A 72,089-nucleotide genomic window follows, 5' to 3' on the forward strand; every position below is an offset into this window, starting at 1 on the left:
AGGAAACACTTTTGATACATATACAAAAGGAAACAAAAGATTACATGACATTTTGCAAGAGGTAGCCCTTTTTGATGCACCCAGTTAAATTCGATGGTTGTTTTTCTTAATGTAACCTCCACCTTCTATCCCAACCAACCAAAGAACAAGCTAGTCAAATTTCGTTCAGTATTCTAAAGTGATTGGCAATCGTGACTTCCTATCAAACACCTTGAAGATCGAGGCTATACATGTATTGGTAGATCGTGCGCGTGCAAATTTCTTATCACTATGTGAATTGTGCTAGAATCAGGGTGCCTAAATATCTAGACTAAGACTCCTAATAATTACATATTGCACAAGAGTCAACATTTCAAGGTAAATGAGCTCCATTTTTATGTTTTTATCATTTTTCTAATTTTTTTGGAATTTTTCAATTTTTTTCAAAAAGAGGAGTTTGTTTTCAATTATGGCATATTATCGTATCTACTTTCACCCCCAAACCTAAACTAAACATTGTCCTCAATGTTTAAAATATGAAAAATTATAATGCAACATATGAAGAGGATCATGTTGAGTAGAGAAAAGGAAGAGAATACCCGATTTCGGCGAAAGCAGAATTAAAACTCCGTTATCCAAGGCAAAACTCCAACATATTCGGAGTCCAATGGATGAGCACAAAATATATACAAAAGGAAATTTAACTAACACATTATCTACAAGAAAATTTGGTTTTTAATGGGATTGGACTTTTTGGGAAAAATTTGGTTTTGTTGGGAAAAATTTGGTTTTGGGGGAGACATTTGGTTTTTTTTTTTTTTTTTTTTTTTTTTTTAAAAAAAAAAAAAAATAAAATTTGGTTTTTGAATGGGAGCAAGCCCACTGTTGGTTTTGTGTTTGCTTTGGCTCAGCTGGTTTGAAAACGTTTGGTGAAACTGAGTCCAAAATCTCGGCCTAGAATTTGGGTACTCGGCCCACTAACGAGTTAACCTAGCGTGATCGGTTACAAGCTCAGCTGGGTTTAAAAACCCAGAATACAAAATACAAGTCCAAATTAAACAAGCTCACAAAAATTAAATACAAGCCCACAAATTAAACAAACAAGCCCACAAAAATTAATTACAAACCCAACAGAAAATGAAAAGCCCAAAAATTGGCTTTAATATTACAAGCCCACAATTAAAAATTGGAAGCCCACAATTCGGGTTCTCTTAAATGGGTTACCTTTTAAGCACAGCCCAGCTGCTCTGATATTGTTGCAAAAACCCAGTTGGGCTTTGGTTCTTTTCCTTGGTGGCGTCCCAGTAGAGGAAAAACAGGTTCAGAACAGCAGGTCCAACAGCAAATGAAGTGAAGCAGATGCAGATGCAAATGCTATGCAGTGAAATGCAAAAATAGCTAATAAAACTACAAGAAAAACACAGCACCAATCCCCGGCAGCGGCGCCAAAAACTTGGTGGGCCCGGAGGAGTGTGAAAATTAAGCGATAAAAACGGGCCTACAGTAATACCGCAAGTGCACGGTCGTCAGTTGTAGCTCGTGCAAGTACGGGTCGATCCACAGAGACTGGGTGTGTTTGGAGTTTCTAACTATTTTGGCTTTAAATTTCTATTGGGCTTCTAATTGTGCTTTGGGCTTAGTGGGTTTTTGTAACAATGAAATGGTTTTGGGCTCAGTGGGCTTTTGGATTGACTGTGAACTTATGGGCTTTTGGTCTTTTGATGTGAACTGGGCTTGATAACAGTGAACTGGGCCTTAGGCCTTAACCTGAACTGTGGCTGGGCCTTGAACTAAACTTTGGTCTTAGCTGAGCCAAGCTCAGTTGCAGCAGCAGCAGTGCAAAGGGCAGGTGCTCAGCAGGGAAAGGGAGAGCAGGAGCTGTTCAGGCAGACAAGGTAAAGCAGGCTCTAGGCAGACAGGGCACTAAATCACACAGGACCAAGGATGGCATTTACAATGACATGTACAAAGAAAAAGTGACAATGGTATATACATGGAAGCAACACAGGGCAAAAGGATGCAAATTTACAATGGCAATGAAGATGGTAGTGAAATAATGAGACAATGGATGATAAAACAAAAAACACAAGAAAACAGATACAAATACAAAACACAAAACAGGTGACAGAACAATGAAACTAAACAAGAACAATGGAACCAAGGCCTAAGCCAAGGGCAATGGCAGGGGAGCAAAATTACAGATACAAAACAGAGAAACAACACAACTAGGTTATGAATCCACCTTGTGACCTAGCCAGATAGTGTAATTCTATGTTAAATCCCTGTCCCTAATGGAGCTAGGTGAAGGTTCAAGCCTGCCTATGTTCCAGGGTATACATAAATGGAATGGAAGGAGAAGAAGCTTGCTCAACTGTTTACTCCTAGCATTGACTGTCTTTTGACAGCACAATCAATCACAAGCACAGTTGAGCACTAAATTCCTCCATTACTCAATCAACTCAATTTACATGAATTATAACCTAGCATTCCACCACTAACAGTGACTTAAGGCATCATCTCAGCCTAGCTATACACATACACATGTGAGCTCACATAACAGCAACAAAAACAAAACAATTACTAAACAGAGCATTGAACTGAACATAAACAAACACAGAAGACATAAAACAAAAACATGAACTGAATTGAAACTAAATAAGAGCAACTGAACTGAAACTAAACAAGAGTAATGGAATAAACATAAAGATAGTTGCAAAATAAACACTAACCCTTGAGACACTGGCTATTCCAGTGCTCTTGGGTGACACACTGGCTAATCCAGGCATACCCAACAACACTTACATCAGTTCTATTTATACCCAAAAATCCCAATTTGGGTTCAGACCCTGTTTTCCCCAAATTCCCAAAATACACAGTGGACCTAGGGTTTCGACAAATTAGGGGAATGGTTTAATTACTTACCCTATTTCACTCACTCTCCTCCTCCCAATTCTCTCTCAACAGAATTAGGGTTCATATACAAAAAACCCCCAAATTGACAGTAGACTAGGGTTTTGATTTTCGAACTTACCAAACGTGATAAGACGAGTCCGTCTTCAACCCATGCTTCTTCTCCCTTCTCTGCTCCTTCCCATGCCTTCAATTTCTCTTTCTAGCTCGACATATTTCACTAATCTCTCCTCTAGGGTTTCTGAAAAGGAAGAGAGAATGGTGAAATAGGTAGGTAGAAGGGTAGGATAATGATGGGTTTCGATTGGTGAGAGCCATGATGGATTTTGGTGGTTGTGGCAGAGGTATGTTGGTGGAATGGGTGTTGCAGAGAGGAGGTGGAGAGAAAGAGAAGAAGAAGAAGGAAATGAAAGAGAAGTCGATAGATTTTAGGGTATAGGGTTAGGTCTTTTCGGTGTGAGGCGGAACAGAAGAATCTGATGATCAGCGTGTGAAAGACGTTGGATACGAAGATGGTTGGTAGATCTAACGGTGGTATGAGAGATGAATCACTTCGACCGTTGGATTGTGAAATACAACAAAGTCAACGGTGCTAGATGATGTTAGGTACTGTAGTGTAAAGCGGGAGTATCTAATTTTGATGCACAGGCATAGGAGCGACCGTTGGATTCAAATACAATCTAATCTGAAGGCTTGGAATTTAAGCGCTGTGGTGTTTGGCAGAGACTTCAGATTTTCATGCTCTATGAATGAGCGACCGTAGGATGATGAGTTGGATCCAATCTGACGGCTGAGAATGGAGGCGGTTTTGGTTATAGAAAATGGGTTTGGGTGAGGGTTTTGGGCCTTGGGTATGCCAAGCCCATATCTTCTTTAAGAACAATTCTTCCTTCTTGAGCCCATTCCTAGCTCTTTGGACTTGTGCGCACCATTCTTCGCGGCTTCCTTGCGTAATTCCTCCCGGATTTTCACTACTTTTCTGCTCTTTTCCGCTCCGCAATTCATCTAACTTTATTTATTACCTAAAAATGCAAAATTAATTAATAAAAATATTTATTCTTGAAAACAATGAAAATACAGAATATGGGATAAAATGTAGAATTAATGCACAGAAGATGAGTTAAATGCCAAGAAAAATATATAGAAATATGCACTTTTTAGCACTCATCAGGGACACCCTGAGTAAAAGGAACGTGTGTATTTCGTAATAATGCTCAAAGGAGCATCCAAAAAACATGAAAGAACTAGGATATGGAAGTTGGATCAAATATGGAAAAGGAAGAGAAAGAAATAATAATAATAATAATAAAATAATAAAACTGTGGGGTGGAACCCACACGGTCGGGCGTCAGTTTTGGCCGGTCCCCCACTCTTTTCTCCTTTTTATTTTATTATTATAATATTATTATTATTTTGGTTTCCTCAATTATGTTAGGGACTTCCTCTTTTGATCAAAACTCCCTATTTCTATGTATTTTCAACTCTTACTCCATGAACCATATGATTAGAATATTTTAAAATACTGGTCTTTCAAGCGATGAGAGTTTAGGTCAAACTCAAACTCTTCTGTAAAGACGAAATAATGCTCGATGGTCCATCAGAAAATACCAAAATTATCAATAATGGTCGACATATGACATGGAAACGCGGGCATGTCACCATGGCCCGCGATGGTTGGACCCTTAGCTTCCAAAAGCCGGTCTCACCTCTGTCATTGACTAATGACCTAACTAATCTTTTGGAGTTCATATTTGGTTCAAACTTTCTCCGGAAACTTGGACCATCATCCATGCACCATCAATTGGTCTCACGACCACCAGTAGCCGGTTTCTACACCCCTTGATTGGTCCTCCTTCTTCCATAATTAGGTTTTACTACCTAATGCTCGACAGAACACTATTTTAATTATGATTAAACATTATTTAATCGTCCTTTCATCAAAAGCTCTGCAACTGACTTTAGTGAATACTCCGTAAATCACTTGGACGTTACATGGTCCGTCCATCACCACGATGGTTGATCCTCATTCAATCATTGGTAAATCATCCATTGATAAAAATTAGGATTTTGAACATAATGATATGCAGAACATAATTGTTAACATGTTCAAACACCAATAATTTAGTATTGATGCAGCAATAAATATTTTAATTAATAATTTAATATATGTTCCAGCAACCAATAATTTATTAATATTTTAATTAATATTTTATTGATTCAACTATCAATTGCTCTGCAAAGCAATATTAATATTTTGAGAAGCAATATGTTGATCAAGCTATCAGTATTTATCATACATTGATTGCATTCGACTTACTCATGACATGTGAATTGAGATGAACATTCTATGATCATTTAACAATAATCATCTTCATACGACTTCTTGGAAAATGCTTGATGCATCAACATAATGGTTTAAGCATCAACATAATGGTTTACGATCGACCCTGCAATATCATTAAATATATGCTTATCAATTGACTATCATTGCTGCTTCAGCTAGCACAATGATATTCCATAATCCAATGACCCATCAGACTCAACGTCTATGGTCTACAAGTTGTCCCAGCAGGCACTCCATGTTTTATCCATCATAATCATGAATTATGAACCATGTTTAATTCACCATTTGAGACTCATTGTCTAACTAGGTCAATGATTGACCACATAAAGCACGTCTACAAAGCAACTTTCACATGAGACATCAATTCATGTCACATAGGGGAATTCTCTAGGGTTTTTAGTTTGGCGGCCTACAACACGTGTGATGTGTAATACATCAATGATGAGAAATAAGAGCAAGTCGTGCTGGAAATTGAAGGAGTAAATAGAGTAGTGGACGGTTAATCAACCAAGTCTGCCAAGTGGAACTGGTTTACACATGATTCCCACTTCTCCATTCTTCCACTAGTTCCTTCAACCGTCACCACTTACAGGAAATCAATGTGCTGAAATAGATAGGTTCCTTAACCTATGATATGGATAACTTAACACAGCTTAGAAATAACTGAATTCATCTTATCAAACATCATTCGTCTAACAACCATATCAAACACACATAAGTTTTCTCTAGTCTTACTCATTGAACTCATCTTCAAAGAAGTTCAACACATCGCTCACGATCGATCAATTTCCATTGGTCTTCACACATTCTTAGCGTTCCTCTCTACATACTGACCTTTCTTCTTCCTTGTGACCGAATTGAATCTAGAACGTCCATTGTCTTGGTTTAGGCCAGAGTTCTACAGATTAGTCTCTCGAATTCAAAGTACTACCCTGCAGTATATTTGTTCAAAATATTAAACGATTTTCTTCATCGAGCACTTGCCTCCTCCACCACTTTTACCAAAAAAAAAAAAAAGTAACCGTTTTTTCCCACGAACACCGATGAAAGAATCCATACATGAGATCAAAATGGGGAAAGAAATGCGAGAACAGTGAAGAAAAATTGATGTGGAAAAATACTTTGATAGAGTGGATTGGGACTTCCTTCTGGCAATCATGAAGAAAATTGATTTCTATGAACAATGGTGTTGCGAGATGTTCCAGTGCATTTTTACTACAACTTCTGTAGTTCTTCTCAATGGGGATCCTGACAAATTCTTCAAAGCTTCCACAAGCCTAAGACGGGGCGAACCTCTCTCTCCCTACCTCTTCCTTTTCTGCATGAAATCTCTTTCAAGAACTCTCATACAAGTTGAAGGGATGGGCCTCATATCTGGTATAAAAATTTGCAAGGAATATATTTATCAAACCTTCCAGAGGCCTAAGACACGATCCTCTCTCCACAATATTTGTAGGTGACTGCATAGCATTCTGCAAAGATAGCAAAATTGAGAGTCGGACTTGATGGACACCTTCAAAATCTTCAGTAACACCTTTGGTCAATTCATAAATTTTAACAAATCATGAGTTTTTTCAACAACAATGTTGATGACAAACTAAGTATCCTCATTAGAAAAATTATAGGAGTTCAAATGATGGATCTTAATGACAAGTATCTAGGTTACCCTTGTTCATCCACAGAAGCAAAATCTTTTTCTTCAAACCCTGTGTTGAAATACCCTCTTAATCCAGCAGGAAAAAAACCTATTATTAGTATTGTCACCTCCACCTCTAGAAACTACCAAATAAACGGTTTCAAACATCCCAAACAAACTTGTCAAGAACTAAATAATATTAAAAGGGTTTTTTTCTAGAGAAAAGATATTGACAACCCAAAAAGTTTATTACCCAAAAGATTGGACTTCTGTTTGCAAGATAAAAGATCCGGGAGGTATGGGATTTATGAATATGAAACATTTCAATAGTGTTGTGATCACCAAAATAGGATGGCGCCTGGAAAAACATAAAGATTCTCTTTGGTACAAGATTTCAGATGCAAAATATTTATTAGGAATAAATGTGCTAAACATGGATACCAAGCCTAAATTAATAGACTCTTAGATCTGGAAAGACATTTTGGAAGGCATAAGCAACATACAAGACTATAGGAACTGGAGAGTTAAAATGGAAAAAGAATCAATATATGGGAAGACATCTGGACAGCTGACAATACTACCAGCCTGACCAAGCCGGATAATTCTCCCAATAGCTTACTTTTAGTGGAGCACCTTCTTCTTGATAATCGGGAATGGAATGTCCATATGATAAACACCTGGTTTAATCCTCTTTAAGCTAAAGTTATCACTGACACAGTCGCTCACCATGGGGAGGAAAATCGGATCAAGTGGGTGCTGGTAGACTCAGAAAAGTTTTATGTGGAATCCCTATACAGGGCAAATAATGACAAAATTTATGTTGTTGATGCTCAACCAATTAAATGGGATGCTATCTGGAAAACTGACGTTGCTCCAGTCATCCAATTTTCTTATGAAAATGTGCCCATGAAATTCTTCCTAGAAATGCTAAGACCGCTAGCATCTTACACTATATTGATCTCATCTGCAAATTATGCAATAGTGGGGAGGAAACTATGACTCATATCTTTATGAGTTTCCCTACTGCAACCTCAACAGATATTTGGACCAGACCATGAGGAATTTGACTTTCTATCACAAATTTCTTGGATTGGTTCAACTTATGGTTTGACTCTGGAGATATCAATATAAATTATAATGCTAATATAGATGTTGCAGCTTGCTGCTACATCTGGAAAGCTAAGTGTGACTACATATTTAATCACACCCATCCAAATGCCAGATATACCTAGAATTAAACAACACCTTTGCTCTTATAAATAAATTGACCATATACAGGATCACATCCTCAACAATGTGATATGCGGTTTTGAGGATGATATTGATCCAAATTCCTTCCTCTGCTTCTCCAAAAGGAATTATGGAGTTGCTACAAAAATTTGTACTCTGCAAGACTCAGGGTCTCTTTACTACTATTCTGCTCTGACAGCTACGGATTTTATAGGAAACACCATTGGGAATATAGAACATCCAGAACACTATGAAGAATGGGGAGAAACAGGAGGAGCAGACCCATCATTCAGATGGCCCAAGGATATGCAGCACACCAATGTTGAAATCCAACTAGAAACTATGAAGATTCTTGCTCGTTTCACCATGTTGTATCAAAATGTTGTCCAAGGAAGATTCCACCTTGGTACCATGAAAGAACTAGAAGAGAAAATATGACGAAGAAGGAACTAACTTCATTTCTTTTGTTTTAGTTTTTTTTAAATTTATTCACAGAACTCAGAATTAAAAACTTTTGACTTAGCTCCGACCTGTAAGGGAAATTCCTATGGGATGAACAAACTTGAAGTTTGTTCATTTTGCTCCCACTATGGACTTAACAAACATGAAAAACGAGTGTGGACGATGAAGAGACGCGCGTTTGATGTAGAACCGCGCGGTCCAACTAAATCCGCAGGAGGATCTTCTCCAACCTCTTGCTGCTGTTACCCACCCGCCCAATACAATTTTTGTTTCTTATTTTACTATTCTTTTTTTTCACTTTATCCTATTTTATCTCACTTTATCATATTTATGTCACCTAAATCTAGTATTTTAAACTTTAACTCTATCCTACTGATGTAGTTTTTACAGTGGTAAATAAGGGTTTGATTCTCGGACTTGTGAAGTGTTGATTTTAGAATTAATTAAATAAAATACTAAAACTAGCAAAAATATGTAAAAGAATGTAACAAGAGTAAGAGTTACCGGGACTTAGGATTTCACGGTTTCTCATATTCATGTGGTTCAGAAATTAATCCTGGGATAATTGTGGATCAAATAATAAAATTTATTGACTCTTAATGTTTGCCAAGATAGATTTTTGAAAGATATGATTGTAAATCTAAAGCATGAGACATCAAATCATTTAAGCTAAGTATGACCCATCAATTGAAATAACAATCATTCAATAAAAATCATAAAATAATTAATAAACAGTGCAAAAAGTAAATAAAGAATTAATTCAAGTTACCACATAGATGAAATCCAGCTTCCTTCTTTGTCCCAGTGATGGAGTTTAGCTCATGATGGTAGAAACAGGATCAAAAGAATTTTTCATTGCTCAAAAGGTGTTTCTATTAAAGAAATATGAGAAAAAGAATAAAAGCAGCTCAAATGAAACGTTTATAGTTGTTGCAAATTGAGTGTTACAGAAATAATAAGACTGCTGGATTGCAAATTGTTGTTGATATGCGACTAACATTGAAGGGCCTTTGTTCTTCGTCTTCTTCTTCCCTGCACCAGCAGAGAACTTTCTCTTCCTTCTTCTTCTCGGCTCTGTAGCCTCTGCTAACTTCCACCAACTCTCGATAGCCTCTCTAGTACTTGAACCAATATATTTATACACCACAGGCCGAATATATCTCGAGAAATCTTATAAATCTTTTTCTTCTTCTTCACAGACAAGTCACAGATTTATTTCATCTTTTTTCTTTCTTTCACGCGTCTTCCAATTCGGTACTTTCCCAACTCGACAGAATCGAATCTCAGACTAATATATTCTTCCTCTATTCCACGTAACTTCCCGTAACCACGCAGAAAACTCGTAACTTGTCATTACCCTATTTAACCGAGAGAGGAAGAAATCTTCCTCTATTTTCGACTAACCACCACTTAACGGACCTTTTTCGATGCAATGGATCATTCCCAGTCCATATCCAACAAGAAAATCCGACGAAAACTCCACCAACTCTCGCCTGAAATACGCGTGAAATGTTCATGCCCCTGTTTTGAGTCATCTCGATGATTCAGCCAAATTCGACCAAAACAAAACTAATTACCATCCCTGTTAGAACAAAAGGAAGATACCCATTTGATTTTAACCCTTTAGTTTCATTATAGCTCGCCCAAATCACAAACCCTAATCTGCTGCCATTGAAAACCAATTTCCCGCCTTTTTCCTGATTTGAATTTGGGAAGAAAGTGACCTCCCTCTTATCCGTGGCTGGTCCCCCTTTAGCAACTGGGGTACATTTAGCAATTCCTGGGATGCAAATAGCAATTTGTGGGGTATAAAGATAAATTTTGGGTTGTAAATAGTGAAAAGTCATGAGGTGCCTTTAGTAATTCATCCGGAGGGTGCAAATATCACTTTTCGAGGCAATTTCGTCACAAAAGCTTATTTCTCCAAAAACACCTACAAAAACATAAAATATCAACATAAGTACAAAAATGGATACTAACAATATAGGAAATTGAGATCACTATCACCTACAAAAAATTTTATATTAAATATTAAAACAATTAGTAGTGAGACCTAAAAATTAGATTTATTCATTTAACTCTGATTCTCGATAGTGAAAAATCATGTTTGTTCATCCACGCGGGGCACCTAAATTTTCTATTTGGTGATTGCCAAATGAATTGTCTTAAGAATTCTAATCATGAAAACAGTGGCAACTTTTATACCACTAACTCTTTTATTTACTCCTCTTAGGCTTGCCTAAGTTTTCATATACAATTTGGGGCCCTACTAATAACAAAAATATGCGGCATAGATGCATTCTTTTCTCTGTTACGGTAATAAAAGAATAAAATCGTTGGATGATTACGTTCATTCGTCCGTTGAAAAGAACAAAATAATTGTCGATAATATTCGCTATCTAGGGGCCAAGTTTATGTATTTTTTGTTTACCAATGACCAATGAGTTAAACAAAAGTTTCGTACTTCTACTAGTACGGTAGCGCGAATAAACAAGGGGGAAATCAAATTAGAGATTTGGATATATAGGAATTGAGAAAGATTGATGGATAATTAAGTAGTAGATTTATTTTTGATTGTTACGTCTTGCAATATATAAGAAAACAATTTGAATTGGAGTTGAGTAAAGACAAGTTCAGATGCGACTTTTACAAGTAACCTTGATGGAAGACCAAATTCCATCACTTTTTTTTCTGTAATTTAGAGGCTAACAGCTACCTCCTCATTATCCAGATATGGTATCAGAAAATAGAATAAGGAAGAAAAGAAAACTGCAAAAAAAAATTGTATGGGGAGATGTGTTGGGGGGCCTGTTGGTGAACTTAGTGTTAGGAAACCGTGGGTTTTCTTTTTAGGCCCAATTCCACGTTGGGTGGATTTCCTAATTGGAGTAGGAAATATTTTAGGGAAGAGTTTAGTTCCTGTTAGGATACTAATACTTGGTGACCAAGTTTGTGTTCTCTATATATTGGACTAGAATTGTAGGTTTGTATTAATCCAACCTAGAAGAGTGGTAAATCCTTGTGCCTAGGGTTTTGGTCTCTTTGGTAGGGGAGGATCGTGTGTTACCGTGAAGGTCAATATCGGTATGATAGAAAAACTTGTAGAGAGAGGATTTTGGTGTTCTAGTGTTTAGGGTTTGGGGCTTTGCCTTAAACCAAGTTTCTAGACGGTTTCCATGTTTCTCCTCTGTTACTAGCAGCTGCAAGACGGGGTGTTGAAGCTTGTTCGGGAAACTGTTTGGAATCTATGGAATAGGTTCGGTTTGCGTGGTGCATATAATTTGATCAGTAGTATCAGTATGTGTTTCGGGTAGAGAGTTAAAATCCAAGGTTGCGGCTAGGAGTAACAGTGAAGCAAGTTCAACCAGATGTTCGTCATTATTCGAGCTGTTGAAAATAGCTAGGGAGGCTGTTCAGAATCGTTTGGTTTCTGTGTTGAGTAGGCATGTACGTCTAGGTTTCTTCTTGAGCGATTAAGATACATCGTTGGTGAAGGTCAAGAGAGAAAGGTGAGGCTATCATGATGAGTGATTCTTGTATCTAGCGTAAGGTTACAACAAGAGGAGTGTTCTTCAAGTGTTGTATGTGATCACATCAATGGGGCTTCAATGCTAGATACAAGATAGGGGTTGAGTCAAGGTTGTGTTCTAGTTGTAATGCTAGAGAGACATAGGTGGCTCACACACAAAGTGTTCTTGTATTTGTTCTTCGGAGATTTTCATTATAGTGAAAAGGATTATCATCTCAAGTGGACGTAGGCGCATTGCCGAGCCACTACAAATCTCGTGTCGTGGTATGCTTTTATTGTTTACTCGTTTTATGCTTGTTTACTTTGCCATATCTATATTTGTAATTTTCTTGTGTATGTTTGATAGAGCACCCGATGCAAGTAGTCGACCGTTACCAGACTTAAAACCCCAACAATTGTTAGGATCTTCACGGACCGCCAGACCCTACTTCTGGGCCCGACCACATAGTACCGGTATTGTCCCCACTTAACCACCTGTTGGAGAAGGTGTGGGATTTTAATCTAAAAGTCCTCGGTGCTATATAAGGAGATGCCCAAGCTTATTAGGCACCACATGTACTTCCTCTTATTCCATGTGGGACTATCCTAGCCATACATATGTGGTTTACATCGCGCCACATACTCCAACAATATCCACCTTGATGAGACTAAACCACCTCACCAATCCAATCATACTCCACCATATGATCACCGTCCGTATATGCTACTCATCGAACATGATTATTGTCACTACGCGCCTTGGAATCCTACTCCACCTTGAGTTAATGGGAAGGCTAGCACTAACTCCACCTTGAGCACAACCTTGCCCCACTATAGAACCCTGCTCCACCTGAGTTAATGGGGTGCGACATTAACTCCACCTTGAGCGCCAACTCTACCTTGGGCGTTGCCTGCTCCACCTTGAGTCTGACTCCACCTGCGTCGTACCGGTTGACATCCATAACCACTTCTCCGTTCGGATAGTAGCCCTAACCATAGGCTCTGATACCAGTTGTTAGGATCTTCACGGACCGCCAGACCCTATTTCTGGGCCCGACCACATAGCACCGATATTGTCCTCACTTAACCACCTGTTGGAGCACGTGTGGGATTTTAATCTAAAAGGCATCGGTGCTATGTAAGGAGATGCCCAAACTTATTAGACACCACATGTACTTCCTCTTATTTCATATGGGACTATCCTAGCCATATATATGTGGTTTACATCGCGCCACATACTCCACAACTTAGTTCCACGGAAGTTTGTTGCATACAGTTACAAGTGATAACTGGAATCAAGGTTTTGCAATTGACCCCTCCTACTCACATTCATTTTTACACGCCAATGGAAGACACCCGCTTCCTTGAGGAAAATATGAATCTTGCTATGGCGCAGGCCAGATGAATAACTTGCTGGCATATGTAACATGAGATGCATTCGTATACCTAACTATCGAGATGGTTAGCCCCATTTAGGTAAATGCTATTTGTTGGTGGGATTAATTACTTGTTGATATCCGTCAAGGACTGTCAACACGCATCTTTTTCTATCTTTCTTGATAAGCATACTATATTTGTCTAGCTAAGAACATTGTTGACAAGATTGATCATTAACAGTAGTTACAGTACTCTAATCTTCCCAATTACCAGAGCCACAAGTAATGGTATCCGTGGCATAAACTTAACAAAAGAGAAGATTACAATGAGATTAAGAGACTTTCATTCACCAGTTGCACCAAAGTTTGAGAAGTCTGCAGAAAAGGGTACATGCATTAAACCAAAGCAACTATTATACCTTTTGTCTCCAACATCTTTAATGCTCATTCAGATTATGTTCTTCTTTCCTCTTGTTTAGGAGACATGCAAGATGTTGAAACTTCATACTTTTTCAGAATTCAGAGAGATCAGGCACAGACAAGCATGTCAGCAACAATTAATTAACACTCTTCTTTAACTCTAGATTGACTGTGATACATGTATAGTCAACTATTTATGGAACTCACCCACACGTGCAATTTAAGACTGCCTAATTTTCTCTACTTCTTCACCCACAGACTTCCTTTGCTTGTTCTAGTACACAATCCTAAACTGTTCCCAACTTCCCATGTCTACACAATGTTGTGGTAAGAATCGCTGGGTGTTAATTTTCACAACTTCAATTCAAAACTCATCACTTGAGCGACCGATCACAAAGATAAGTGTACGTCTGAGAGAAAGATAAGAGAGTTGTATTTTGTTTCATTTGGTTGCTTGGAATGAAAAGAAAACTTAAATTTCACCTACTCTTAGAGAGAACTACAAGATAGAATTTTTAACTAAAGCGTGAATTACGAAAGAAAAAACATGAACAATAAATATTTTGGTAAAAGTATGAACTCAAATTTTTCAATCAAGAATCATAATAACAAAATTCAGGTGGGAGGGAGAAATGAAATAACAAAGCGCCGAATATGATCCTATATATATCTATAGGCTCTTGCTTTATTCCAAATGACTCGTAAACATAGAGATGATAAGGAAAATGTATAAGGTTTCGAGTAATATTTTTAGCTTAACAAACTTTTAGCCAAAATATGAGACATTTTCATTAGAAATTGAGCTATAATCAGTTGCGCTAGAAGGAGGGGTCGTATACATGGACGAAGAAGAAGCATCGGGATGTGTAGAAGGTGGAGGTGGTGGTGGAGGAGGAGGTACGTCATGGTTTGTTACGGAGACAGATGAAGATGGTGGTGGTGGTGGAGATACGGATATAACACCGGATGGCGAAATTAAAGCATGATGTGAATTGTGATTATTGATATTATGAGAAAGAGTACTACTAACTTCTCTGTATCTATACTTGATTATCTCAGCCCTTACTACATTAAGTTCTGATTGTAAAGACTGAACTTGTTGCTGCAAAGCTGAAATTGCACCCATGCAACCATACACCGGATCCCTTAGTCTAACATTTGCTTCGTAAACAAGACTATTTGCTGCATCTGCTCTCTGATTCTCTGGCACCTCCTACGGAAAAGAAACATAAAACACGTTGCTACGGTTAATTAGGTTAATCATTTCATACTTAATAATATCTTACAAAGGAAAAACTCTCTTGTGTGTATTAGTGTATGTATAATTACCATTAACATCTTGGAGACATTGCTAGCACCAAAAACTTTGTGAACAGAAGCAAATTTCTGAGGTTCATGAGGTGAGAAATAAGGAGAGAAAGGGCATTCCTGTGCACATCTTCTTCTAAGAAGCTTACACGCAGCACATGGTGTGATGGTGTTTAGGGTACCAGGAGGGCCTAATAAGGGTCTCCTTCCCATTCGATCTGATATAGAAGCCGCATCTGCTTCTCTCTTTATTTTCTTTCCTACCTCATGCTCAAATATCTCCCTACAAGTAAAATAAATGCAAGCTCAAAATATATAGATATAGATGGATTTGAAAATTTAGATTCAAAACTTTAAACAAACATAATATACTATCAGGGTTTTAGGAAATAAAATTTGAAACAGAAGTGTTTTGTCTGATCATATATGTAAGTACCTTTCTCTGGACATCCAAGCATGCTCTTTGCCTATGGTGATGGGTTTGCAGAGAGAGTGAGATGTGAGGGAGAGAGACAAAGAGAGGATGGAAGAAAATATAGGAGATGGATATAGATTAAAAGAGAGAGATAATAAAGAGTGCTTAAAAGGCAAGATATGTGAGAAAAAAGTGGGCCAAAAGGGAAGGATTGAAGGAGAATATATATGGTTGGATGAAAAGGAAGGAATTATATGAGTTCGTATATTTGTTGTTGCAATTGAAATTAAGGTACGATGATCCTAAAGGGAGGGGCTGAATTTTGCAGAGAAGATCAAAAGATGGACTGAAAAGAAAGCAGTTGAATAGATGATGAGGATGATGATCAATGTAGAGAGAGAGAAAGAGGAATTAATTAAAGAAAAGAGAGAATCTCTTCTTCTGCTGCTGCTAGCTAGGCTCTCTAGCAAATGTAAATGCCAGCTTCTTCCTCACGTGTACTTCTTTAAAGGCTTTAAACCTATTGACTTTCTTCTGAAGCAACCGTGTGAACTTTTTTTACTAACTATACTTTTTTTTTCTTTCCAATTTTCCTACTATTCGTTTGAAGTTTTTAGCTAATAAAAACAGAATTAATAGATTCATAGGTTTGTGCAGGTACAAAATCAGGAAGTGCCGCCAGCCTCTAGCCACGGACGGGAGGCTATTCCAGCACTAGAAACAGTTGGATGACTAGAAATGGAAGGCTATTGCAGCACTAGAAACAGTCATATGAACAAAGTAAAAAAAAAAAAAACATATCTATCCCCTTATGGAATTACAAGGGTCTCGGAATGGAGACCGTTTAAACCTGATTTTGATGCAGACTAGAAACATGTAATTGGTGTATCGTGTATCATTTTGCTCTTTCTGTTGACAAAAACAGCTAAGCTAATTTAAAACTGTTAGACGCTCACCCTATGTGTGCCCCTAGATCTCCTCTCACTAGTATAATATTTCCCATTGATTATCAGGTGTAAATGTATGATCGTGGCATCGTTAAACGCGTTATCGTTGAATTTTCGTGGGTATCTAAGCTAGCTAACTACAATCTAATTAACAATTGTGATGGGTTAATTAATTAATTCAAGTATATGTCTTATACTATCTGTACAGAGTTTTGGTGACATTTTCAAATCATTCAGTGTGTAATCTGTTTTGTCATTTGTAGGGACTACATACAGTTAAACTAGACCTTGATGACATATTGCCATGTTTAATAGTATATAATCTGCCTACAGTCACATTTGTACATGGCGTTAAACAGGCCTAATATGTTGATACAAGCAAATTTCATTTCATTTTATTTGTGTTGCAATCTTCTAATTTGATTTTTGAATGTTTGTTTATCCTAATATTAATAGTAAAACAAATTAAGCAAACACCAACGGATAGGTTACCTAAGTTAGACTATTATCATGCTAAAATCAAACATCACAGTGAGCTCTGTCGGTGACTCACAAAAACCACAGTTGTAGCTAGTAGAAATATTATTATTGTTTTCAATAAAAACAGTAAACTGGAATTCATTAATAGTAGATGAAGAAATCCTAATAACACATAGTATATTTGATGAATCTTCCCACAACATGGTTCAAAATTGAAATCCATCCTCAATCTTTAGTAACCTATAGTAGTTGGTCACTTGAAAGAATAGATGTGGTAGCTCTTACAGTCAATAATTACTCCAAACATTTAGAAATGCAAGAATCTAGCTATAATTTGTTTAACTAATCATTTGACTAGATTCAATTAGAAAGAAAAGGTTCTGATTTGATTATAACTGCTTAAGATGTATTTTATGTTGATTTGTGTGCTTAGAGACAAGTCATAACATGGCACATGTGATCTTCATCAATTCGTACCATTATAATACCATAGTAGCCAAGTGATCAAACTAGTTGCTCTAAGATCGTTTTCCAATGGAGGCTATCCTAGAAGCTACCTTGATTCTCCTCAATTTCAATAAGTTGACATCTAAAATTCTAAAGTCTAACTAAACATGTTAAACCTCCTAATCGAGGAGAGTACGAGGGACTAGAGTGTCGAGATACTAAACATGTTGAGCTATAAAGACACTGCAGAAATGAAAATTCTGACATTCTCAGCCAAAACTAGAGTGTGGAACCATTTGTCTATTTGACAGTAAAAGGGAAATCTAGAGATGCAGAAAACTTCCTTAAACTGCAAGTGAACGGAGTCTACTACTCTTCTTGTTTGACCCTCATTTTTAGGCTCGAAACTTGGATTCCCACACTTCTCTAGTTCTCTACCACTACTACTTCAGAATTCGGACATCTAATGAGTGCCACATCTAAAGCCCCCCGCGAAAACGTCACAAACATTTCTTTATCTTTGTAACGAACGTCCGTCTTATCATCTCGAAGAAAAAAAAAAGGGTCAAGGAATCCATATAACAAAACAATAGTTAGACTGCTTTCCACCGCATTAGGTTCTGTTCATTACCCATTCTTAAATGAACAAATTAAATCTAATTTTTATTTCAAGACAAAATTGCTACTTAGTGAAGTTGTTACCAAACATGCTCCTCTAAAAACAATCAAAATCATCCCACCTTTTGGGACAATTACATGCACCCGAGACAAGAAAAAAACAACAGAAACTAAAGAATGCTAGGCCTGCTTCTTCGGGCAACACTGCCTCAGAATTTGCTGGTGCAAGGGTTTCCTAGCTGTATTCTTTTGGATTTTCTCTGTTTTGAATCAGTGGAACGCCGTCTTCTCTCCAAATTATCCTATCTTCACATAGTGCCTTTGTAACCTCCACATACAATTGATGTTCCTGTATTAAGTATGTTCAAAAGTGAAATTTCGTGGATAACCGGATATCATAATCATTTAACAATATCTTGTTTCAAATTGTTGATTAGAATGCAAAATACTAGACACAAATATTAGATGGTTAAGAATGTATGAGAATACCTCACAGAGAACCCGTGCAGCCAATTCCTCTGCCGTGTCATTTGCTAAAACAGGTACAACTCTTTGAGCAAGGATACGACCAGTATCAAAATGTTCGTCAACATAGTGAACAGTAGGACCTGAATACCTGAAGAAGGAAAAAACACATATAACCAATTTCTTTTCTGGGCATAAAGGTAGCCAAGTAAAGAACATGACAGAAACTTGATAAAAATATCACTAGTCAATAAAAACCAGTATTCTATAATATTATTTGTTGCATCAAATTTCATAACTCTCAAACAGAAGAGTAGTTTAACAGATAGTGCAGATGCTTTGAACTGCAATAGATTGGCCAGGGGTTTTGTACTCTAAAGCAATGTCACCAGATAATCAAATGGGAACATATTGAAAAGAAAAAAATGGACAAAGGAACTACAAATTTAATTTTACCTGGCTCCAGAAGCGATAACAGCTTTATGCACTTTCATACCATAGTAGCCTTTGCCCCCGAATGCTGGAAGAAGCGATGGATGGATGTTCAATATAGATCTGTCATAGGCTCTAATCAACTCAACTGGTATGAGCTTCAAATATCCGGCCAAAAGGACAAAGTCAACCTCAAGTCCCCTGTTTAAAAATAGAACAACCATTCAATTGGATGCTAAATGATCTGTTGTTTAAGTAAGAATGGATGTCCATTTATAAATATTCTAGTACACACTAAGCCTATCAGAAAGATTATAAAAGCTCATTCAAAGTATATTTCTCTTTAGATTTTTTTAAATAAAAATTAAATTGTTGACAAACACCCGGAGTTTGGGCCTATCTCGAAATTTTGGCATGTACTTGGCAATCCCAAATAACATAAGAAGCAGAAGAGATTTGGAACTTGAAATCTTAAAAATGGGCAAATAATTGCACTGGGTTTGGCCGAAATTCATCAGCTGGAGTTCCTCTGTATAATTACACAAGATGATTAAGCATCAACGCTATACACTTATACTAGTGTACCTGATAGGAATTTTTGCTTCCCATATAGTATTAAAGTTTACATTCAGAATTTCCTTGGCTTGTGATTCGTTCAGGCACTCAGATGAATAGGTAGGCCAGCCTATCTATTAAAATTTCAATCCAACCAATCATCTGGCAATCTGGCATCCTTTCTTTCAACAAAACCCAAACAAAGAAAACAAATAATAGCAGTTATTCAAGAAGAACATCACCTCAGAGCAGTTACAAGGTCAGAAGATGATAGTCTGTCAGGTACTTTTGAGGTTTGGGGGAACAAAATAACTGGGATGTTATTCTTTCTTGCATATTCAGCACCTCCACAATCTACTCATTAGATTAACAATTATAAAACAGTCAAAAAAAATTAAAAATATCTCCATAATTCAATCTCTCAGTGTTTATAATGTCAGACGAATTTCTAAGGGTAATCATTAACAAAATTCTAAAAAACAAACATAACTGAGTTGCAAAAGTGCAATGTACAAATAAGCTAAAGTTAGAAGAAATATTGAACATGAAGGAGGGAGGGAGGGAGATACCATGTTTATTGGTAACCAGAACCACAATATCTCCATACACTGATCCTTGAACAGCTGCATCATGAATTGCCCTAAAGTTCGATCCTCCGCCAGAGACAAAAACAGCTAACTTTTTTCTTTTAACCTCAACTAAGGAATCTTCTTCAAGAAGACAAACAACATCCTTTCCAACACTGTTTCTACACACCAATTTCTTTTGAACTCTAACCCTTTGGGAGACACATTTAGAATGATAATGAGTTTTTAGATGGACAAATTTTGGGGATCTAATGAAACTTACATAGGAAGTATCTTTGATTTTTTGGAGTACTGGTTTTGCTGATATTGTAGGAAACTGAGAGGTCAAACTTTGGGTCTGCATTGATACAATAATGAACTTACGGGTGGTAACTTTATGAATTGCCTAACCATATAAGCCAACAATCGCTGTCGTGAAACCTTAGCATCCAATCACATACTATGTCATCATCTTCAAGCCTAAAGATGGACCAAAAAAAAAAGATTAGACTTCAAGGCTTATCCACATGAACTTCGACCATTAATCAGTGTAAACGAAAAGATAACAAATGAGAAAAAAAAAAGAGCTCAACAGCCTGCTTGGTTTAAATTTTGTGCAGAATTCTCTGGCATTTTTGCTACTACGATAACGGTGAAAGAAAATAAGCAGTAGATGAGAATAAGCTGAAGAAAGTACATAACAATCTTGTCGGAGTTGGAAGACTACAATAGCAGTAATGAGATGGAGAAGAAAATAAGCAGTAGATCTGAATATTATGTTAATGGTAATGATGCCACCAAATTGTGCTTATTCTGTTCTAATAATAACATCAAAACTAGCACGGCTACTAGTACCACTAGGGGTTCATTCCATATCAGAAAATCTTCCCAGGCGCAAACTGAAAATTCTGAGTCTTAAGAACAACCATAAGTAGCTCCCCACCACAGAACAAGAAAAAAATAAATGGGAATAGACCGTAAACAGAAATTTGACAGATATTAAGCAATCGAAATGGTCTGACGGTGGACCGCCTGCACTTTCTAAAGTATACTACTTTAACAGAATGCATGGTTTAACAATGCAGTGACGCGAGAATTTTGGGAGACTATTCTCTACAGGTACTTATAGTTACTCTAACTACATATTCAGTTAAATTACTATAACCAGCGAAGACTAGCTTCATGCAACATTGAAGAGCTAATGATCATAACAGCAAAGATGCACAAGCGATGCGCTTGCAGTTCTGTTCCAAAACCTGTACAACATCTCCTTAGTTGAATAGTTTCTTAACAATACACAAAAAAGATGTTCTCTTAAAAATTTTAAAAACGCAGTCACTGCGATGCACCAAAGAGTTAACAACTCAGGTGTCCAAATCAAAAATCCATGTATTATTTACTACGAAATGGAACATCAATGACGATGAAAAGGAGAAAAAGAAGCAAAAACACCTAAAAACGCAATTATTGAGTCATATCCCCATTGTGTATATATACAGCTCTATATAGAAAGGGGAGTTCTAAACAAAATGCACAACATCGACCAACCAGGCAACCAAAATTTGCTTTCTACTGAAATCTACCCATATTACAATGCACTTATCTGTTTCTAATCCACCAGTACTTGTTTCTTTTTCCTACTCATCAAAGATTTCATTTCCAACTCTAATATTCTATGCACAGTAAAACTATATACATGGAATAGATCTTTTCCAATTTTAATAATTGAAAATACAGCATGTCTATGACTAAGTTTCCTATGTTCTGTGTGAATCTTATGTTGCCGCTTCTTGCTTCCTTCAATTTATGTACCCTCCAATTCTGGATGTCGAAGTTGCTCCTTATTCTAGGGCTTCGACCAAGATTGGAGACTTTGTTGCACCTTATTGCTGCAATTCTTGAATGAATGCCATTTGAAGCATCTGTGGAAATGTAAGTTGATATTCACATCCCTTGATAAGATTTTTCACTTCTCAGATTGCTGTAAGCCATAGTATTATCCATTAGGGATTGCTTTATAAGTTTATCTACATACATGGATGTATCTACCTCATCCCAACCTAATCTACGCTAATCTAGACATGAAAAGAAAGATACAGAGTTCTTTATACAAGAGACTGGAATCTGAAGATTCAATAAAAGAGACTAAACCCAGCTATATATATGATCATCATTTGGACTATGTACCCATGGTTGCATTTGTAGATAAGCCAAAAATGCTTGAGGTTATAGTTCTGAAGTTAGATAATTGAACATTGCAGGAAGCCAAACAGACTTGACTAAACTGCAAACATTGAGTACTTAAGTAATATTGTACTTTTATATTGTGGTAATTGGGGAATCAGCAAGGGTAGTTCGTAAAAGAGGGGGGTCCATGGTCGATAAATGCAGCTTCCTTTTATATTAACACAAGATAAGAAAACAGCAGTATACAAATTTAAGTAACATAGACACCTAAAGAAAATGAATCAGCCTCAGACTGTTGCGTCATAATTATTTTCTCCTACCACATTTTGAAGGAAAAGAAAAACAGAGAATCCCAATCTATTTGATCTAGATGAGAAATTCTCAAATACACATAAGAAGCTCAAAGATATTTTCATCCAAAAACTGCACAAAAGGAAAAGAAAACTAAGCTAACTGTGAAACCCACATGGAGACAGATGAGTAGGCTACAACAGATAACCCAGTTTTCGATGGCAAATGCAAAAGAATATGTCATAACATACATTCTACAGAAAGTGTTAGGCTTTTCTAAAAATGTTTGAATGACTGCAAGAACCATTACAGGCTGGTTACTGTTATAGGGTCTGTGGAGGGTGTGGTGTATTGACATCCGGTGACTGCACTTTTGCATTGATTAGGTGTACTGTAAAGTTTAGAACCCTCTCAAAAGCAGCCTTAACTTGAGCTGATAAACTATCCACAGATGTGTATTCTACAAATGCTTCATAGCTAATACTAGACCCTATCATACCAGTATCACTCAATTGTTTTGCAAATTCCCCATGAAAATTTGGGCAAACTTAAGCAAAAGGAGTATGCATAACAAGTATCTATACGCATAAAGCAGGCAAAACTTTATAGAAAATCACCAAAACTTGTTTAAAATATTTGCTAAAATACTAACTTTGAAACCCCTGACTATAAACCATAACACTGTTTAACAAACCTAAATGCTCTATACAATCACAGTAATTTCATACCACATTCCATCATATCTTAATTAACAAATACTACTTTTCATTCAGATATATAAATAAACACAGAAACCCATTTTTGGAAAAAATCAAATCGCAAAGATGAAAGACAGTCATGTAACAGAAATTAACAGAGATAGGAGGTGGGAAGAGAACATACCTTGATGCAGAGACTGCTTTCTCCCCTTCACTTCAATTGAAGAAAAAAAAAACTGTAGAAAATGAAATTTTATAGTTTCCCTTTTCAGTAATCGAAAACGAAAAGTTATTAGATTACCGTTTTTAAACCCTAAAACATACAGACCATTAAGAATCTTTCGATCGAACAGAAATTTTTTGTAACGGAAATCGAAAGAGGGTCTTCTTCCCGTTCACAGAAGAGAGAGGAAGTGGGATATCTGTCTCTCTAGGGTTTATCTCCACTAATTATTGAGTAATTTCGCGCCCGAAAGGAAATAAGGTTTATGGTAAAAGACTAAGTTGCCCATTAGAGCAAGGGCTATGGAACGAGTGTTTTTAACACTCATTCACTGCCAAAACGAGTAAGAGACTAGCTGAAAGAGTGACTTCTTGACCATGGGAGAGCAAATTTATAGACTAAGAGGCAGAATTTCAGCCGTTTGGGGAGGATTCTGCCCAAACGGCTGAAATTCTGCCTCCCATGTATTTTTTTGTTATAAAACTCTAGTGGGGTCCGCGTAAAAGAATTTAAATCAAATAAAAAACTCGTAAACCTCTTTAAATGGCACAAAATCAGCCGTTTCTCGTGAGTTTTCTTGGAGCGGCAGAAGTTTAGCCTCTTAGTGAAGACTTTCGCACACTCATTCATCTGACTGAGTATATGAGTGATTTTGGGTGTATGGGTGAGAGCTCTCATCCCATGGTAACATCTAATTTGATCTATTTTGATCAAACTCTTTCAAATCCAATGACAGCACTCACTTCATAGCCCTTGCTCTAAGACCGAGAGGAAAATCTCTGGAAGAAATGTAACCCCTTAGTAAGAATGTTGTAGAAGCCACTAATGTTACTAGAAGTCGTTTCTTTCCTGGTCTGAATCTGTAGTTTAAGCAGAGAGGCCACTGATGCATTCCCAAGTAAGAATGATGTACGAGCCACTGATATTCAGTAGGAAAAAATTTAGCCAAGCAAGTATTAAGAATCTGGTTTTCATTCAAACGAGACACACCACCTCCACAGTGCTTGCTCTCAGTGATGGCCTTACAAGCAAGGTATAGGCTTGAGGCCTTGAGCCACAAAAATAGCGAGTTGAACCAAATATGTGGAGATGGATGGTAAAGACCAATAGGTCAAATCAATATGACTTTCTTTACCTTGGTCCACTAAAATAGTTAGGCTCTCCCAAAGCCACATTAATCAGGTAAATAATTGCAATTAGTTGACATATTTCTTATTTAAGCTCATAACTGTTTCCATCATCATGTTAACTGCCTTGCAATACTGGTTTCAGACTTTTATCAGAGAAAATTCTTTAAGACATTGGCAAGCTTGAATTAACTCTTTTGAAATTGATCTTGTCTGTTAATATCTTTACAATTAAGATTGTATTGTAACCATGACTAAACCCAGTGTTGTATTGTATTGTATTTTTTACCTGACACACTTCTCCCTAGTTCGACTCGAGGAAGCACTCTCCGTTATAAATAGGGTTGTTCAATGATATCGAGTTGTTAATGATTGGCCATATTGGTGTTGGTGTTTGGTCATAATGATTGAATAATATGTTATGCAGCTATGAAAACGGTTGCATAACCTGTTATGCATCTACAAAATTTGTTGCATAACAAGTTATGCAGTCCAGAAAACGGTTACATAACACGTTATGCAATTAATTTTTTCTTAGCATTGAAACCAACAAAAAATAAGGTTGCATAACTTGTCATGCACGTACAATAATATCTACATAACATGTTATGCAGTCGTGAAAATGGATGCATAACTTGTTATGCATCCGAAAATATGACTGCATAATGCATTATGCATCGAGAAAATTGTTGCACAATCTTTTATGCATCGAGAAAATGGATGCACAACCTGATATGCATCCGTAAATATGAGTGCATACTGCATTATGCATCAATTTTTTTACGTGCGCACTAAAATCAACCAAAATAATGGTTACATAACTTGTTATAGATGCATAACTTTGTTATGCAGTCGAGAAAATGGTTGCATAATTCGTTATGCAGTTGAGAAAATGGTTGCATAATTCATTATGCGTCTGCAGAATGTGTTATGCATCTTTTTTGGTGGCTGCATAATGGTTATGTATCAAGTTTTCGAAAATTTTGCCTAAAATGATGATCACCTCCGATTTTTTCGTGAAAAACAAAAATTTGATATTCTTATTTGTACTCGTTATGTAGCTCTCTTAAAAAGATTTTCAACGATATAAAATTTGTAAAATTCCAAGTCGCGGATTTTTATATATGTTATATCCAAGTTGTGTTGTCAATTATACCCCCGATGCATAACCCATCATGCGGATGTATAATCCGTCATGCAAACATTTTTAATAATTTCATATAATTATGGGCGTCACGGAACTAAAAATTAATTATGGCCTGACAATGAAAATATTATCTTTTTTGGGCCTGCGCCTAATTTTTCCTAAATATATTAACTAAACAATAGTCATAATTAATATCTATATTATAAAGGACAACGGTGTTTTTCCATATTGACGGTTATCTATATTTGGGACAGATAAAGGACAGTGTAGATTTAAGTTTTTCAATCTACATTTTTATCATGTAAAGAAGCGTTGAAATTGAGCCCCAAATTTAAGATTTTCAATTTACATTTTTAGCATCCAAATAGTGATCTAGATTGTGCCACATATTTAATAAGTTTTTGAATTTCCTCTCCACCCTCTTAATGTCATTTATTTGGGAGTTAATTTTCCCATTTAATGTGAAACCATTTCTTTTATTCAAAATTAAATTCCCTTTTAACTTAATCTCTTTCATAATCAAAATCTACATTTTTAGCATATAAAAGAATGGCGGTGCCTCATGCCTAAATTTTTTGGTCATATATGCAATTTGATTTCTTTTTGTTTTTATTTATTAATGTCGTATTTTGTGATAAGGATTTTGTTTCTTCGTTTGAAGTTTAAAGATATTCAAATATGATTGTTCTCTATTCATTTTCACTCTTATATTAGGTTTTCTAATACCCATATCATTTAATCTTTTTTTTTTATGTTGTCCAATTTAACTTTGACTTCATCGGCCAAAATCAAGAAGATTTTCATGGAGTGAAAATAATTAACGAAGAAAGCCCCGGTTTCATTGTTATTTCCCTTAGAATTTTTAAATATTTTTTTAACTGTATTGCTGCTTCTGCTGGAGAGTTTCAGCCTCTTATTTGGACTATGTCATGTACATGTTGGTATCAAATGGATTGAGGATTCTTGATTAATATTCTTTTTCTTTATATTATATGAACCTTGAAATTACATCTCTTCATACGGTGCAGGCATATCTTAGAGATTTTATTTTTTTGCTTTCTTTTTTAGGGAAATGTCAGAAAAAAATACATTTCCTAGAAATAACTATTTTGGTTTTTGGTATATTGTTTATGGTGTGGATCATTAGAAGCCTTCTCATTAGATTTATATATCATTATTGTCTAGGAATCTGACAATAAGCAAAAGTTTTTCTAACAGGAAATCTGAAGGGAATCCGTTTTTAAGATCCATACTTTCGCACCTCTAGATCCTAAGACTCCAAGAGGATGTGATTGGTTTTGAATTATATTCGATGAAAAAAAATGCATTAGAATATCAAGAACCATTGCTTGACCAACTTATGCCTACTGATACCCGTATGAGGATTTGATGGGCACATCCTTCATGTAGGATTTTAAAATAGAATGATCACAGAACACCCTCTCATGTGTTACTTCACAATCTTTGGTTGAAATCTGATGGTATCAATCAGATTTTCACGTATCGCTTGCAAAATTTATAGTTAATGAAAGTTTATTGAAAAATTTTCATACACCAAGAATATAAAAGAGGACCAAAAAATCCTCGCGTTTTTAGGGGCCACTCAAAAGGATTTAGGGGCCAACAATAAAACAAAAAAGGTCACCCAAAGGGAAAATGTAGCCAGCCCTTATCTCGCGTAATTCGTAATGGCAAAATTACCCTTATATATTCGGAGGATATGATAACATTTTTATCCTCTGATTGCAATCGGAAGCCAAAATATTGCCCAGACTTCCGATTGTAGTCGGTGCAGTATTAGAATGATTTTTGTTTCATTTTTTCCATTTCTTTTTCATTCTTGAGTTGTTAGAGTTATAGAGAAGAAGGTGAAGGGAAAAAGGGAAAACCCATTTATCACTACAAAAATGGATGGATATGAAGAAGAAGATGAGAATCATGGCGAAGAACAAAATGTTGAGGGTTCACGACCGTTTAGAGAAGACGATTTGGGGTATATGTTGAATGATCCAAACTTTTGTGGAGAGGAAAACCTAGACGACCCTTTCATGGAAGAAAATGGAGAATCTCCTGATATTGAAGCTAACGATGCATGTAAAACACATGTATTGTGTTAAGAAACTCAAATACTCGATTTGCATGCGTTTGTGTGCTTTTGTAAACAAGAAAAACCGATTATTGCATGCATTGAATGCCATGAACTACCCAGATTCGGTAGATAATTTCTCGAATAAACTTACGAATATAACACACTGAGTACCAAATATGTATATTCGGTAGTTCCAAGATAGTAGTTTACTGCTGAATATGAGAAAAAACCCCAAACTGGTTTTCCAAAAAAATCTACATTCGGTAGTTATGTAGAGTTATTTACCCCCGAATGGCCCCAAAAACGAATTCCTCAAAAAATTTCAAAACTTAATATTTTTATCCTTTACAATCGGTAATAGTTTAACATTATTTGACTGCCGAATATAACAGTGGCCTCAAAATAAAATTTCCGAAAACTTGAAAATCGGATGTTTATCGATTAAAGTTATCTCCCGGTTATTTATATTCGGCTGTTTTACTATATATTTTAGCTTCCGATCAGATCATTTTTTGCACTCAGTAAACTGTGTACATTCATTTGCATAAATCGGGTGTTTTGGGTAACCGATAGGATTCCGAATATAGTATATTCGGCAGTTTGACTTATTTAATAACCTCCGATTATTGTATAATAATTTGTTGCTTTCATATGCAGGCCGTTGAAGAGTTTGTTGATGATTTCTATTTGAGGCCCGACACTTCCCTATACTATGCAAACGATTTGGTATACTCATTACTACTTTTTTTCTTCAAAATTTATATGTTAAATGGTTATGCTTATTAGATTTGTTTTATTTTATGCACGTTTAGACATTTGGAAGTAAGAAGGAGGCAAAGGAATGGCTTATGAACAAGGCAAAAGATAACATGTGCGTGGTAGTTCAAAATAATCATGTTAGTGACACTCGATTTGAAATGATTTGTGAGCGAGGTGGGACGCGAAAGAGTCACGAGGGAAAGAATAGTAAGTACGTACGGAAGACGAATAGGAAATACTGAAGCAATACCAAGAAGATAGGATGCCCATTTAAGATTGTCTTCTATAAGCCCGATGGTATTAAAGGTAAAGAGTATAAAATGTATAAAGTTGGTAACGGTTGTCACAACCATGATGATCTGTTGGATTTAATTGGACATGTAATGGTTTCCAAGTTAAAACCACATCAAATGCAGACGGTGAGGTCTATGCGGATCCAAAAAGCGAGTGCGATCTTAAGTAAAATAAAGGCGGACGACCCCGGCAACTTGTCTTCTTTGTCTACAATTAAGTCGGCCCTAGCTACGATCAAAAGGACTGAATGGGATGGTAGAACAGTCATGCAACAATCGGAGTGGTTAGCGGAGTTACACGGCTACACCTTGAGAAGGGAAGAAAAGGATGGTATAGTGGTTCGTATTTTCTTGGCACATCCCGAAACGATCCAATTGGCTCAACGCTTTCATCAAATTTTGTTGATAGATGCTACTTATAAGACAAACAAGTATACCATGCCGTTGTTGAACATTGCTTGCCATACTTCGGACAAAAACACGTTTACGATTGCATGGGGTTTAATGGATCATGAGAACAATGTGAGTTTCATTTGGATGTTGGAGACGTTGAGGTCCATTTATAACGGTGATAATTTTCCAAGGGTTATTGTAACGGATAACGATCAAGCCTTAATGCATGCAATAGCGGTAGTGTTTCCGGAAGCCAAAAACTTGCAATGTACGTGGAACATTCAATGCAATCTCAAAACCAATTGCCATCATCATTTTCAAGCTAAAAGACCAAGGAAGGGTACCAAGAGGTCAAAGGAAGAGGATGAGCGCATTAGTAAATTAACCGTGGAAGAACGTAAGGAAGAGGATAGGTTATTTGAAGAAAAGTGGAAGGAGGATGGAATTATTTGGAAAATGTTCATGAAAGCATGGGACAAAATCGTTTGGTCGATGACCGAGGAAATTTACGAATGTAACTTGAAGAAATTTGAGGATGAATACGGCACGTACTACCCAAAACCGGTTGAGTATTGTAAAAAACAATGGTTAACGATTAAGGAGAGGTTTGTGTTTGCATGGACATATGAATATCGTAACTTCAAGAACGAGGCGACAAGCATTGCGGAGGGGTCTCATGGTCGACTAAAGAAAATACTAATTGGTAGTCAAAATGGAGTTGTGTCGATCCAAGAAGCAATCCATAAATTCACCAATCGTGATCTCGTAAAGATTAGGAAATGTATGCAATTTAGTGTACACCAATTCCCGGTGGAACATATTAAGGAAAAATTGCTTCTAAGGGGAGTTGTTCATAAAGTTTCAAGATGGGAAATAAATAGCATGATGAAACAATTGAAGTTATATAAAACTTATGATGACGAGAATACGGTTTGTGTTTGCACGGATATGATAGGTATTGGACTCCCGTGTCGTCATAAGTTGGGTAGGTATGTTGAAGTGATTGATATCAATGATATTCATCCATTTTGGAAGCAATTAAATTTCACTCCGAACACCCCGGTAGTTGATGGTCCGTCTTTCTTGGAGTCGGAATTGTGTGCACGAATAGCCGAGCGTTACACTACATCAAACGGCACCAAAAAGAAAATATTGTGCACTAACGATGGTTTAATTTTTTTTGGTTGTTTGTTCCTTTTTTGTATTTCTTCTTCCATTGCTGCAATTGATGTAGTTGTTCGCTTGCATCTTCGAAGTATGTTGTCGATTGATGATGGACTTGCCATTGAAAAGGTTTTTCATTCTGATTTTTTACTCAATAATAACTGAGAGGGGTTACCCTCCTTATATAGATTAGAGTTCCAACGGCTCTAATTTTTGAAAATATGGCCGTTGAGGTTTCTGAAAATATGGCCGTTGAGGTTTCGTATCAATGATGCACTACAATCGGTTGCTAACGATACACGTATTTCCTCCGAATAGGACATTCGGTAGCGAACTTAAATTTTTATCTACCGATTAGGTTGGTATTTCTAAACACGACTATATTATTCGGAGGATAATATTTTTTTGTAAAGTCCTGAATGTACGATGGCCCATAAATCAGAATTTGGGAAAAACTGATACTTTTCAAATTTTGAACTTGCAATAATCGGAAGTCAACTCAGTTACCCAAACTTCCGACTATGGGTTGTCTAACCTTCTGTATTGGCCCTTGGAACCACCTAGAGCCATGGCATGGTTTGGTTTGAACTTGTAATATTCGGAGAATAATTTTTTTTTGTAAAGTCCCGAAAGTACGATGGCCCAAAAATCATAATTTGGGAAAAACTGATACTTTTCATATTTTGAACTTGCAATAATCGGAAGTCAACTTAGTTACCCAAACTTCCGAATATGGGTTGTCTAACCTTCTATATTGGCCCTTGGAACCACCTAGAGACATGGCATGGTTTGTTTTGAACTTGTAATATTCTGAGGATAATTTTTTTTTGTAAAGTCCCGGATGTACGATAGCCCAAAAACCAGAATTTGGGAAAAACTGATACTTTTCAAATTTTGAACTTGCAATAATCGGAAGTCAACTTAGTTACCCAAACTTCTGAATATGGGTTGTCTAACCTTCTATATTGGCCCTTGGAACCACCTAGAGCCATGGCATGGTTTGTTTTGAACTTGTAATATTCGGAGGATATTTTTTTTTTTGTAAAGTCCCGAATGTACGATGGCCCAAAAACCAGAATTTGGGAAAAACTGATACTTTTCAAATTTTGAACTGGCAATAATCGGAAGTCAACTTAGTTACCCAAACTTCCGAATATGGGTTGTCTAATCTTCTATATTGGCCCTTGGAACCACCTAGAGCCATGACATGGTTTGTTTTGAACTTGTAATATTCGGAGGATTTTTTTTTTTGTAAAGTCCCGAATGTACGATGGCCCAAAAATCAGAATTTGGGAAAAACTGATACTTTCAAATTTTGAACTTGCAATAATCAGAAGTCAACTTAGTTACCCAAACTTCCGAATATGGGTTGTCTAACCTTCTATATTGGCCCTTGGAACCACCTAGAGCCATGGCATGGTTTGTATTGAACTTATAATATTCGGAGGATATTTTTTTTTTGTAAAGTCCCGAATGTACGATGGCCCAAAAATCAGAATTTGGGAAAAACTGATACTTTTCAAATTTTGAACTTGCAATAATCGGAAGTCAACTCAGTTACCCAAACTTCCGAATATGGGTTGTCTAACCTTCTATATTGGCACTTGGAACCACCTAGAGCCATGGCATGGTTTGTTTTGAACTTGTAATATTCGGAGGATAATTTTTTTTTGTAAAGTCCCGAATGTACGATGGCCCAAAAATCAGAATTTGGGAAAAACTTATACTTTTTAAATTTTGAACTTGCAATAATCGGAAGTCAACTCAGTTACCCAAACTGCCGAATATGGGTTGTCTAACCTTCTATATTGGCACTTGGAACCACCTAGAGCCATGGCATGGTTTGTTTTGAACTTGTAATATTCGGAGGATAATTTTTTTTTATAAAGTCCCGAATGTACGATGGCCCAAAAATCATAATTTGGGAAAAACTGATACTTTTCAAATTTTGAACTTGCAATAATCGGAAGTCAACTTAGTTACCCAAACTTCCGAATATGGGTTGTCTAACCTTCTATATTGGCCCTTGGAACCACCTAGAGCCATGGCATGGTTTGTTTTGAACTTGTAATATTCGGAGGATAATTTTTTTTGTAAAGCGAACGTACGATGGCCCAAAAATCAGAATTTGGAAAAACTTATACTTTTTAAATTTTGAACTTGCAATAATCGGAAGTCAACTCAGTTACCAAACTTCCGAATATGGGTTGTCTAACCTTCTATATTGGCCCTTGGAACCACCTAGAGCCATGGCATGGTTTGTTTTGAACTTGTAATATTCGGAGGATAATTTTTTTTTGTAAAGTCCCAAATGTACGATGGCCCAAAAATCAGAATTTGGGAAAAACTGATACTTTTCAAATTTTGAACTTGCAATAATCGGAAGTCAACTTAGTTACCCAAACTTCCGAATATGGGTTGTCTAACCTTCTATATTGGCCCTTGGAACCACCTAGATCCATGGCATGGTTTGTATTGAACTTATAATATTCGGAGGATATTTTTTTTTTGTAAAGTCCCGAATGTACGATGGCCCAAAAATCAGAATTTGGGAAAAACTGATACTTTTCAAATTTTGAACTTGCAATAATCGAAAGTTAACTCAGTTACCCAAACTTCCAAATATGGGTTGTCTAACCTTCTATATTGGCACTTGGAACCACCTAGAGCCATGGCATGGTTTGTTTTGAACTTGTAATATTCGGAGGATAATTTTTTTTTGTAAAGTCCCGAATGTACGATGGACAAAAAATCATAATTTGGGAAAAACTGATACTTTTTAAATTTTGAACTTGCAATAATCGGAAGTCAACTTAGTTACCCAAACTTCCGAATATGGGTTGTCTAACCTTCTATATTGTCCCTTGGAACCACCTAGAGCCATGGCATGGTTTGTTTTGAACTTGTAATATTCGGGGGATAATTTTTTTTTGCAAAGTCCCGAATGTACGATGGCCCAAAAATCGGAATTTGGGAAAAACTGATACTTTTCAAATTTTGAACTTGCAATAATCGGAAGTCAACTCAGTTACCCAAACTTCCGAATATGGGTTGTCTAACCTTCTATTTTGGCCCTTGGAACCACCTAGAGCCATGGAATGGTTTGTTTTGAACTTGTAATATTCGCAGGATAAAATTTTTTTGTAAAGTCTCGAATGTACGATGGCCCAAAAATCAGAATTTGCAATATTCATCAAAGCTGTAATGTTGATCTGTCTTGTTCTGTAACTTGCATGCCTCCTAAACTCTGTTGTTGTTGTCTCTTTATCCCAACCTAAGCACTTTTTAGTTAGAGCATAAAGTTGTGCCCAACTTAACTGCTTTGTGTAGTTAAATTTCACAGCTGTGCCTTGGTCGGGAAGTTTAAGAATCTGCACAACATCATCCGGGGTAATCGTCATCTCCCCAAACGGCATATGGAAAGTATCGGTCTCAGGATACATTCTCTCCACGAACGCCGATATGGCCACACGATCATGTTCCAAAAATGAATTCTCGGCGGCATTAGCTAACCCCGAGTTGGCAACAATTGACTTGAACCTTTCACATTCAACGGATAAAGGCCACGCAAGCATTTTTGTTGGTGCGGCGGTAGGTTTGAGTAGAGGACCGCATCTGGATGATCCTATTAAAGTACATAAAAAATCCTTAATGCAAATATTACGATATAACACATAGACAATACATTAATAAAAAATAGTAATTTTATTACCTCGGTTTCGTATATTTCTCTGGCCCATGAGTATTTGTATTCAAATAGCAATTTTCCTCCATCCGCCGGTAGCCCAAAGATTGTGCCTGCTGGAATACCCTTCTTCTTCAAGTGCTGAGGGACAAGATGTGATGCTTTCTTAGCAATATCATTCTTTACACCATCTTTTCCTTTTTTGGCTTTTTGGGTACCACTTGGTTGTCCTTCTTCTTCTTCTACTCTTGGCACTGGATCAACTGGTTCAATTTCATGGTGGGGTGTAACTTGTGGAGCAGTTGGTTCTGCACTTTGTTGAGCGGCTTGTTCAACACTTGGTTGCACCCCTTGTTCACTGCCTTGTTGTTCTACACTTTGTTCAGCACTTGGTTGCACTCCTTGTTGACTGCTTTGTTCTTGTAAGCTTTGTTGAGCACTTGAATTATCTTTGGCACTCCTTTCCCTCCTAGCACTAGCTGTCACTTTCTTCCTCCTTTCTCGACTTTGTCTAAACAACAAAGAAAGGAACAATATTTACAAACTATACAATCGGAAGACAAAGTATGGAAATATAACCCGAATGTACACATTCGGACGTAAGAAGACACATATTGTTGCCGAATACAAAACAATCGAAAGCTAACTAAACATATTTACAACCGAATATGCATCAATTGGAGTTCAGAAGCTCTAAATTTTTCATCCTACACAATCGGAAGACAAAGTACACAACTATAACATGAATGAACAAATTCGGAAGTAAGAAGACACATATTTTTCCCGAATGAAAAACAATCGGAATATAACTAAACATGTTTACAACCGAATATTCATCAACTGGAGTTCAGAAACTCTAAAATTTTATCCTACACAATCGGAGGTATAAAACATTATATTGTCTTCCGAATAAGTACTGGCCCCAAAATGGGATTTTTCCTATATCAGAAATTTTGAGATTTTTTCAATATATATATATATATATATTCGGTAGTGAGTGTACTTCCGAATACTGTGTGTCAACTTAAATATATTGGGGAGCCAATAAATTTATTAAACTACCGATTATTACCAGTTTGTATCCAGGAAGATATGGCCAACAATATTCGGCCGATAACCATCAAATATTTCTCCCGAATACTGTCGATGTTCTTGAGAAATGAAGAACACGACTATATTCGGAAGTAAATAAGCATGAATATCGCCCGAATCTGGATAAATAACCGAAAACCCTAGAAATATTTTTCCTCTATTCGTCGAATTAAAGCGAAATAAACCCCAAAAATGATAGATTCTTACCTAATTGGGGCCATTTGAAGTTGACGAAGTGTTTGACTATCGGAATCGCAACCACCGACTATCGACGGGTACTTCTTCTTCGCGTTCTTCTTCATTTGCAGCAACAATTTCTTTATTTCTTGCTAAAATCCCAATCTTTGGATCGATACCCCGAGCAACGTTTTTGGTTCTAGGTCTGTGGGTTTCATTTCCCTTATCCATTGTTTTATAAACGAATCGACGATGTTTTGATTTTACGATTCGCGACGATGTTTCGGTTGAACACAAGAACGAGGGAAAGTTTTTTTTTCTTCCACAATCGGAAGATAATATGAAACTGAAAGAAGAATAGTTGAAATGAGTAGAATTTTTTTTGATTTGGTTTTTATATAGTTTTACCAGAAGGGCATTTATGTAACTTCAATATCATATAGGGTACTCCTTAACTAGAGTCTTTGGCTGGGTATAAATTGATGGCCCCTAAATCCTTTCGGGTGGCCCCTAAAAACGCGAGGCAAAAAATACCATGGAAATACATTACTTCCCTCATAGGTTGACCGCCGATGGATAGGAATTTAAGAAGGCTACCATAATTGGAATACGTTTTAGGTTTAACAGCCGTTCAGTACCAATAAAATCTAACATACTTCCCTAATTTTCTTCGAAGGTTACACTAATAAAACCAAATGGAAAAATTGATAGAACTATTCAAGCAATGACAAAGGGAGCCTAAAATCGAATGACGGGAAAAGATGAGCAACCACAAGATTTCTTTACTGGGAGACACAGATGTAGTTGAGTTTTCTGAGTTAACGTATACGAATTGGCACTCTAACCGAATTAATAATAATATTGTTGGAGATTCACTTTAATTATAAGTAGGAATACTAAAAAAATTCAGTAAATCGAAGTAATTGAACTGCATTCACAGACATCATCGAATGATTGCAATGGGTAGAAAAACGGTAAATGATAATTTGGCGGTATAGAAATAAGACCATCACATTTTACAACTTCGTAAACATAAAAACAATAGTGGAAAAATGTTTCTTTGTTGATAGATCGACCATCAGGTCCATCACACTGACAACTAATGATATAAAATAACATACATGATAAAAATTCATAGTATTGTGAAATCGTCACAATAATGATGCCTTATTCCACATTGAACTCCTAATGAGTATGATTCACAATAATATAACTAATCGAAAAAGTGAAGCAAACATTCTGAATCAAAGCCCGTGCCGTTACGGCACGGGTCATATTCTAGTATTAACTAAAGCATGACTCCTTTGATTTCTTAAATCAGTGTCGTATAGCTACACGCTTACACCACATTCGATCTAATAATACGCATCCGGATTTTCTGCGCCCATCTGTAAAGGTATCAAGGATGTAGTTGTTGAATGAGCATGTCTATACATGGCCTGAATACACTGAAGTTACCAACTGCATGAGCATCATATGGCTTTTCCTTCTGATGGGTTAAATCTTTTTCCTAGTAAAATTAGGTTTGAAAGAGTAAACTGCTATCCTCGGACCTTCACTGCTCGCCTTGGTCGATCCTTTGGACGGAAGAGTAGTAATGACATTCAAGCTCTTTCAGGCAACCAGCTGCCTCCTCTCCAATTCTAGACAACATTCCCTCTGTATTCTCAGCTTGTTGGTCAAATTCAACAGTCTTCTGCTCAACATGCTCGTTCAAAGATGCCAACCCGGAAAAGATAGCTGTCTGCTTCAGCTCTGATACCAATTTCAGCAGGGAATCTGCTGCCTGAACCTGTTAATTAAATTAGTTACATTGATCAGTGAAAGCCAGAAACCTTATAGTAAAATGGTACTATGCCGTAAGATAAAGCCCAAAATAAGCAGTTCACTGAGAACCATTAGTTGCTCAACAAAGAGTAGCCGCAACCCACTTACTAGAGCAATGGCAAAGAGACAACCAATAGATACAAATTAAGTCACAGCATACATAAAACATGGAGGAATCCACTAGCACATACAAACCTGGAGAAGACTTTTTGACAACATACGCACATATATTTATCTTGACTTCATCTAGTTTTTTTCCTGGGAATGTTCAAAAATATGACGAGGAGAGATGGTCTAACCAAGTGAAGAAAGGACTCTTCTTTCACCCTTCTTGTCCTTTATCATTATCCGAAGGATGATGATACATAATACAACAAGTAATGATTTTTCTAGTAGATGTGACAACTTGAAGGAGCACAGGTGGACATTCAGGAACTGAATTCAAGAGTTGGCTATTACTTGTAGTGTACATAACCTATAAATGCAATGCCATCAATGCGCAACAGAATGCTAGAAGTGGAAAATCTAGCAAGTTCATGGAAAAGTCAACATAAACCTACTTCCATTTCTATGTTTTAAAATGATAATGAGGCTAAAAAACTTGCCATTCTCGCTCCACGCATCTCCATCATGAATGCTTCTTGTGAATTCCTAACTGGTGGATCGCTTACCTACAAGAAGATCAGTACGGCAAACACATATAAATGATGAATATGGTAACACGATAGATACAATTAGCTTATGCTACAGGACAGTAGAGAAAAAGCTCTCATGAAGGAAAAAACAAATGACTAAGAAACGAAGACACCAAAAATGGATAAGCATGCCTCAAAATTAAGAAGTATCTCTAAGCATGACTTGGAAAAAATTGTCAAAGACGGAACCCTCCTTTAATATCAAAACAAATATGACTCAGACATACAAATTAAGTTCCAACAAACTGGAAAGTGGAAACAAACCCATTATCATCCATTCAAATTTTAGTAATAGTCGGATGAACTATTTGAAAGCCTAGGCTGGTTTCAAATTCAGTACTATAAGAGCATCATTAAAGCAGGTGGTTTTAACCGACTGATTTTGAGTGCTCTAAAACCATTTACAGAATTTTGAAACTTGCAGTTCCACATAGTAAGTGACAATATTGCTTCAAGGTGATGATTGACCCTGACATGGGAACTCCATTTAAGTCTTCTTCAAGCCAGCATTTCAATAAAGATGCTTTTACGTTTACTTTTTTTTCTTTTGCACCCAAAACTACACATTTCATGAATGCTTATATACAACTACAAGATAAAGAGCGTGTCGTGTCTATCACTTTAAACCAACTCCGTTCAGAGAAAAAATATAATAAAAAACAAATCCTTTAGCAGAAAAAAATGCTCGAAGTCTTACTCGACTAGCGAACTGGGTTTCAGAGAGATCGTCGGATCCAGCAAAAAGAGAAACTTATGAACCACTGCTAAAAAACAGTTATTTCACTATTTTGTTGAACACTAGTGTGACGTTCCAAAAGTATTCCACTGGACCTTGTACAAGGTATACTTTTAGGAAAAGACATAAATGAAACCAAAAAACCAGGAATTTATACACTCTAATCTAAATTACAGTGTTCAACCGAAACTACAAAACCAGGGTTCAACCAATATCAGCTTTAGTAATCAAATGAACTCAAGGACGGCAATGCAGCAATAATAAGACCAATCAATGTGCTTAGAAACCGAAAACTGAAATGACTGATCAAGTATATAATATGCATGCACCTATAGAAAGATACCCTTGCAACGTTAACCAGGTGATTGAAATTATCAACAATATTGGTTATGTCGGTATCGACTCTTTGCAACAGGGTCTTCTGCTTCTGAGCTGCTGCTGCCGCCGCCGCTGCTGTTGGCCCACTGCCTCCGCCGGTGAGACCTACTCCACCTTTGTTCATTTTTCCTTTTGGTTTTGGTATGATGAAAAAAAATACAAAAACTTATATTATAACATCAAAGATTAGGCATGAAGATACTGTTTATAAACAAAAAAGAACAGCATATTTTTTATATTTCTTCAAGAAAGGGAAAAGAAACACATGAAGAGAATGTTTTGAAGGGGGGTACAAAATTTACGTGAGTGTATGACTTACAGAAACCACTATAATTAAAGTCAACAGTCTATCGTTTAAAAAAATTAAGGGCAAGACATCCCACATTTAAAATTGAGGCCTATGGTTTCGAACCTCGATTAGATAACAGTAGTTCATATGCATATACTACAAAGAAAGATACAATGTGCAACTCCAGAGTAAGCAAACAATATTAATTTAATATTGAAGTTCATATTAACAGTGATGCTGGAGTGCTTTGTCGAACACTTCTACCTTTGAATCACTTGTATCCCTGCTCCAAATCATTAACCGCAAGACTCAGCCAAATCTCTTGAAATGATTTGACTCACTTCTGCTAGACAATCACGCATTTGAAAGTTGTGGTTGGTCTGTTAGGAGATTCGGGTTTATGCATCAAAGCAACAATCAGACAGGCAGATGGTGTTGGAAAAGGAATAAGAATCGCGAATTTGACATTTACAATGTCGTAACTGGCAAATCAAGAGACTAGAAACAATATCCATTACCAATTTATGTTATTTTTATCTGGTCAATAGGTTGGGTCTTCTTCATCCAAATCATACTTTGGTCACTTGTTTAAGAGCAACCAATCAAGTTCATAGTAACATCAGGGAAGCAACTATTACGCAGCAGGGAAGCTAAGGATTCAAGACCAGAACCCTAATAAAACTGAAACAAGTTAACTTGAAAACAGCAGTAGTTTTTCGTTCTGGTTTAGATGAACCCTAGACTCCAAATCTGTTGAATTCAGGACTTTTACCATATAAAAGTTACCAGAAATCCATAGGCATGGTCACAGCACTATAAACCTCATAATCATGGTCCCAACCATCCACATGATTTGTGGGTGCTTTTTATCTGGCATCCAGGGAGGGGCAAGCATCGACTTTCCTGCACGCAGGGTGCTTACAGATCCATTATCCTCATCATAGTTACATATGATTTCTAGGTACTGCATCTCTTAATAATCCTTATAAAGCAACCTTCAATTTTACACTGTAATCTAGTCCATCTAATGTTGCATCTCCCACAACATGTGTGTACAACATTGATAGAAACAATAGAAGGATACAAGCACAGCAAATTGCAGAAGAGGTTCTGCAATAAAATTCTATGAAAAACATTTGCATCCAATAGAATGACTACTGTAGTCAGCTACGCAATAATGACAAAAACGGTTTTGTAACTTATTGAACATTTAGGATTCGCACTAAAATCGCAGTGACAAGGTTTTGAGTGTTCATGGAGCAGATGACAAGGTCATGTCTTCAAATCAAGGTGAGTATTATAAAGGAATATCCCAGAGAAATGTCAATCAGACTCCTAATGGAAATGTTTCAGTTGGAAATTTTCTACAGTCAATGTCTATGAATCTATCATCTCATTTGTTCCCTACACTTGAGCTTACAGTTACACAAAATTTCTTGGTATGCATAATGCATTTATCGAGGGAAAGAGACATTCTCTAACAAGAACACTGCCCGAAGGCAACATTGTGCTTGCCTCTCTCCAGATGCAGATACCAACGCCTGTTATCCAATTTAGTAGTTTGTAACCCTTTTTGGCTCCTTCATAAACCAACCCAACAAAATAATAATATTATCACCACTTGAGATAGTTGGGCAATAACAGAAAACAAAACATCAGAGAAAAACGCCAAAATTTTAAATTTTGCTAAGCTAATAACTTTAAAACCCTAACCATAATACTGTTTTACATACCTAAATGCTATCTAAACACAGTAATTTCACACAATATTCCATCATATCTTAATTAGGGTTCTTAGCAATCAGAAGTTAGCAAATCCTAGAGTAAATTTTTTATTCAGATTAAGTAAGACCAGAACAAAACCCATTTTCAGGGTAACCAAATTGCAAAGATGAAAGAGACAAAAGAGAAATTGACAGAGAGGAGGTTGGGAGACAAAATACCTTGTTGCAGGAGATTGTTGGCTTGCAGAGAAGCTTCACTTAAATTCGCATCGAGAGGAAAACAAAAAAGAAAAAATTAACGAAATCTAAACGTTTATGCAGGAGAGCTCTCTTATTTGTTGCACTTCAACGAGCGGCAACAGTCAAGGTTGACTCTAGCTGGAGTTTTCTTTTTTCTTTTTTTTTTCCGAAGAGTAGTTCATGTACTTCTCCGGGGTATGAACGCCCCGTTGAATCATTCAATACAATTGCATCGAGGAATTCCGGGCATGTGTAGTCCTTGATAGACTAGTTGGTCACCCGTGCATCTTTTCATTGTTTATGGAAAACTGAATGTTCTTTCTATATAGTCATCATCAAAATTATTTTGATAAGGGGTTTCGTATTACTTCATTCTTTTTTTTTTTTGAAGTATCAACCAATTTGTGGGAGTATCCTGAAGTAACAATAAAATAATCCTAATAAGTGTGCAAAAAAATCCAAAGTAATTCCAATAAGTGTGCCAAAAAATAAAATGAACCAAAAAGGGCCAAATTATTTGTAGCAATAAATTTTTTTTAGTTGTATTCTTATCAAATCTAAGAATACTATTGTTATCAAATGGAAGATGACTAAAGTTGTTTTGGTTGGTTGAATAAAACCATACCATTCTTATCAAATCGGAGATTCACATCCCTTTCGCCTATGGTTTCTTTGCGGTCTTTGTATGTTTCTTCGTTTTGTTCTCTTTTGTTGTGAAGTTTTTCAAGGTAGAGATAAATATACTTTGCCTTTTCATATTGTTCCGCAAGTCTTTTCTGTTCTTGTTTTTGAGAATTTGTTGTTTTTAGCCATTTTTTTCTGTTCTTTTTTATTACCGCGTGTAGGTAGTGATACTCGTTTAAGAAGATTTTCTCGCTTCATCATGTGGATTTTTTTGGCTAAAGGAAGTAAAATCGATCATAGATTACCGCGTGTAGGTAGTGATATTTATATACATAGAGTATAATTAGGGTGTAATTATTTTTTTTTATTTTCCATATTTTATCTAAATTATGGGTTTATCACGAAGATATCTTATTTTGTTTCCACATTTTTATCCAAATTGAGAAACTCTAATTCTCATTTAGGGTAAGCAAGCCATTTTTTTTTTGCATGAAATTCTTTTTGGAAAATGTAGCTATTGAAATTTACAATAACAAATATCTAAATTAATATGGTAATAATCCCATACCATGTAAAGGACGATAGGAAGATTGATAACCCTACGATGGGTAGTCTTCGTTGGCTCGTTTCTTCATTGGCCCATACTTTCCACGGTTAGTGCTTCCAATTGCCATTATCGGCCTCAAAACCTTTTACTGCACAATCCCAGCTGCTCCGGCTAAACGTCATTTCATGATACAACACCAACTTAATGGTATATGAAATGCTGACACCCCGAATGAAATCCATGTCATTGCCCATACTTTACTTTGAGCTTGTAAAAATATTTGCATCGGAAAATTCAATGCATACATAAATAATTGGGTATCACAGCTGGCTGCAATTTTTTTATTTTGACCTATCAATGACAATAATGGTGTTGAAAATATAGAGATTAAGGTTAGTGGTAATGTTTTTCCAAGTAAAATCAGCCCTGATCTTTCTAAGTAAATCCCTAACATTCTCATTTTCCCTGCTCCGTACACTTGTCCACATAATGTTTCCAAGGTTGTTACCATCCCTGGCTGCGTACAACTAAGTGGGCCTAGGTATAAACTGTACCGTCCGTGTTTTCTGATTGATCAACAGCAAGAGAGACCGCAGCAGGGAAGGGAAAAGGCTTGAAGTTGATATGAAGCTTTGAAAAACCAACAGAAAGTGGTTCTTTAACTTTGAGTTTCATAACAGAGATGTCTCAGCCATTAGCCGTGAATGGAGAAACCTGAATTAAACCTCCTAGTTTTGCACCAATAGATTGAAAAAAAGGAACCCCTTGGATCAATGCCCAGGACCCAGAAGAAACCTCATTATTGGACCGAGTATAAAGATTTTCTTTAGAAGACCAGTTTATAAATTTAAAGTCATAAGAGTTGTAGGACCCAGAAGAAACCTCATTATTAATCAAAATCTCATCTAAACAAATTTATTCCTAATGAGGTTGCGATTACTGCATTGAGAAACTCATTCTCAGTGGACAGAAATAGATAGGACTTTGTCCGAGAAGTAATCACTTCTTGAGATCCTCCGTTAATGGTACTTAAAATGTTTCTCAAATACTGAATTTCTTCCATACCTGTGGTTCAATAAACGGTATGCTATTAATATGATTAACTCATGCGGAAACTTTAAAACACATCATGCTTATTAAACGATCGACTATATACTATAAGCCATTGATATGATTACATCATGTGAAAGGAAGGTAAGTCATTAATATGATTAACTCCCTCAAAACTTCAAAACAGATCATCTTATTAAAAGATCGATTATATATTGTATGCAATTGACATTGATATGATTAAATCATGTGAAAAGAAGGTACATCTAAACAGATCATGCTTATTCGACGATCAAGAAGGTAAATCTCACAAGAAAATGACTAACCTTGTGTTGTATTTAGAGAACGAAATTAATTTTCAAAAACCCGTAAGGAACTTATACATAAGATATATCACTCATGTCCTACTTATATATAGTATAATAATTTTTGAAACAGGGTTATATATGGTTTATTCTATACATGGAATAGTTATTTATACTTTTCTAGAAATAGATAAAACTGAATTTGTAATTTTGGCATAAGAATTTCGATAAATATTTTATATGCATTTATTTTCCTAGCAATAGATATTTTTAGTATATATACCTAATATGTTAAGAGGAAGTAATTATATTATCCTATATATATAAATTACGTGGGCAACATCTACTAAAAAAAAGTTTATCTTTTTTTTCTTTTTGAGAAGGCAAGGGTTTTTTTTTTTTGGAAAGGCAAGATATTCTGGATGATCTACACTTAAATTATTTTATTTTTTTATTTTTGAAAAAGGCAAGATATTTTGGATAGACAGATATGTGTAAATTATGTGGGCAACACCTAAAGGCAAACAGAAATTGTTTTTTTTTTAAAAAGGCAAGATATTTTGGATGACAGTGTCCTTATAATACATGGGTTTTTTTTAAGTTTTTCAACAATCTATTGATATTTTTTTTTGATATCATGTATGTAGTATTCTAATTCCTATCATAGGGACGATTACAGATTGAGTCTTTGCATTTTACATTTCTAATGTTACTCAATAAATTTGAATACTCTGTTCAATATTGACAATCCATTTCGCTGTAAGTGTATATGAGTAAATGTAACGTGTTTAACAATGCAAGAAGTTAGATGGAAAATTTAGTGTTAGTTATAATCTTGTCCAATTAATCCAAAATATTTATTCATTAAACTTAAACAAAATAAATTTCCAACCAACTAATAATAAACCAACACAAATACGTACCTAATAATAAACCAATCCTGGTGGAGAAAATAATAAAGATTTCATATGTCCGTAGTGCACGTATTTGAATTGTGTAGTATTCAATTAAGCTTCATAAACTCATTGAAAGTCACACCATTCCAGTCCTTTTCCATCGTCTGATATTCTTCAAACCTTATGATCTCGTATTTCTGTTGTACTCTTGATACTTTTGCATTTTCTGTTCATCGAATTCTTCAAACTCTAGGAGGCAGCATGGATCATACGTAAGGGTAAAAAACAACGAATATGTTTATAAACCCACAAAATATCAAAGCATGCAGATTAAAAATAATATAATACCTCTATTTTTTTCTCTTTCACACTCCACTCTCAATGTTGGCGCCCCCATCCATCACCAAGGAACTCGACCCACTGTTCTGCATCACATTTTTATCTTATTTTTAGATCATTTTAAATATGTATTTTGTAAATTGGATCTCACTGATGGAATCAAAAGGATCTTCAAATCCTGTTTGATACATATATGTTGTCAATTTGCGATATTACGAATAGTAGATCAAAAGCGATGAGTTTTTCTCACCGTGATGCAACCTGGAGTTGACGATCCAAAAAATAAATTTGTTTCTGAAATCAAATCAATGAAACAATAAAGACTTTCATCGTAAGAAAACCTAAGAAAAAACAATGGGTTCACCATGATTTAAAAGTGTTGAGTTTCTTACCGTGATGTAGTCTGGAGTCTATGATCATAAAAATAAACCTGTTTCCTGGAATCAAATAAATCAATTAATCAATCAATGACCGTGAGTTTCCATATTGAATGCAAAAAAAAAAAAAAAACAGGAAAAAAAATGAGATTTTCGCATCTGCGCATGAGCCTTAAATAGAGAGGTGATAAACCCCAAAATATTCCGGAACAAAAAAAAAACTTCTTCTTAGGAAATAATATGCGTATTCACATTTATTTTTATATTCACATTTATTTCAATATCATATTCCAATACTTTCTTCTTTTGGAAATCATTTTCTTCCCTGTTATTTTTATATCCATATTTATTTTGATATCTTTCAAAATTATATTCCTTTTTTTTTTCTTTTTTGTTAATGTTAACGATTCTTTTTTTTCCTAATGATTTATTTTTCTTTTTTTGCTGCTGATCATTTTTTTTTTCTTGGAATTCATACTCCTAATGGTTCTGTATTATTTTTATTTGTGCAGGATTAACAAACCGCGTGACTCCCTCAAATCAGGTATTTTCTTTTAATTGTTGATGTAAATTATTTTTTTCTTTTATTCAGGTTCATGTTTATGTTTTTGTTTAGGTATTTAATACCAATAGAAAGTGTAATTGCAATCATTTTTTTTACCCGTAGTTTGGAGATGTAATTAGGGGGTTTTATTAAAAAAACTGTAAATGGACATTAGACATTGATTTTTTTTTCCTTATGAATATTTTTTTAATCATATGATTGATGATTGACGATTATTAATTTTATGATGAAATCATGATGAACAGTTTATTTTATTTTATTTTAGTAATGCTTTATTTGCTTATATTTGTTTCTTAGATTACAATTTTAGGAAATTGTGATTGGTCAAATAATAATTTGTGGATCCAAAAGATTCTCCTGAAATTTTATTGGATCAAATTTAGAATGGTGGGGCCAGAATCAACCAGAAGCTCCGATTAAGCACGTCGCTCGAAAAAACTCTGTTTTTATATAAAGAATGTATTACTAGTTCCTCCCATTTATAACTTCTGTTGTGTCGTGAAATTTGCCAATCCATCGGCTGCTTGGTTAACCTCCCTATATGTGTCTAATATTCAAAATTGACCGATCTGGAGCAAATGTTGACGTATCTCTTTGATCATATTCTGAATGACCCAAGGCATCATTTCATTTTCCTTTTGTGGAAGCTGCATCAAAGCTTTTTAGTCAATGTCAAACACGATCTTGGTCCAATGTTCTGTTACCGCCACTCTGATTGCCAATAAAAAGGCCCAGGTATCAGCAACCAAAGCTGTAATAATGCCTAGAGGAGTCGCCATGGCCATTACTACTCATCCTTGGGCATTTCTGCATATCCATCCCGCACTTGCCGTCTCTGGAGGTCCTCCAGATTTTCTTTTGCTAGATCCATCTGAGTTAATTTTTAGCCAATGTTATGGCAGTGGAAACCATTTAACCCATATCACTCTTTTGGTGATACGATGTTGGTTATGGTTTGCTTGTTGCTCTGACTCCGGCTGCATGGTTAAGTTTTGCTTGAGTGCCCAGTTATATTCTTCGTATAATACCAAGGCAATCTGGAAAATTTGTCGTGGGAATTGGATTTTTTTTGTTATATACGCATTCGTTTCTCGCCAGCCAAATATTCCATAATTTGAAGTAGCAGAGAGAGAATTCTTCTTTTATGTTTGCTAACAGCATGAGTTCTGCGAAATCTTTTGGTACCTTGATACGGTCTGGTTCCTCTGCATCCTTTGATACTGTTGGTTGTCCGTTGTAATACCATGTTGGTGTGTTTGCTGGCAGCCAATCATATTGGGGAGTGGGTGTGGAGGCAGTTGGATCAGGTTGTATGGGTTATTGGAGTTGTTGTTGTTCTTCATGTAAGTACACATGAGCGCCCATTTTTGTTTTGCTCTGTCACATTCGAACATGCAAAGTTGGTTGGATTCTTCATGGAGGTTGTAGATCGGGCATAGACTAGTGCTTCTTATGTGCCCGGCATGGAGTGTCTCCAAGGTTGGAAGTCGCTTGTGACTGACTTTCCACAAGAAAAGTCGTATCTTTTGTGGGCATCGAGCTTGCCATATTTTCTTGTAATTGTATAGCTCAGTTGGTGGCGTGGTTGGTTTTCGCTCCAACCCCTTTTTGGATAGCTAAACCTAATATAATGAAAAAAAAATTACAAACTTTAATCTTACAGCGTGTTCGGTTCGAGTTTTTGGGAGTCTCGGAATTGGATTCCGAGGGAATTGCTCTAATTATCCCAAACCAACGGATTAAAAAAAGTTAAATTGAATTCCTATGGAATCCGATTCCATCCAAATTCATTATTTCAATTCCAGCGCATGACAGATGGAATGAAATTCAATTCCGTGAGAAAACACGAGAATTGAGTCAAAATTACTAACATATCCCTTGTGATATGAGTCACAATCCTAAACTGTCCCTCAAAATCAAAACGTAGGTCTAGAATTTTAGTTTCATTTTCCGTTGTTCTTCTTCTCGAAATTGATTGAGAAAAAAAAGAAGAAAAACGAGAGAGAAAGAGAGATGGAGATCAACCAAGGCCCAACACTAGGTTATGTTTTACTCTATTTTTCAACTGCATCTTCATAAATAGGTTGGTTTGATTACTAGAACTTTCTATTCATCTCTGGATCTATTTTTGGTTCAGTTTTTCTTTGTTTCTTGCCCTAATTTGAAGTGTACAAGATGTTTATGACTTTGGTTCATACATACTTTAATCGGAAGTATATGGGTACTTGTGTAATATTATAGGTTTGGATTACTATACAATTCGATTAATCCAACTGTACATAATTTATTTGATTAAGGAATTGATTCACTAGAATTCAATTCTAGGAATTGGATTACCCCATAATCCAATTCCCGTGATTTGAAAATCTTTAACCGAATGAGCTGTTAGCATCATTCTGGCTATGCAATTTTTCAATCTTAACAAAAACTCTATAGTTTCGACACCAAGCTCACCTAAAGTAGTGAACGCCAAGGTACCATAACTATATCTATTGGCTCCACATACATCACCTATTGACTTCATGTCAAACCTACAAATATACTCCAGATAATTTTTCAGGACAATTATGACCCCCCGCACATTGGTTCAGTGATATCTTATCACGTACTCGTATTTCAGGCTTATAAGTTTGTACCTGTGCAAACAACAACACTCCAATGAGTTATGCAACGGAGATCTACTTAGATTTTCTCTTTTCCTTTAATTGTAATCCATACTACAAAGAGGGATTAATGCCATGCTTATGCTTCACATAATTTGGGGAGTACTTACGAATCAATAGCATACATAGACAATTATTTAAGCCAACAAACTCCTTATCATTAACTTAGGGGAATATTACAAAAATCTTGTCCAACCGATGAAATTACAAGCTTATTCTCTAACTAAGTATAAAGCACAATCTCTACTGCAATGTGGTTCCTGAAGACCTGCACTTGCAGAAATTATTTGGCTTATTTGTAGTGCCAAGAACAAATCCAATCTGTGTGCAACTAATTGCACAGCCTACGGAAATACAGTTATCCTAACCGCAATAATGCCTTTTTAACTGCTAACTTTTGTGTTGTCTTATAGATTGATGCCAAACTTGTTCTCAACGGTTAGGGAATGCCAAATTCGGTTATAAAGTCACTTTATAACCGTCCCAAACCAACTCCTTGCTCTGGCATGCAGATGATGTGCACCCAACTTGTAACTAACATCCTGAGCCAATATTCAGTTATCATAGCATTGTACCAGTTTTGGGCCGAGCCAATGCACATCTATCATAGCGTTATACTCAACTTGTCCTGAGCCAATATGCATCTATCATAGCACTCTAATAATCCTAGCCATGCATTTAACTCATCTTGATGCCAACATCCAAGTAAAGTCATGCTAATCATGCATTGATCTACTGCTTGGTTCAGCTTCATACTTTAGGTGCATCACTTGTATTCTTTTTGTCGAGCAATAGCCAACAATGTCGCATTTGGCAACGTCGTTGTTGCATATGCATTGTCCAAACCTTGGCCAATGCTTGGGCCAATGTCTAAGTCATTCCATGACTTACATTGCATCCCTAATTTTTTCCCTTGAGATGGGATAACTCTAGATCAAAGATGGATAATTTTTGGGCCAATATTTAAGTCATTCCATGACTTACATTGCATTCCTAATTTTTTCCTTGAGCTGGGTAACTCTATATCAAGGATATGCAAAACTATCGCATAGTATTGCATGTCATAAGTAGCCTTTCTTGTCTCAGTCATGATAGCGCTTCATCTTCGGATAATGTAGCTACATAGACTAGGCCACTGAAATCAGTACACGCAACCATTGCGCTTAACTGACTTGGACGATAATACTTCACTATCGTACTACAGTGGCACTGACTTTGAAGTACCTTACTTTTATGGTATTTGTTGAGGCAGATGTCCCAAATAGTACAGGAGTGACATAGTGATAATGCGAAAGTAGGGGCGCATGGAGGGTGAACGGATGCGAATGAATACATACATTATTTCAAAATAAATCAAACCAATAGATGAAATTATGATTTGATTTATCACGTTGGTCGATCATCTTCTTCGTAATGGAAGAAATCTATTGAAATATCTTTAGCTTTGGGAATACAATGGTTAATCTTCCATTAAAACAACTAGAAAACACCAAGTAAAGTTATGAACTGAGACATCTCGTGTTCTTGTTGTATTCTTATAAGAGAAATCTAAACAAAGAACAACGAGGTTAGATTTTTTGGTTTTTTCACAGTGGCAGTTTTTCTTGTTGGTTGAAATCTTTCGGCTTTCTCTTAATAGTATAATAATAGAAAAGTTGTTATGTAATGCAGTAGTTTGTTAGAGCACTGCTCGGTCGAACTCGCATGTGTTGCTATCTCAAGCATGTTTGTCAATGTTATTTATCAAAACTATAAGTCTTGATTTCTAGCCTATTTATAGATGTCTCGGACTAGGACATAGATAATATAGTTGAGCTTAGATTTCACAGAATTCATCATTTGAAGACGAAGAAATACTAAGGGGCTTGTGGAACTTCTTCGACAAAAGGTATGTGGAGACTTGAACTCATCTATCACTTGGAAAGTCTATTTCTCTATACACATTTGAGATTTCGAGATGAGTAAATCTCGCTTACATATTTCTTGAGATATGTGTTGGTAAGCTTTCGCTTCGACCAAGTTCATATTATATCATGAGAAAATTGCCGAGTAACATCTTACATGGTTTGTGTGATACAATCATGTGATGTAGGCTTGGAATGTTTCGATAATGATAATTTCAATATCTTGAAAATTGCTTTGATGATAATAGTGTGTGAAAACGGCTATTGTCGTTATAGAAGAATGTTTCAATGATTGAAATAAAGAGTTGAGAATGTAACCATGTTTGAATATAAGCATATCTAGTGTGTTTGCACATTAGTGTATAAATCCATAAACCGGGAGCCAAGTGTATGCATATGTGTGTAAACGAAATTGGTGAAGGAGACAGGTTAAGTATGCGTACCCGTACGCATACTGGCGGAAGTTTTCGGACCGAAAACTTCTGCTGAGTTTGGTTTTGACAAACTCTTAACTAGTCGCGGGTACGCATATTGGCGGAAGTTTTCGGTCAGTTTGGGAACTAAACAAACTCAAATCTGGTTGCTTAAGTACGCATACCCGTACGCATACTTAAGATGGTTACTTTGTCAAATCGGTCAGTTTATGGACTTAAACATTTAAATCATAAGGAATGTAATCTTTGCAAACTGTGACTATAATTTTCATGATTGATTAAAGTGAATCAAACCGATTTGGTTTCAATTGTGTTTTCTATAGCAATTGAACAACTCTTTAACTAGTTTCATTTGAGTCATTTGAACTAGTTATGGTTGAGATGAATAAGGTTGATATGAGAGTAATCATATGGCTAACCTCGGTTATCTATTTGTGAACCAACATGGTGTACACGTTTAGGTACGGTTACATAAACCTAAATGAGGGTACATTTCATTTGTGTGTAACAAGCTAAGTTCGATCTAACGGTTGAAAGATATTAGCTTGGTTGAATCAGGTTTTTCATCTAACGGTGAATATTGAATGCTTTGTTACCAAGGTAACTTGGATTTCAAACCCTGATTTGAAAACTATATAAAAGAGAACTCTAGCAACTGGGAAACCTAATCCCCACACCTCCTATGTGTTACTAGTTGCATAACTAGAGTCGATTCTCCTTTAACCTTGGGTTTTTTCTCGAGACCCTGTAGGTTAACGACTTGAAGACTTCATTGGGATTGTGAAGCCAGACCCAACTATTATCTTTGTAGTTGCGTGAGCTGATCTTGTTGTTTATATCGTGTTGAGTACAATTGAAATAATTGGCTCGAGATTTTATATCTCCGATAGGCAAGATAGCAAAGTAATCACAAACACTTCATCTCATCGTTTTTGATTCCACAATAACTTGTTTCGCTAGTCGATTAAGTTTATTGCGAGGTGATTGATAATTCTAGGCTGTTCTTCGGGAATATAAGTCTGGGTTATCAATTGGTTCCTGTTCACCTTGATTTATCAAAAGAAGGAACAAAAACTCTTGGGTATTTTGTGGGAGATAGATTTATTCAATCCTATAGATTTTTCTGTGTGAGACAGATTTGTCTATCAAGTCTTCGACTTTGGGTCGTAGCAACTCTTGGTTGTGGATGAGATCAATTAAGGGAATCAAGTGCGTAGTATCCTGCTGGGATCAGACACGTAAGGAGCGCAATTGTACCTTGAATCGGTGTGAGATTGATTAGGGTTCAACTACAGTCCAGTCCGAAGTTAATTGGTAGTAGGCTAGTGTTTATAGCGGCTTAATATATTGTGGTGTTCAATCTGTACTAGGTCCTAGGATTTTTCTGCATTTGCGTTTTCCTCGTTAAAAAAATTCCGGTATTTGTGTTATTTCTTTTCCGTATTATAATTTGTTATATAATTGAAATATCACAGGTTGTACATTAAGATCAATCAATTAGAATATCCAACCTTGGGTTGTTGATTTACATTGATTGATACTTGAATATTGGTCTTTGGTACCGTTCAAGTTACTCCTCTTATTCAATCGGGCTCGCAGATTTATATTTGCTGATTGCGGATTGAATTAAGAGTTAGAGATATTAAACTCTTTGATATACCTTACTCTAGATTGAGTCTGACTGTTTAGTTGATTCTCTAAAAAGTGTATTGAAGTAAGTTCTCTCAGATTGCCAAACGAATTGTTGGGTATGGTTGTTAGACCCCGCATTTTCGTAGTTGATGTTTGATTGGAAAAATATGACATTCCCGTTGGAAGGTGTTTTGGTGGTTTTGATTGGTTTTTTCACTATTCAAGACTGGCTGAAGTCATACGGTAGAGAACAAGATAACGTACAATTATTAGTAATGATTGAAGATATAATGGGTATATAATTAGGGAAACAATTGATTGATTTGACATCTGCAGGAGATGGAGTGTCTGTTTTTTTTTAAGTGGTGGAAATACGACCTAATGAAAACAGTTTATCCACCAAGAATCTGACACTTTGTTAGTATAGTCCTCTTTATTGTTTATAACTCTTTATTTCTTACCTTATTATTAGGAGGAGATTTGCCACTGGCTAATTAATCCAAACATCCTCTACTTCCCTCTGAAATTCGTCTTGACCTTACGGTCATTTGACAACTTTAAATGGACTTCTACTTTTTCATACCATCCCAAGGCTACGCACTCTCCTTGGACTGAATTTATTTGCCCAACTTCTTAAAAAAGTACATTATCAGTACCCATGGACTTCAAATCCCTTGGGAATTTTTGGGTATCAACATTTATCATGTGATTGCTTGGCCAAGCGTTAAGCTAGAATAATATTCAGAAATTGTTCTTACCAGATGATAAAGGCATTACTTATATACGGAGATATTTTGCCAACAAGGGCCTTCTTCATGTCACGTTCTTTGCTCAGCTTTTCTATCGGGAGATCAGACTCGCCAAGCAATCCCCATTTTACATATATGGTAGCTTGACACTCCTCACTCCATGTATGTACTAGTTCGTATTTCGACCAAGTGGTTACGTCTTACGTGTCATCTTGGTAATTCTTGAGAATTTTCAATTTTTTTCGTAACCGCCTGTCTATTTATCTTCCCCCTGTTTCTCTTCTTATCTCTTATTTAAACAAGATTGGCTTTACCATTTTTATCATTCCCTTCTCTCTCGTCTTCATCCCATATTCCCTCTCTAGACACCGTTAAGCGCTCTCATCTTTCAGCTAAATCCCCTAGAATGAACGACATAACCCATGATCGTATTTTAGGGAGGTTCCTATTAGAGGTCGTTGTTGCTCCTTCTGGAAAAAAAAGGGGCCATTCCTTCTTCAGAAGATAACCTCCTAAAATTCATATGGTCATGAGTGTTCCGACTATGACGAGTTCTAACTAATTGTTTATGCGCCCTGAACGTGCAGCTTTACAGCCTTTCCCTTTTTCTAAGATCCCTCGCTTAACTATTTATCGACATGATTACTCAATGGCGTTAGTCGTAATACATTGTACCAAGTAGCCTTTCAATGCTTGGTCTCCCTGGTATAATATATGTTAAGAGCATTTCTGAATTGAACCAATCAAACGTAGGTATGTTAAGTTTGGTTTTTATATTTTAGTTTCAAAATTTGAAGATGCTTGATGTGATTATTAGAGTCAACTTCATTATGTTGAACTAGTACATATAAATGATGGGACATGCTCTTGTTACTATGAAGAACTTGAAGACGTATCTCGGCATCAACGAACACACCATCCTTCCATTCAAGGTTAGCAACACATACTTGATTTGTTCTATTTATATTTATATTTCTTTCAAGTCGGTTTATATTTAAAACTTAACATACTAAGTTTGCTTACTTGTCTCTAGTATTGGTGAATTAATCATTTCACAATGATCAAAGTGTCAAGGAATGATATATTAGTTGTTTCATACAACCTTGGTATATGGAGTTACGAAGTATAGTTTATCCATTTTTGACTTCATAGAATCGACATAACATTATTTGGTAATTCATTATTATTTAGTATGTTGAACTTTCGGGTTGATTCCCTACCTCAAAAACTATTTTAGTTACATGGTTTAAGGACTTGTGAAACCTGTTTCATAGTTGAAAATGAGTTAAAGGATCTATTCTAGGACCGACCCCTTAAACAAGGATCTTTACTAGGACTGATCTTAATGATCTCTAATAGGACAGATCCCTTACCAATGATCTCTACTAGGACCGGTCCCAGGAATCTCTACTAGGACCGATCTATTGATCTCTAGAATGAGCAATCCTTAGTTAACCAAAATATACATTCTCATTTTGTCTACTATCTTATGGTTCACGTAGCTGTTAGAAATATATTCGGTTAAAAAGGTAAGTTCACAAGATGTCGATATTGTGTCTTGAACATGTGCTAAACTCTTATTATCTAATTTTTAAGTATTTTCCTTGATACTCAAAGCGGTATCCCAAAACCGAAATATTCTAATTATCTTTCTGATATTCTAAATTATATGTTTTCCATATCCATAGGATAACATATCTCTTGTTGTTATATTAGTAAAATATATCTAATGTTAGTTGCCATCCAAGAGAGATTTCGGTACATGAGTTGGATAACATTTGGAATCTTGAAAAAATCGAAAATAAAAATTTATCGAACATCTTAAATATCTTCGGATTTGGTAATTCCTTATTGTCCAAACAACCCTTCATCTTTACACTATACATAGATGATCTTGTATTTATGCAAACTCATCCCGTGACACACTTCCTAACCGTTTGTGTGGGAGTCCCACTAGTAGTGTTATCGCAACACTCATTGAGAGAGTAGAGTATCCTAACTAGGTGAAATCTCTTACGTGGCATTCGTTTAAAGTCTTCTTTGGGATCAACAAGCTTTTAGTAGTACCGTTGGTGGGAAACTAAATTGCATTATTATTTTAGTTTTGGATTATTGATTTGATCGACTAACGGTGAAGTTCAACCTTGATAGATCTAGTTTGTCCGTTCTGTGATCCTTCTCTTCGATATAAGGATACTCGAACTAGTTTGAGGATCGACGATTTTAGATCTGCCTTATTGATTTAATATCTGAAGATAAGGTTATTGATCATCCATTACTAACAAATTATGTGCGTGATCGATCATTAGTGGGAATCAAGCTATTTGTGCGGATACTTTGAAGATTGAAGACTATATGATTTTATTTTTGGTATTTTTATCTTTGTGATACTTTTGCGTACTTGATTAATTGGGATATGACATGAAGTTTATTTCGATAGACATCAAGTTTTTTGTAGAGATCGACTTTGGTAGTTTGTAAACTAAGATTGATTATTTTGGTAATATTTGTCATAGTTGATCTTTGACCTACAAAAGAGTTTATGTTGATTAAACGAAATATCCTTTGTACTCAAATATATATTTGATTGATTTCTTGAGATTGATATACTGAAATATGTTACTCCTTTAATGGTTTAGATTACTTGAGTTGAGTTGTTGAAGTCTTCACAGCAGGTGAAACAACTTGAGATAGTGGACTATACCTTGGGATTCACGTGTGTGGAACAGATTGGATGTGTGCGCATGAATAGTGAAGGAACTTTGTAACAAAATAGTGTTTACTTGGTATCAACTATGCAAAGTTGTAGTAGTCAATTTGTATAACGGCCTTAGTTCTAAGAATATTAAAAACTGGACTAATTCCTGGGATTTTTTTGCCTTGTAGTTTTCCTCGTCAACAATATCTTGTTTTATGAATTTACTTTACTTTGCGCATTATAATTTTTGTTATAGTTATAGTTAAATTAATGCGCATTATACATTAATCAACTTTTTGTTTGATCCCATATATTAGTTCAGTTTTGAAAAAGCTAAATATCAAGTGTACATATTGTTGAAGTAACCTCCTTGACAGTTTCCACCGTATTAGAGTGTGTCTTGCATAGATTCATATCGAAAATATTGTGGTGTACTTGGTACCCTCGTCATTTCAATATATGTATACGATCGATAATAAGGAGATCTATTTAGACTCGGTATTGATAAGGCGATCTTTCAATTTCAGGTATATTAATAGAAATAGACAGGATCTCGTTCACTTGTAATTTCATTGGATCTAATTTGTACAAAGCGTCATAACGCATATGGGTTTACATGTTCATGGTACGTTCCCAAACCAAGATTTCGTTTTTGTTTCCATGACTCAGACAGACAAGAGTTGTATGATTCATTAAAAAATACTGAGATGGGATCTCGGTTTAGACATATAAAAGAATATGTCGACAGTACATCTAATAAAAAAACAATAACATATGAGGAAGAGAATGACCATTCTTAACCCATGCATAGGTAGCGGGTGAATTATATGGCATCCTCTATGCAGGAGGATCCTAAAGAAATGACTTCGTTTTTTAAACACGCTACTTACTCATGTTTGATAGACTATTCGGCTCCTCACATAAATAAGGATCCGGAGACTATGTCAACAAAAGTTCATTTATCACACTTAAGACCACCGAACTTAAATAATCATTTTCCATGCTTATTGTCTTTCCCATGATATGATCAAACTTTATCCTAAAGATTTTTTGAAGCTTGAGATTTTTCCCAGTCGGTTTTCATGTCTTGTGGTGTTTTATTTATGCTAGCGCCTATGTTCCTAAGAGGGTTGTATCAGTATTTATAGTTATTTGTTTCTCGCTTACAGCGTGTCAATGGGGTTCATATTGCAGAAGTTTTTCTCCAACATATTTTCTCCAGATATGGTTGTGGGAGCACTTTCAGAGGTTTAATTCGAATACTAAAGAGTTCAACACTAAACATGAAATGAAGACTAACTGCAACAGTGATACTTCGTATAAATCCCCAATCTTTTGTAGGTATCTTCGGGAGAATAAATGAATTAGTGGTTAGAATTAATTTTTTTAGAAATAACAAAATTTACCAAGTGGTTTGCCCATGTTAACGTTGTTTTTAATCTGAACTTATTTAACCCTAAAGTTAAACTATTAGTTGTTGTCCTGTCTGATAAACCTGAGATCATTAACCAAATGAAGAACAATAATCAAGGGGGGAAATTTTGACTAAAAAGTTAGAATATCATAGAACTTGTTTCCTCATAGGAAGAAACCTGTCAACAAGTTTGAATCTTGATGCTGACAATCAATTCCTCAAATTTGGTTTCATGTATTCTTGAAATTTGAGAGTTTTTTAGCTTCTGCAACACTATGATAAAATTATATGAAAATTTCTATTTTCATCATCAGGGATTTTGGATGTGAAGTGGTCTTTATTTTTCTAACACATATTAGGTAATAGAAGTCTTAATATCGTTCAAGTTACTCTCCAAGATTGAAGATCACACGAAGACGTTATTCGAAGAACTTCATCAAAGGTCAGTAAAGAAGACTAATTTTTCTTTCAGACTCTTTTTCCTTCATCGATTTCCTAGAGATAGTCTAAGCAATTATATTTTTGTATTCGCTTCAGAAAAAAACAAAGCTCAACTTGACCTTGTGTGCACGTTATTCATCATAAAAGCGTACAAGTTTCATAATTGTTTGTGGTGGATGAAGAAGGTAAGATATGTTAATAACATGCAAGGAAGGCTTTCAAGACTAGAATTCAAAAATTTCATGCGTTCCCAACTCCTACATGACAGATAAAGTAGTTTATATCTTTTGAAAAAGCGGGGGTCTAACAACACCACCCAATATCTTGCTTAGAAATCTGTACGGACTAACTCCGAAATACTTTCTAGAGAATCAACTAGACAGTCAGACTCAATCTAGGTAAAAGTATCTCAAGGAGTTAATATCTCTCTCTTGTTTTGATTTACTCAAGCTAATAGAAATCAGCGAGTCTTTAATCAAACACAAGGAGTAACTTGGATGGTACCAAAGACCAATATCCAAGGATCAATAAATGACAATCAACAACGAAAGGTTGGATTACTCTAATTGATGATCTAACGCACAACCTGTATTCTTTCAATTATAAAATAAAACAATATAGTGCGGAAATTGAAATAATACAGACACCATAAATTTTGTTAACGAGGAAACCGCAAATGCAGAAAAACCCCGGGACCTAGTCCAGATTGAACACACACTGTATTAAGCCGCTACAGACACTAGCCTACTCCAAGCTAACTTCGGACTGGAATGTAGTTGAACCCCAATCAGTCTCCCACTGATCCAAGGTACAGTTGTACTCCCTACGCCTCTGATCCCAGCAGGATACTGCGCACTTGATTCCCTTAGCTGATCTCACCCACAACTAAGAGTTGCTACGACCCAAAATCGCAGGCGTTGACAATAAACAAATCTGTCTCACACAAACAAGTCTATCAAAGAATAAATCTGTCTCCCACAGATAAACCTTAAAGGTTTTGTTCCGTCTTTTGATAATAATCAAGGTGAACAGGAACCAATTGATAATCCGATCTTATATTTCCGAAGAACAGCCTAGAGTTATCAATCACCTCAACAATCTTAATCGTATGGTAGCGAAACAAGATGTTGTGGAATCACAAACAATGAGACGAAGATGTTTGTGATTACTTTTTATATCTTGCGTATCAGAGATATCAATCTCAAGCCAATCAATCTGATTGTACTCGTACGATAGAAGATGCAAGATCAGATCACACAACTATGATAAAAGTAGTATCGGTCTGGCTTCACAATCCAAATGAAGTCTTTAAGTCATTAACCTGGTTTTAGAAGAAGAAAACCAAAGGTTAAAGGAGAATCGACTCTAGCAAGCAAACTAGTATCACACGAAAGGTGTGGGGATTAGTTTTGCACAATACTAGATGTCTCCTTTATATAGTCTTTCAAATCAGGGTTTGCAATCAATGTTATCTTAGTAACAAAGCATTCAATATTCACCGTTAGATGAAAACCTAATTTATATTCAAGCTAATATTTCTCAACCGTTAGATTAAAAACTTATCTTGTTACACACACTTGACAATGCACGCTTCTAGGTTTGTTAACCGTACCCAAACGTATGCACTTGTTGGTTCAACAATAGTTAACCAAAAGGTTATCCATATGAGCATTTCATATATACCATGTTCTTCTTCACCATAACTAGTTCAAATGACTTCAAATGAACTAGTTAGAGAGTTGTTCAATTCCAAGGAAATCTTATGTACTACACAAGGCACAATTGAAGCAAAGATGATTTGATTCACTTGAATCGGTTCATGAAATTTTATAGCCACGGTTTGCAAACTGCATTCCTTAGTATTTTTAAGTTTAAATTCAGAAATAATCTTCAGATATATAACCTTCTCAAGTTAGCAGACTAGGTTCGCGGACTTAAGTTACCGGGAAGTGTTTACAAACTCTAGTAGAAATTCTCGGGTATAAGAACTTTGCCGGTTCGCGGACTTAGCTTCACGCAAGTAGTTTGTCAACTCCAGCAGAAATTCTCGGATTTGAGAACTTCGGCAGTTAGCGTACTGATTTCGCGGACTTGGCTCACGCCATTCTTCCGGTTCTCTTGATCAACAAAGTTCGCAAACTTTGGTTCAAGGAATAGGACTTATACATAAATGTGTTTCCACAACAATGCTTATGTCCACCATTGGTTATGTAATCTAAACTCTCATTTCAATCACTGAAACATTCTTAGAGGACGTTATACAGTTGTTACACCATTTGTCGTCAAAGCAATTTACAAGATGATTAAAACATATCATGACTTTCGTCACATGGTAAAGATAAACTTGATCGAAGCTAAAAGCTTACCAACACATATTTCGAGATATAGATAGGCAAGGTATACTCGGCTCGAAATACCAAATGTGTATAATTCAAGTCTATATATATAGCATACGACTTCTTTCCTCAAAGAGTAGGGGATAGAGTAGATAGACTTTTGAGTGATAGATAAGTTCAAGTCTTCACATACCTTTTTGTCGAGAAGTTCCACCTGGTTCTTTGAGTAGTTCTTCTACTTGTATGATGAATCGCCATGAATTCCTTGAGCTCAACTACACTTTCTATCCTAGTCCGAGACTTAGCTATAATAGACTAGAAATCAAGACTTATAGTTTTGATCACTAACATTGACAAACATGATTGAGATAGCAACGCATGCGAGTTCGACCGAGCAATGCTCTAACAATCTCCCCCTTTGTAAATTTTAGTGACAAAACTATCAATATATATGGAATACAAAAAAGATAAAGAAACTTTAGTAGCTCCTATTCCACATGTATAATCTTCAACGTTCATCGAAATCTTCGTCACTTTCAAGTACTCCAATGATCCCAAAGGTTGTAAGTTTAGCATCACCGCTGCTGAAGATCCGTAGCTATAACAATGAGAAAACATAGTTCTCGATCATTGTTATACAATGTCATAGTATTATTACACAGCGTCAAAGTTCAATTGTTTCACAACTTCAACAATAATACTATGGTGATATGTATCACTCCCCCTTAGTCAATACTCCATATCACATGGAAACCACTCCTCCTTATATAATGATCCGAAAACCATATGTATTTGTAGTATGAACTACATATTAATTCTCCATCTTTTTGTCAATAAAATTGGCAAAGGTACAAGAACGGGATCATAATGAAATTTCCGAGAGAGACATTTCATGACAAAATGAAAAAAAATACATACCAACTAATTTAGATGCAATCATAAAGCCGAAGCTAAATGCATTCATAAAGGAGTTTAAAGATACAAGATAACCCCTCTAAAATTCCACAGCCGCACACCCCTCAAGATATGACCATTAATCACAAGATCAAAAGAACTCTTCCCCATTTGATGTCATTCCCGAAAGAACAACAAGAGCGACCTTAATTTCAAAGGAAAAGAAGGATTTTTATTGGAAACCAAAATCATAGGAATGATTTTTATATCCAAAAACTCAATCAAATTAATCACAAGTAAACCCATGATTAATTTAATCGGAATACGCAATCAAATTAAACACAAAAAATGATCAATTCAATTGATTATGCTCAACATAAGAGAACTTATGGAGACATGAAGATACTCAACTAGATTAATTACAAGAAAACCCATAATTAATCTAATTGGAATACACAACCAAACTAATCACAAAAGTAATCAATTTAATTGTCATTTGTTTTTCTCGACATAAGAAAACTTACGGAGCAATAACTGAATAACCAAACAAGATGATTAATTTAATTCAATATGCTCGACATAACATATCTCACGGAACACCAACTAAGCTAATAAATCAACTTGGTTGTATAGTGCTCAACATAAGATGCATTACGGAGCCTCACAGTAATACATAAAATATGGATCAGGGATGATCAATACTGCGGAATACACAAGGATTCATTCTATCTTCAATCACTATTTGCATAACGACAATTAATAGACATAATCCTTGAAAACAAAAGATTTTAACCTATCTTCCATCAAAGATTGACAATATATGCTTAACTTTTGTATTTGTCAAAAGTCCATTCATTCTTTTACCAGTACGTGAATACCGAACACGAACGACTTTAATTTTGAAAAAGTATGGCACAAACATAGTTCACGGACGTAAACAACAATATCCCACAACAAATTGCAATATAACAAATCATAAATATTAAAAACTGCAAAACATCATCCTCCAAATATTTTTAGAATTTAAACCAAAAAACCTAAAAAAGAACAAGAAGATGAAAAATAATACCTATGTGTAGTCACAATTATTGTTATTCAAGCACTAGTTATTCTTCCAACTAAACCAAAAAGAAGATTTACTAGGTAACAAAAAGAACCAAGAAACAAGATTTGAAACACCCTAAACCCTGTCAGCAACTAGATATTGAACATGGACGAGTTCATCAGTTGCTTTCTTTAGTTTGTTCTTCAGAAAATCAAGATTCCTTGTTGCAATCCCGAGTTGTTCACGAACTAGTTCAAAATCTCGAAGAAGGTTTCCTACCAGCTGTGATGACATCTGAACTGGTAGTTTGTTTTCATGATCAACAATATGAAAGCATGCTATGGAAACTGGAATCAACTTATTAGTTTTGCCCTTCTCGTCTTCATCAATCTTGTTGCTTCTATCCATTGTGCACACGCCAAAAGAATTCAGTAGAATCTTTTCATCTTATGGAACACAGTATTTAAGGTATTCCAAACAAACCCTAGAGACCGTGAAGTCTGTGTGGGTTTGGTACGTGTACTTTTAGGTCAAAGCCTATGTGAGACCTGTAGAAGCCCAATTGCACGAAACAATTTCGAGATTGAAATTCCGAGAGGCAGACAATAGGAACAAGAACTCTTAAAAGAAAAGAAAAGAAAACGACCTTTGACAAAGAACACAAAACAACCTTGATAGCTTTCTCAAGAAAACTTTCTTGAGACTCATGAGCATCCTTCTTTAAAATAAAAAGAGGGATGCAGTCTAAAGCAGTCATGGTGTAATAAGATGAGCATCTTGCTCATCAATATTCACTTCTTCTTCTTTTTCCTTTTCACGGGTGTTTAGAGAAAACTTACGTGTCGTATCAAAAGAAGTGTTATCAAGAGAAGAGATAGGAGTACCTTAGTCGACTATTTTCCATGTTTTCTTGATGCTCTGTTTGAGTCGATTTACGCTGATTTTCAGTTCTGAGACTCGATTATTGATATGAATGAAGTATGGAGCAGATGTCTTGGGTTTTCATCTTCCTTCAGGGAGTGAAGAGGAACTTAACTTTTCTTTCCTTCTTCTATGCCTTTTTCTTTTGTCAGGGTGATTTTCCTGATCAGTCACTCTTTGCCACTCTTTCTTCTATTATTGTAAGCATTTTTCGTTTTGTACATGCAATTAAGAAGGGACTTATCACAGTGCATTCTTCGAGTGTTCAAAATGCCTTTTACTCCAACAATGTGGGAAATCGGGTTAATAACTTTCTTAGACATCCATGCAAGAATGTTATGAAGTTTTTCATTCCTCAACCGATAACGACATCTTTGCTCAGAATGTCCTTTATTTCCACAATAATAGCACTTAAAGGAATTACTTTTAACTGTTCTCTTGCGAGCATGTTTAGAAGGAGTAGAATCCTGTTTTTTAGAATCGTTGCAGACTGCCAAGGGTTTTTCACATGAGAAATTATCACAAGCTTTAAAAAAATTGATCTTACCAGTTTTTGGAGCGTCTATTCCTTTATAGCCCAGACCACGTGTGTCACGATGTTCTTTACATGTTCCAAGCATAGAGGATAATTTTGTGGACCTAGAATTGAATTTTTCCAGACTCTCTTCTAGTGAATTCACTTTATTAAGGGAAGCTGCCAGTTTAGTCTCCAAGTTTTTTTCTTTGGCAAGAAGACTGCGTTCTTTGTCGTTAAAATATTTTTGTTGAGATTCACATCTTGCTTCAGTTTCTGCAAGTCTTTCTTTCAACATGAAGAGATTTCGAAGAAGATTATCACATTCGATCCTTTTTGAGCAAACTTCTTCTTTGTGATCTTTAAATGTAGATTGTAAGTGCCTGTACCCACCATCATAACCTTTAAAGAGTTTTCTCAACTTCCTGTTTTCTTGACAAAGAGGACCCATGTATTTTCTCAAGTAAGTTGTCAACTTTTTTCCTTCCAAAGCACGGTCAAACAACTTGATATATTGAGAGACTTCCTTATCAATACTCTGTCTCTCTTATGAATCACTATCGTCTAAAAGATCATCCGACCATTCATCAAGAGATTTTTCCCAGTTGAATGTAGATTCAGTTGATGGACGAGAGTAAGGAATTTTATCAGAAGTTTCGGGTCTTTGAAACATATCTGAAAGTCTTTGAAATGATGTTGCGATATCAGATATGTTCTTATCCATAGAGTCAGATTGATACAAACACAGACTTGTGAGGTCTTAAACGTGTTTTCCTGCTCTGATACCAATTGAAAAAACGGGGGTCTAACAACACCACCCAATATTTTGCTTAAAAATCTGTATGGACTAACTCCGAAATACTTTCTAGACAGTCAAACTCAATCTAGGTAAAAGTATCTGAAGGATTTAATATCTCTCTCTTGTTTTGATTTACTCGAGCTAATAGAAATCAGCGAGTCTTTAATCAAACACAAGGAATAACTTGGATGGTACCAAAGACCAATATCCAAGGATCAATCAATGACAATCAACAACCAAAGGTTGGATTACTCTAATTGATGATCTAACACACAACCTGTATTATTTCAATTATAAAGATAAAACAATATAATGCGGAAACTGAAATAACACAGATACCAGAATTTTTGTTAACGAGGAAACCGCAAATGCAGAAAAACCCCGGGACCTAGCCCAGATTGAACATACTGTATAAAGCCGTTACAGACACTAGCCTACTCCAATCTAACTTCGGACTGGAATGTTGTTGAACCCCAATCAGTCTTCCACTGATACAAGGTATAATTGTACTTCCTACGCCTCTGATCCCAGTAGGATACTGCGCACTTGATTCCCTTAGCTGATCTCACCCACAACTAAGAGTTTCTACAACCCAAAATCGTAGGCTTTGACAATAAAAAAATCTGTCTCACACAGACAAGTCTATCAAAGGATCAATCTGTCTCCCACAGATAAACCCTAAAGGTTTTGTTCCGTCTTTTGATAATAATCAAGGTGAACAGGAACCAATTGATAATCCGGTCTTATATTCCCGAAGAACATCCTAGAGTTATCAATCACCTCACAACAATCTTAATCGTATGGTAGTGAAACAAGATTTTGCGGAATCAGAAACAATGAGACGAAGATGTTTGTGATTACTTTTTATATCTTGCCTATCGGAGATATCAATCTCAAGCCAATCAATCTAATTGTACTCGTACGATAGAATATGCAAGATCAGATCACACAACTACGATAAAAGTATTATCGATCTGGCTTCACAATCCCAATGCAGTCTTTTATTCGTTAACCTGGTTTTAGATTAAGAAAACCAAAGGTTAAAGGAGAATCGACTCTATCACGCAAACTAGTATCACGCATAAGGTGTGGGGATTAGTTTTGCACAATACTAGATGTCTCCTTTATATAGTCTTTTAAATCAGGTTTTGCAATCAATGTTATCTTAGTAACAAAGAATTCAATATTCACCGTTAGATGAAAACCTGTTATAGATTCAAAGCTAATATTTCTCAACCGTCAGATCGAAAACTTAGCTTGTTACACACACTTGACAATGCATGCTTCTAGGTTTGTTAACCGTACCCAAACGTATGCACTTGTTGGTTCAACAATAGTTAACCAAAAGGTTAGCCATATGAGCATTTCATATCAACCTTGTTCTTCTTCACCATAACTAGTTCAAATGACTTCAAATGAAATAGTTATAGAGTTGTTCAATTGCAAGGAAATGTACTACACAAGACATAATTGAAGCAAAGATGATTTGATTCACTTGAGTCGGTTCATGAACTTTTATAGCCACGGTTTTCAAACTGCATTCCTTAGTATTTTTAAGTTAAAGTTCAGAAATCATCTTCAGATATATAACCTTCTCAAGTTCGTTACCGAGCAGAGTTTACAAACTCCAGCACAAATTCTCGGGTATGAGAACTTCGCCAGTTCGCGGACTGGGTTCGCAGACTGATTTCGCGGATTTAGATTCATGCAAGTAGTTTGTCAACTCCAACAGAAATTCTCGGGTTTGAGAACTTCGGCAGTTCGCAGACTGAGTTCGCGGACTTGGCTCACGCTATTCTTCTAGTTCTCTTGATCAACAAAGTTCGCAAACTTTGGTTCAAGGAATAGGACTTATACATAAATGTGTTTCCACAACAATGCTTATGTCCACCATTGGTTATGTAATCTAAACTCTCATTTTAATCATTGAAACATTCTTAGAGGACGTTATATAGTTGTTACACCATTTGTCGTCAAAGCAATTTTCAAGATGATTGAAACATATCATGACTTTCGTCACATGGTAAAGATAAACTTGATCGAAGCGAAAAGCTTACCAACACATATTTCGAGATATAGCTAGGCGAGGTATACTCAGCTCAAAATACCAAATGTGTATAATCCAAGTCTATATATATAACATACGACTTCTTGTTTCAAAGAGTAGGAGATAAAATAGATAGACTTTTGAGTGATAGATAAGTTCAAGTCTTCACATACCTTTTTGTCAAGAAGTTCCACCTGGTTCCTTGAGTAGTTCTTCTACTTGTATGATGAATCGTCATGAAGTCCTTGAGCTCAACTACACTTTCTATCCTAGTCCGTGACTTATCTATAATAGACTAGAAATCAAGACTTATAGTTTTGATCACTAACATTGACAAACATGCTTGAGATAGCAACGCATGCGAGTTCGACCGAGCAATGCTCTAACATCTTCTTTCTTTATTTTTATTCCTCCAAGTTTAAAGGTGTTAATTCTAAGTGAAAAGATAACGTTTAAGGATTTTCTACAAGTTCTAAACATAAAAAACATCAGAATATTGAAAGGACTTTATACAAGTCCCACTACTGTGAAAAGTCATGCTCAACTGTGTTATAAGTGCATCCACATCTCCATTTCCCTATTTAAAAGATGAGGTAAAACACAAGTAACTAAGGCACTTTCTGCTACAGTATTTTATTCTTTTTATTGTCCTTTCTTTTTCCTTAAAATATTTCTCTTCTCTTTTTAATTATGTGTTTCACTTTATGGATCGGTGGATCCTTAGTATGGTCACGAGGATAACTTTAGTTCTCTCAAATTTGTATCCTAAATATCTTGTAGGATACAATAATCGTCATCTCACTTTTATTGTTGAGTCAATTGATCCACGGAGATGAATCCATTTTTACAAAATTATGTAATATATTTTAAATGGTTTATGACTAAGGAATCACCTATAAAAGGGTGTAAGAGCCACAATAATGAAAACCCCTACTCCAGGTGCTACCACATCGCTAATAATGAGTCCAAAATGTAATAACTCGATGTGAGTATTAACACGTCTTGCGCTGTGTGTAACATTCTCCCTCCTTTGGCTATTAAGGGAAATAGCCAAGAGCATGATTTATGAGAATAGATACATAATGAGCTAAGATGCTCATGTGCTTAGATAATTTTATCTAATCACGAAGCTGGTATATAAACATATGTTATTTCTATTTTTGGATTAAGAACTGTTTTCTAAAGTGTATTCCTCGTATACATCTTTTGACACAAATCGTTCATCAATACATAACACGCGTACTCTTCACTATTCTCTTTCACCTCCTATTATTTTCATGGAGTTAAGGAAGTACTGGTGTCAAGAAAATTAAAGAAAACCCCTATAAGTTACGGAACAAAAAGGATGCTTCCATTTTGCTAATTTTTGCATTTTCATAAATAAAGGATATCTTTCCATTTTTTTTTTAAATTATTCATTTCTTTTGAGAACTATTTATATCTTTTGTTTCCTGAACTTGCTCTTGACGAAACTATTCATATTTGAACTCCATGAAGATGTTTTTCACATCAACAAGGTTATCATGGATCAAGCTAAAAAGTTCTCTTTTTTTGAGATTACCTGTGAGAACACTTATTTCATGGATGTTGAAAATGTTATAAACGTTAAGGGAAAGCTAATACCTCTATGTTTAATAGTGTAAAACTCTTACGAAGCCATGATTATCTCCCAATAACCGAAGGATTGTATTTTTATCTCTTGATTATTAGGAAACTAAAAACAAAGTAAGCTCTAATGGGTAATATTTCTTATGACTCATGGAGCGTAAGACGCAATAATTAAACAACAAGGAATTCTTCTCGAAGATACGAACAAAAAAAAACTTCATGAACTTTTAATTATGTTCCTTTACCTTCACCAATGTCGAAATGGTAATGATATCGATGATTTCATCAAAAATGTGTGTGCGTATTTTAATCTAGTAAGGACATTTTTTTTGTTAATTTGGAGGGGAATTATGCTAAGAAGTAATATTATTAATGTTTTGATTTTATGCATTAGCTACTTCGTTTTATTTTCATGTATCGAATTTATTTAGTTATTGTTTTATGATGATATATGATTGCAATACTAGACCTTCATGATTATATATTGTGCGTGCTGTTTTCCATACGATTGTTATATTCTACCATTTTTTTGTGGCCAATCTCATAATAATATTTAAAATGTATGCTCTCAACTCTTATGTTCTTGTTGAACGACTTAATACAGGTTGTCACTTCCATTCACTTACAAGGTACCACCTTATATAGTTTTTCTTACACCATGCTTATGCTCTTGTCAGGTGTAAGTATAAATATTTTTAGTGACGATGTAATAAGATTATCGTAGTAAAGCTCTTCATTTCATTACTTCTCTGATATTCTTACATGGAAAATACCTACAAAATTTTCTCTTTCAGCAATATCAATCATATTGATTTCATGAAAATGCCTTTGATTTTTCAACACGTTTAAGTTTTAAATGAGTCTGTGATTGTTCGATTATAGTTTATGGTAAAAAGGGAAAACTTAGCAAGGGTTGTTTCCTCCATTCGTTGACAAGCTGCCACCACATATAAACTCAACTAACAACCATTGTATATCCCCCCTGACCAATGCACAACAACCTTTTAATCCTCATCTTTTTATCCATCTTGAATATATATCAATTCCCTCTCAAATCTTCATCAATATATTTTTGGAAGGAGGACCAACAAAATTCCACTTTATTTGTCTTATATATATATGAACACATATCTCATACTTCGAGAATTATTAGAAATGAAAAACAAAATATCAACTTACTGTAAAAGTTAAATTGAAAAGTTTATTTCCTTTTTGTTTTATAGGGGTGTATTGGATTGAGATTATACCGATATCTGAAAGTCCTAAAATACTTAGGTATTTAATTAGGATTCGTATGAAAATCACTATATACACTTGGAATTTAAATTGGATTTCTTTTAGATTCCATAAACATTTTAGGTATTCAATTCAATTAAGATTTCATAGGATAGTAGAGGGACCAAGATATACAAGGATTATTATGGATAATTCTAACGAAATAATAAGAGAAAGAAAAAAAATTACCAAACCTATGTGTCACTTTTATAAACGAGAGAGATATTTTAATTTTTTATTCTATTAAATTCTTTTATGTTATGATTATGTCATGTTGGTGTTAGTATATCTTAGAAGCCATTTCAATTTATATTAGACTGTCGGCAGGACTATTTCTTGTATTTTTCCAGGTTATAAAAGAGGCTATCTCAGCAGGTGTTGATGGATCGATCGGGGGGACTTAGAAATATTTTCGTTGACAGTATTTTAATTTTGATATTGGTTATAGTGAAGATGATATGTGGATAATATGGAGGATGGTGTGGATGAAAATGAAGATGAAGACAATCCATGGTCATGATGAGAATAGTTACGATGATGATGAAGCTGACAGTTATGGTGATCATAGTGATGATAAAAAATCTCAATTGGTTTTTCATGTGGATGTTGAAAAGTAAGGTTGGATCTTTGAAGTTAAATGCCCTTTCTTCCACCTTGTAAAAGTTAAGGCTAATTCTTTCGCCAAAATGGATGGAAAATTTCTAATTAATTTTGTTTAGCTTCCGCAGCATGTTTGGAATAAAGTTCCACCATAACAGATAAATGTATTCAGTATCCTCTGTCCTCATTGTTGAAAATTCCATGTTAATCCTCTTCGCAGTGAATTGGCTATAATTGTACCATGATAATCAAGGATATTTACATAGTGAGACATTACGATAAAAATCTATGTGTTGCTCTTATAAACAATAATGAATGAGATTTTAATTCGTTTTTATTATATTAAATTAGTTAGGATGAGAAATACTAGTTAAAAAAAATAGATGAATTAGTAAAAGTAAAGTGAAATCAAACAAAATAATAATATCATTCTTAATAATGATATCCTTCCTAATAAAGTAGTAAAGTACATTATTATTATAAAAAAAACCATTAATCTTTAATTTTGTTAAAATGGTCCACATAAGAATAAGAATGACACCTTATAATTTTGGTCGCACGATGCATAAGTTAACAAAATCCACAAAACAATCTACTCGTATAGAAGTTAAAGTTTAAATTCTTGATAAGATCTCGTTTTTCTTATATAATATATATAGCCTCTTTACTACCTAGAACAATAAATATGAATTTTCTTTTCGTGCAATTGCCAGGTTTCTTATTGTCTATTTAATAATATTTATCTCGTGTAATTTATAGTAGTCTTTAACATATCGAGAGCTTCTTGCATATACCAATTTATAGTATTCTTTAACATATCGAGAGCTTCTTGCATGTACTACGAGATCCTTAGATATCAAGTAGCATTTATTTAGTATAAGATCTTATCTCCTTAAAGGAGGAGCTAGAATGTAAGAGATCATCAGTTACATTGTAGATACCTATATAGGTATTATCTAGGATGTATAAGGAGGATATCAGGATATTTTCATGTTTTTGTTTTTGGTAGTTATAACTTATCACGGTAGTATTTGATAGAGTTAAGTAAAAATGAAGATGCTTCATTATATGAACCTTTTGGATCATCACATGCTTTCAGTAATTCAGATTCATGGTTTTATAGTTAGTTTAGTTAGTCGTGTTATGAACGTCTATTAATTGTGTGATGAACGTCTATTAATTAGACAGTTGGTGATCTTTGTAATCATGAGTATTTTATACTTCGGATAAGTTAAATTTATCGTAATTTTAAATCATGCTAAGTTCTTCAAATCCCAAATCGTTTTTTAAGTATATTTATACATGACAGTTCCAGAGTGATGAGTAGATTGATTGTGTATTTAAATAAGTAATTTTTAGACGGATATTATTGACATATGATATGATTATATACTATTGGTATTCATTATATCTCATAAGATATTTCAATTTATATTTTACAGTTGACAAGACTATTTCTTGTGTTTTTCCAGGTTATAGAGGAGGCAATATCAAAAGATGTTGATAGATACGATGCAGAGACAATGTTTTTGATTTTGATATTGGTGGTGGTGAAGATGACAATGTAGATTATATGGTATGGTGTGGATGAAAATAAAAATGATGATAGTAGTTATGATGACGACAGTTACGATAAATTATTTTTCATGCTGATGTTGAGAAGGAAGGCTAGATTTTTGAAGTTAAATTAATGTTCTTTCTGTTACCTTGTAAAATTAAGGTTAATCCTTTTGCGAAAGTTGATGGACAATTTTTGATTAGTTATTTTGGTTCGCTGCTGCATCAGGTTTGGAGTAGAGTTTCACTTTAGGGATAGTAGATTTAGTAGGTCAGTCGACCAAAGGGATGATAAGAAAATATATTTTGTGTTAAAATACCATGGAAACTAAATGTCTTCAGAATTTTCTGTCCTCACTGTAAAAATATCATATATATCATCTTCACAGTGATTGGCTACAACTGTACCTTGCTCCAAAGTAAGATTTCCCTTTTATCGACACTGAGCTGCTCCAAAATATGTACGACGACTATGATTTGAAGTGACGATGTGAGTTTTTAAATGTTTCATAATCTCTCTTTTGGTTCATGATATTCCTTACA

At 35.5% G+C, this 72,089-nt stretch overlaps 3 protein-coding genes across 4 annotated transcripts; all 3 read right to left on the minus strand.

The window, feature by feature from the left end:
• Nucleotides 1–14,434: 14,434 nt before the first annotated feature.
• LOC113321047 (LOB domain-containing protein 15-like) lies at nucleotides 14,435–16,054 on the minus strand. The gene is made up of 3 exons (XM_026568927.1): nucleotides 15,610–16,054; nucleotides 15,195–15,456; nucleotides 14,435–15,078 (listed from the first exon to the last, which is right to left on the minus strand). The coding sequence occupies exons 1-3, from the start codon at nucleotides 15,621–15,623 to the stop codon at nucleotides 14,632–14,634; spliced, it is 723 nt and encodes a 240-aa protein (XP_026424712.1). The 5' UTR covers nucleotides 15,624–16,054; the 3' UTR covers nucleotides 14,435–14,631.
• Nucleotides 16,055–18,041: 1,987 nt separating this feature from the next.
• Nucleotides 18,042–23,707, minus strand: LOC113320482 (phosphoribosylglycinamide formyltransferase, chloroplastic-like). Its single transcript, XM_026568390.1, has 6 exons — nucleotides 23,459–23,707; nucleotides 20,102–20,578; nucleotides 19,775–19,886; nucleotides 19,002–19,178; nucleotides 18,570–18,696; nucleotides 18,042–18,429 (listed from the first exon to the last, which is right to left on the minus strand). The coding sequence occupies exons 2-6, from the start codon at nucleotides 20,460–20,462 to the stop codon at nucleotides 18,316–18,318; spliced, it is 891 nt and encodes a 296-aa protein (XP_026424175.1). The 5' UTR covers nucleotides 20,463–20,578; nucleotides 23,459–23,707; the 3' UTR covers nucleotides 18,042–18,315.
• A 12,827-nt stretch (nucleotides 23,708–36,534) lies between these two features.
• On the minus strand, nucleotides 36,535–41,555 carry LOC113323860 (mediator of RNA polymerase II transcription subunit 22a-like). Of its 2 annotated transcripts, none has more exons than XM_026572209.1 (4): nucleotides 41,292–41,555; nucleotides 39,025–39,188; nucleotides 37,856–37,921; nucleotides 36,535–37,215 (listed from the first exon to the last, which is right to left on the minus strand). In XM_026572209.1, the coding sequence occupies exons 2-4, from the start codon at nucleotides 39,181–39,183 to the stop codon at nucleotides 36,979–36,981; spliced, it is 462 nt and encodes a 153-aa protein (XP_026427994.1). In that variant the 5' UTR covers nucleotides 39,184–39,188; nucleotides 41,292–41,555; the 3' UTR covers nucleotides 36,535–36,978. The 2 variants fall into 2 exon arrangements, with proteins under 2 accessions (XP_026427994.1, XP_026427995.1); XM_026572210.1 differs by lacking the exon at nucleotides 41,292–41,555 and adding an exon at nucleotides 39,613–39,728.
• Nucleotides 41,556–72,089: the final 30,534 nt, after the last annotated feature.

The sequence above is a fragment of the Papaver somniferum genome, chromosome 11, assembly GCF_003573695.1.
Source record: "Papaver somniferum cultivar HN1 chromosome 11, ASM357369v1, whole genome shotgun sequence".
Taxonomy (NCBI): domain Eukaryota; kingdom Viridiplantae; phylum Streptophyta; class Magnoliopsida; order Ranunculales; family Papaveraceae; genus Papaver; species Papaver somniferum.

Coding starts and splice junctions, on each gene's coding strand:
- LOC113320482 (XM_026568390.1), bottom strand. CDS start 20,462: ATGCAGACCCAAAGTTTGACCTCTCAGTTTCCTACAATATCAGCAAAA. Junction 19,887..20,101: donor TCTGGTTACCAATAAACATG/GTATCTCCCTCC, acceptor TCTAATGAGTAG/ATTGTGGAGGTGCTGAATAT. Junction 18,430..18,569: donor CTGCACGGGTTCTCTGTGAG/GTATTCTCATAC, acceptor TACTTAATACAG/GAACATCAATTGTATGTGGA.
- LOC113321047 (XM_026568927.1), bottom strand. Junction 15,079..15,194: donor ATGTCTCCAAGATGTTAATG/GTAATTATACAT, acceptor TCTTTTCCGTAG/GAGGTGCCAGAGAATCAGAG.
- LOC113323860 (XM_026572209.1), bottom strand. CDS start 39,183: ATGAACAAAGGTGGAGTAGGTCTCACCGGCGGAGGCAGTGGGCCAACA. Junction 37,922..39,024: donor ACCTGGTTAACGTTGCAAGG/GTATCTTTCTAT, acceptor ATCTTCTTGTAG/GTAAGCGATCCACCAGTTAG. Junction 37,216..37,855: donor AGATGCGTGGAGCGAGAATG/GCAAGTTTTTTA, acceptor TTTAATTAACAG/GTTCAGGCAGCAGATTCCCT.